Source organism: Dermochelys coriacea, chromosome 4 (assembly GCF_009764565.3).
Source record: "Dermochelys coriacea isolate rDerCor1 chromosome 4, rDerCor1.pri.v4, whole genome shotgun sequence".
In the NCBI taxonomy this organism is placed as follows: domain Eukaryota; kingdom Metazoa; phylum Chordata; order Testudines; family Dermochelyidae; genus Dermochelys; species Dermochelys coriacea.
In genome coordinates this window covers 61,713,412-61,785,500 of record NC_050071.1, presented here as the reverse complement: position 1 = coordinate 61,785,500, position 72,089 = coordinate 61,713,412, and the positions used below count along the sequence as shown (strand labels likewise).

The following is a 72,089-nucleotide window of genomic DNA, read 5'->3' as shown; positions in this document are numbered from 1 at the left end:
GCAGCATTATCTCCTGCAAATGTAAACAAACTTGTTTTGTCTGAGCGACTGGTTGAACAAGAAGTAGGACTGAGTGGACTCGCAGGCTTTCAAGTTTTACATTGTTTTATTTTTGAATGAAGGTTTTTTTGTACATAATTCTACATTTGTAAGTTCTCTTTTCATGATAAAGAGATTGCATTACAGTACTTGTATTAGTTGAATTGAAAAATACAATTTCTTTTTTTTTACAGTGCAAATACTTGTAATCAAAAAGTGAGCACTGTACTTTGTATTGTGTTGTAATTGAAAAACATATTTGATATAGAAAACATCCACAAATATTTAAATAAATGCTATTCTATTGTTTAATAGTGCGATTAATTGCTTTAATCGTTGGACAACCCTAAGCTTCATAAATCTCTTAAATAAAACATTCAGAACCTACAACAGTAAATTGGAGATCCTTGCATGCCCTCCTATGGAATGGCTACTGTAGTTGTGGCCTCAGGGACATCCTGCAACGGGTCCCTTGCCTCAGTTTTCCTCTTGATTCTTCACATATACTCTAAAGACTGTATTGAGCTTATCAGTAGCACTTTTTGTGGAGTTAATTAATTACCAAAATCCCACCACCATAAACCAGAGCTCCCCAGCACACTCCAAACAGTACCTTTGTCCCAGCCATCCAATACAAAGTACAACTCTGTCTCTTACCACACCCCAGGTCTCTGGTACAGTTCAGGTCTCACCATACCCCAGCTCAGCTCCCATGTATTGTTCCAACTCTTGCCCAGAGATGTCAGTGGGCTCTTTCCTCCATCATTCCTCGGGCTTCAGCCCTCTCTGGCCCCCATCAGGCATCTCCCTCTGCTACTTGTAGCCTTCAGCCCTCTCTGGCATTGGCTGTCAGGGCTGGGAGAGTTTGTAGGTGACTCTCCTGACTGCCTTGCTACTCTCCACTTTCACCAGTCTGATCTGGCTCCACAGCTCAACTGGGGAACTCAAAGCTCCCTCCTGAAGGTTGGCCAATTTTGCTATCTTGGCTCTGCTGTTACCAGCAATGTAGATCTTCATGCTGAGCTCAGAACTGGAAAAGGATCCAGGAACTTTGGTTTTTTGAAAGACAGATCCTGGACCAATAACTACTTGTCAACTAAAGTGAAAATCCATACTTGAGACTCGTGTTATCCACTCTATTTGACTCAGAAACATGGACAACTTATGCCAAAAATACCGGAAGATTAAACAGCTTTCCTACCAGATGCTTGCTTAAAATTCTTTGAATAACATGGCAAGACAAGTGAAATATGAAAGTGTTAAATCATGCTGGTATGTCATTCATGGGAAGGTTGATTAGAAAGAAAAGACTCAGGTGGCTTGGACATGTCAAGTGAATTGTGGATTATAGGATTCCAAAAAGTGTGCTGAACTCTGAAGCTTGCCCAGGGTCTAGAAAGAGAGGCAGACCACTGCACAGATTTTTGAGATGCTTATAAAGATGACTTTGTATCCTTTGGCATCTCTGTGGATGATTGGGAAAGGAGTGCAGAATGCCGCTTTGGGTGGCAGATTCAGCTTGTAGATGGAGAGAGGCATTGCGAGGCGGACTGGATCAAGATTTGTGATGACCAGTGTCAGAGGAGGAAAGAATCTGCTGCTCAGATTCAGAGCACTGCTAGTGCATCGGTGTGCCCTACCTGTAGATGGGACTGTCACTCATGCAGATACTAAATCTTTAGTATTTTGTAGCAAAGATTCTTTTAACTATCATTTAAAAAAAAAAAAAAAAAAAGTTTGAGTCCCCAAGTATGAAAAAGAGGAACTACTCTGGGGGGCAGGGGGAATGCGTGTGCACACGCATTAGGGCTGTCAAATGATCACAATTAACCAAAAGATTTTTAAAAATAGTCACAATTAATCCCAGTTTTAATCTCCCTGTCCAAACAATAATAGATACCAATTTAAATTCAGAATGGAAGCATGCCCTTTGGAATGGTGATTGAAGCATATGAATGTACAGAATATCTTGCATATAAGTACCTTGCAATATTGGCTACAACAGTGCAATATGAATGCCTCTTCTCACTTTCACGTGACATTGTAAATAAGAAGCAGGCAGCATTATCTTCCATAAATGTAAACAAACTTGTTTGTCTTAAACAATTGGCTGAAGAAGTAGTAGGAGTGAGTGGACTTGTAGGCTCTAAAAGTTTTACATTGTTTTGGTTTTTAGTTCAGTTATATTAAAAAAAAAAATTCTACATTTTGTAAATTACCCTTTCATGATAGAGATTCACCTCATACAAGTACTGTAGTGCAACTGAAAAATAACCATTGTGTCTTTTGTAGAGTGCAAATATAAAGTGAGCACTGTACACCTTGTATTCTGTTGTAATTGAAATCAATATATTTGAAAATAGGGGAAAAAACCCAAAATATTTATAATACATTAAAATTGGTATTCTATTATTGTTTAATGGTGCAATTAAAATTGTGAATATTGGTGACTTTATTCTAGTTAATTTGTTTTGTATTAATTGCTTGAAGTAACTGGGATTAATTGACAGTGCTAACTTGCATATATTGTGCCACCCTAAATTCCTCCTATATCATGTACTTTTGTCTGGCAGTACTTGCTCCTCCCCAAAGATTCAGTCCTGGGCTTTTGTTAATCAGTTGACTCTGTTTGGTTAAGGCCTCTATCTGGAAACCTTACAAAAATGTCATGTTTGGTATAATGGGTTGCTCATCTAAGCTCTGATTTTTGTGAGGCCCTAGTTTGTCACTTGGAAAAAACATAATCAAAAGTCTATGCAACCTGATTCAAGGCCTTATATTGTAAGCAAGAGGTGTGTGAGGAACTGGTTTTTTTTCTTTTATCACAATCCCATTAAAAGCAAGGAAACATACAACATTCAACTACCCTATCCATCCCAACTACACCCAAAGATTTGTTTGGGTTCATCTAATCAGGATTAGCTGCTTTACTAAAGGTTTAGTACCTCTCTTTTAGATGAACACTGTAGTACTGCGTTTTACTTTCCTTTTTGACTCACCCAGTCAAAACTGAAAATGTAATTCATTCTCTTCTGCATCTTTGCACATAATTTGGTACATAAACTATTTACATTTTGTCATGAAAGCATTACCATTGTTTGTGGTTCTTCTATTCTCAGTGCTAACGTCTTTTGGTCAAAGAAAATTTGAGGCAGATATATCAAGCCAGTCATTTGGCTGCCTAATGTTTTATAGTTCCCTCCTTTCCTATTAGTTATCAGTTCTCTCTCTCTCTCTCTCTCTCTCTCTCTTTCTCATTCAAAATATACTGTTCAAGGATAGACTTTTCTGTTAGATCTGTTTGATATAGATGTTGCAATTCCTTTCCTTTCCTTGTCACAGGAATTAAAACATTCTGCAAGCCATTGCTTCAGGGTAAGGTGGTTGGTCTGTTTGGAAAAGTTTCTCTTTAGGATGATGTTAAAAAAAGAAAAATTAGGTGATACCCACTTTGCAATCTTAGACATAAAGAAAAGGAAATTCACAACCTAAACCAGTTTGGAATGCCAACATTTTTATTATCTCCTCCACTACACAAATTATCAAAGCTAACAGCCTCCAGATAGACTCACAAGAGATGAATTAAGTTCCCTTCTGACATGCAGTGGGGTGTTTGTGAGAAATGAATATCCAGATTCTCTATATTACAAGACTAGGCACATATACATAAAGAAATCATATAGTTATTTACCAATCTATATTGACCCCATCCCTGTAATTGTGTGTAAACCCCCCTACCGCCAATATGCACATAGACCCGTGCAACAGCTTCACCCATATTGAGCCGACTTCAGGGCCAAAGTGCATTTTAGGAGTTAGGTAAACAGATGGTATGTTGATACACATTTAGCAATGTGCCTTATTTTTCATCTCTGTCCTGCTTCCTTAGGAGGTTTACAAAGGATCCAGAGGAAGGGGCAGTCCCAGGGAGCATAAGGGCAGGAACCAGTTCAGAGACACAAGCCCTGTGTGTTCAGTGATCCCAGATTTTCTGGGATCCACTGGTTGTGTGGTCTTGACTGTGAGTATTGCCAGGGACATTCTACAAGAAGAGCATCCATGGGGTTTCCTTTCCTCTTTGTGGGTAATTCCAGTAGAGGGGGACACAATTTGCCCTAAACTCTTTAAAATAAAATAAACAAGGGTAAGTGGGGCACATCTGTAAAAGGGTGGGGAGGCTTGGTTGCACAGTGCAAAAGGCTCAGAGAAGCTCCATGCACTTCTTGACAATGATAAGGCTCCTGCATGCAGATTCTGCCTTGGATGTAGGAAGGTAGTGTTTCACTTCTTCCACAGTATGTGCTCAGATTTAATCTCTTTATGGGCCTTTGAGGTCAAAGGGGATTTTACTATTGATTTAAATGGGAGCTAGGTGCCACCTGGGAATTTCTAGTTCATTGATGGTTATTACAACTATTTTTTTCTTGTGACTACCCCTGTAGTCCGATGTTTGGCTGCGCATGTGTGTTCTTTCTGTGTGCTGTACAACAGGCTCCAGTCGAATGGTACAATAAAACCACAAACTTGGTTCGTAGTGAAGGAACTTGGTCAGGTTTAATATTAATGAAGCATGGTCCTAAGGTTCTGGCTCAATGGTACACTAACACATGTATGCTCGTTGCAATGGACTAGCTTATTTAATGCTATGGACTTTTCATTATCCTTTGGTCCACCAAAGACACTCTCTCATATCTTTTTATACGTTAATACAAACAAGTTACGTACTGCTCCTCTGATGTAGTTAGCTGAAACCCTCTGACATAGCCAGTTACCACCCATCACCTTGTACGTTTTTATCCATTACACTGTTATCAGACCTCCATTTTTAGGACGGGTCAGTGTGTTCCTATTATCTTTGAGGAATGTGTTTGATATCGAGGTGTTTTGGTATCAGCTTTCTGGAATGTGTTTGTGTGTATTGTTATGCCTAGCACCACTTAGGAATGTGTGTCTTTGCAATATTAGCCCTGTTCTTGCCAGATTCTGTGAGCAGGGCTTGCCTCTTGCTTACAACTTAACTTTGCTTTATATCAGCAAAGTTTTGACTACTTTAGCTCAGGCCTCTGATACATGGGCTTATGTTTCAGGCCCTCTTTCTACTACACCTGCACGATGCACATTAACTTACCCAGTTCGGTTATAGTGGAGTCTTACTACTAGGGGCCACAATTCAGCAAAACACTTAAGCATGGGCTTAACTCCATTGAGGTGCAGCATAGTATTTAAGCACATGCTCCACGTAAAGCATGTGCTTAAGGCCCACTACAATCCATGAGAATTAGAGTTTAAAGTTAATCAGGTGGTTAAAGGCTTGCTGCATACTAAGGACTTGCTGAATTAGGATCCTGGGAAGTATTTTTGGACTCTGTAGATTCTTGACAAAAACCATTTAACAATGCATAATGTTACAAAGAGCTGTAGAGAAAAGTATTTAATTGTATAGTGTTTTCAGTTATGATATAGTTATTTACCATGAAAACATAAATGGGAAAGTATTGTACAAATAATGCTAGGGAAATTTACATGTCCTTTTTAAAGGGCTATGTTACAGAACAGACTAGCATAAACTCTTCAGAGGAGAAACTATGCAGTCTTTTGTTTTTACATGATGCCTAGCACCTTATGGATGCTAGCGTTAAACAGTTATTAAAAAAGGTAACTTTGCTGACAGAGTAAATACTAAGTTTTTAGTATCGACTGCATGTGTCAGACAAATATAAACCTACTCAAGTTTATGGGCCTTTGATTTAGTGACTTTTTTTTTTTTTTTTAAAGATGGGACCATTTTATATCATGGTTTTTCAGTCCCTGCCTCCTTTTTGGCTTGAATTCTTTCTATCAAATACAGCACAAGCAAAACTGTTCTGTATGAATCAAGCAAGAGGATTTAATTACTACACCATTGACCTCTGCATTCTTTCTGTGCAAATAATAGAAAACAAGCATAAGTGTCAGAGCACAGGTTGTTGACAATTTAAGATTTCTAAGAAGGCATCTGAATTTTTTTTTGTACAAAAATCCCTAAACCCCTTACTTTGTCATAGCTAAAAATAGTTTGCTTCATGTTCAATTAACTGTTTTATGCAGTTTTATCCCATTAATAAAATATTATTAAAAGACACCTGGCTACTTATGTTTTATGATTTTTACATTTCAATTACTGCTTCTTCAAACACGAGCCATATGTTGCCCTCCATGTAGCCTTTAGTTAAAAGGAACAAGAGCAGGCAGTGCACGAATGAAAGAAATATACACACTGTAGAACCTGTCACTTTGAGGCTATGCCCCAAGTGTTGGCAGAATGAAGAATTCGCCCTCTTTGTAAATTAATGAGATTTATGAGGAAGAGGTGGTGGTTTCCTACAGATTATAGTTGCCAAGTTCATGCAAATTCAGATGGAAAGGCAAATTTCAGGGAGTTGCAGAGAAAATTGCAGCCCTGGTAATTCATGAAATCAGTGACTGCCAGAAAACAAGGTTTATCCCCAAAATCAGTATAATCGAACATTCAGAATCTACCATTGGTGGAGTCAACATAGTATCTAAAGAAAAATGCTCTCCTTTAACTGGGGTGGTGGGTACAATACAGTCCATCTAATTAAATTAACTCCCTTACCCTGCAAACTCTTGTTCACACACACAATCCCTGTACAAATGAGTAGCCCAATGAAGTGCTTATGTAAGGAGAATAAACCAGTAAGACACCATGGTCTGGTCAATAAGGCACTGGACTGAGAAGCAGGAGACCTGCACTCTATTCTTTGCTCTATATTGCCTTACTCGATGACTTTAGGTAAGCCCTTTCGCCTCTCTGTGCCTCAGTTCCCCCTCCAGAAAATGGCAATAACGGTAATTGCCAACCCCAGTATTCCCAAATTTTTTTTTTAAAAAGGCTGACTCATGATTTTTGAAGTGGGTTAAAAATCCATGAATGTAGAAAAAATAGATTTGGTGGGGTTTGTTTTTAGTTTGCCTTCCGGTATTTGGGTTTTCAGGCTACCTTAAATTCATGTATTTCAAACTTGCAACAAAGCCCGTTGCCAACTCTGTCCACATATCTATTCAGGGGACACCATCATAGGGCCTAATCACATCAGCCACACTATCAGAGGCTCGTTCACCTGCGCATCTACCAATGTGATATATGCCATCATGTGCCAGCAATGCCCCTCTGCCATGTACATTGGTCAAACTGGACAGTCTCTACGTAAAAGAATAAATGGACACAAATCAGACGTCAAGAATTATAACATTCAAAAACCAGTCGGAGAACACTTCAATCTCTCCGGTCACTCGATTACAGACCTGAGGGTGGCTATCCTTCAACAAAAAAACTTCAAAAACAGACTCCAACGAGAGACTGCTGAATTGGAATTAATTTGCAAACTGGATACAATTAACTTAGGCTTGAATAGAGACTGGGAATTACACAAAGTAAAACTATTTCCCCATGTTATTTCTCCCCCCCCACCCCACCCCCCACTGTTCCTCAGATGTTCTTGTTAACTGCTGGAAATAGCCTACCTTGCTTGTCACCATGAAAGGTTTTCCTCCTTCCCCCGCCCCTCCCCACCCCCACTGCTGGTGATGGCTCATCTTAAATGATCACTCTCCTTACAGTGTATGATAAAACCCATTGTTTCATGTTCTGTGTGTGTAAATCTGCCCTCTGTATTTTCCACCAAATGCATCCAATGAAGTGAGCTGTAGCTCACGAAAGCTTATGCTCAAATAAATTTGTTAGTCTCTAAGGTGCCACAAGAACTCCTTAAACTTTTCTTTATGAACTATAAAATCTGGTTTTAAAAAAAGATGAGATTCCCATCTAATCAAATGCTTTCAAGAGCTGAGAGACCAGAGATCTTGAGTTGACCACACTGTACTAATGTAACCAAGGTCCCACTGGGACCACCAGTCTGGTACCAGGCCTTCACTACAGGGAGGTTGGAGACAAGTATTCAGTTGCTTGGCTCTTCCGGCTTTAGCCCTTGATGGGTTCTAAAAAACATTCATTTATGTTGAGCAGCAGCAGATCATGCTGATGAGGGCTGCAAAAATATTCAAATGACCATAATGGCTACAAAACATGAGCCCAACCCTCCCAAAAGGCAGTCCAGGAGAGTGGTATAAGAAGTTGGGGTGGGACCCCTCTGCCAGCAATAGGGGGTGGGTGGGTGTGTGTGTGTGTCTCTCTCTCTCCAGCTCTTAGGCAAACAGTTTCAGCTCTTGAGCTAATTACTGCACAGCCTTCCCGCCACAGCAGTTACCAAACTGCTGCCTCCATCCTCCTATTGCTTCTGCTCCCAAGCTTTGTATCCTCTGACCTTAGCACATTGCTTCCTTTTTCCATTCTCGTGGCATTGTGGAGTTCTCTAGTAGGTGAATACTTTCCTTCCCCCTCAGACAAGCTGGAGGGAAAAAACCCAGTAATGAGGCTGGGAGTTCATTACAGCAATACTGTATACAGAAATTCCTTTGTAAAGCCTTTGAGATCTCCAGCTGAAAAGCATTTATACAAGGGCAAAGTATTATTAAGGGGCTGTGGAACTGGCCTACTCTGTTCGATCAGACAGTGTTTTGCAATGATATTTCGCTAACATCATCGTAATCCTTATGTTTTTGTAACAGTTTCACATAAGGGTTTCATCACTCACTAGTCACCACACTTAAGCAGGCATTTTCCAGCAAATTAACCTGAGAGAATGAACAGGTAGAGACAAGGTGCAGGAACAATATTGTCTAAACACATCAAGCCACATTCATTCCTGGTGTAATTCTTTTAAAAGCAGAGTACCTCTACAGATGCATTCGACCCATCGTGCTTTACATTATACCATTTGGAATACACATTGACTGTAAAACCTGTTTTACAAATAAACATGTTAGCATGTGGAAAGTTAGCCTTAATAGAGTGTGTAAAGGGTCTTGGCACCAAAAAGGTGTCTGATAAAGTGCATTCCAAACCAAAGCTCCAAATTAAGTATTTAAGAATGTCTTCCAACAGGGGAAAAAAGAAAAGAAAAACCAAACAGTTGGCAAAAGCACAGCTGAATCGTGAAACAGTACATTAGGCTGCCAAAGTCTCAAAGAATCCTCTTATGTACAATATACTAAACCCACCAAATAAAAGGCAATCGTAAATTATGGTTGCAGATGTTGGTGGACTCCAGGGTTAATTCTAAGCCTGTTAAAACTTTGAAGACTATGTGCCTGATTATCAAAAAATTTGAAATAGAGCTGCAATTTTTCAGGGTTTCAAAACACTGTCAGTTGAGCACCTTTAGACATCAGCCTATAGACTCATTGTCCTTTGCCCATTATGCTTTCAATGAAGAGTGAGCCCCAAAAACAAATTACCAAAATCAGGCCAGACTAGCGTGCCAACAGAAGAACCCAGACTAGTCCAAAAGCAAGCACATGATCTGACAGAGCTATTGAGACCATAAAACTTCATAGAGTTGAGAACAATAGATCACATTTTTGCATTAGGATTGTTTGGGCATGGTTTCAATACCATCTTATTTCCCAGAAGTAGTACTGCCCCAAAAGGGCTGAGGCACTAGTAGGGGTGGTAGTGTGGGGAACGGCCACTGCTCTTGTTCTGTGTGTTTAAAGGATTCACATCACCAGAGCTGTCAACACAGCACCCATCCAGATGCTGTGCTTTGGTGTCCCCTGATATTTGTATACTTGGCCTCATTTTGAGGTGTTAAGCAGCCACCTCTCTCACTGAAGTCTCAATTGCACTTTTAAAAAAGTCTCGAGAGAAACCCCAAGGATGATAAATAATCAAAACTCTTAATTTATAATCTTTTTTACGTTCTGAAAAAATGATCTAGATGGGGGAGGGAAATCATGTTGGAGCCTGCTCACATACCCTTCATGGGCACAGTTATCTGTTTTACTAAGGCAAATTCTTTGCCCTGTTTGTTGCAGGAGATCAGACTACTTCATCTAATGATCCCTTCTGGCCTTAAAAATTTAGGCAGCTATGGAAGTTAGTATAGCATTTAGTAGTAGATATAATAAACCAGATTCTCAGTTGATGTAAATTGTTGTAGCTCAATGGGGCGGTACTGATTCATACCAGTTGAGAATCTACCCCACTGTAACTTGATGGCTGATTGGAGGTCCATACAATCCTGGAGCAAAAGGAAAGAGAATTTGGTAATAGAAATAGTGTTTCAGAGTAGCAGCCGTGTTAGTCTGTATTCGCAAAAAGAAAAGGAGTACTTATTTGTTAGTCTCTAAGGTGCCACAAGTACTCCTTTTTCTTTTTGAGAAAGTGTTGTTTTTCTAAATAAATTTACCCACACTCTTGGAAAATGATCAAACACAAATCTATTTCCCTTGCTGGTCCTAATTCTTGGAATACTTTGCTGTTTAAATAAATTAATCTTTTATATACATCTAAAATCTGCTGTGATGCATGGAGTGACTTGTTTAAAGCCAAGATAATAAAGGAAAGTGTGTCTATCAAGAGATTCTTAAATACTGAATGCAAGTTTCCTGATAAAATCCTGAAGCATGACAGTATGGTCCAGCATACTCTAAATTATGTTAAATCCAATAAATCAGATTACATTGTCTCTAGTGGCTTCTACCCAGTCTTTAAATATATTACCTGCTCCTCATGAATCCATTCCACTCAATAACCAGCTCAATCTTCGGTCCCAAGGCCCATTTTAAGTTCAACAATATATTGCCTTTGCAGTATAAAGAGAAATTGTAGGAGAGAGAGAAGCTGTAGGAATAAGTTAGGCCTGTTTACAAATGAATCTCCTGTGGTAACTAACTCAGACATGTAGGGTGGGTGCTTATTCTGAACAGTCAGGATCCCAAACACAACCGAAGTTGTAAATCCTTCCAGAATTCAACGTTCTAGGAGCAGAAATGTTCCCAAAAAAGTTAAAGGGTTGTAATATAGCCTGTTTCATCTAAACCCCTTAGATAGCTTGTTTGTTTTAAATCGCTGGCAAACGAGTAAAGTCTTGAATTTCAAATTGCAAAGGAAAGATTATGCCCCTGAAGAGCCTGGCTTTGAGAAGTCAATAGCGAATAGAGCCTGAACACTGTTTACTGAGCCCCAGCCCTGTAATCCATGAATAGTCAGAACACTGATGGGCCTTCATTGGAGTTGTGGTGTAAGCATAGTGTAGTATCCTCTCAATTCTTCTCTAGTTGGATCAGGAGAACTGGACAAAGGGAAGGCACCAGAGAAATAATCTGGGACCCTTTTAGATATTTTATAGTGTGGAGACTGCAAATAGCCCTTCCCCCTCACAAAGTGAAGGCTAATGTATAAAGTATCTGAGATATAGATTCACAAGCTAAAGGATCGTGAGTTTGAGCCAAAGCTCCTGCTTTCCCCGAGAGAAAATAGCAAATGGCCCTGTGTCTAGCATTATAAAACATCTGGTAACGCTATCAGGAGGGAGACTGCTAAGGATACAGTTTAACAGAGCTGCTGGGAATTTTTTTATTACATTTATTTTCACAAATCGGAATAATAAAAAGTTGGAGTTTACGCAGTTTAGTTAATGCTTTCGGAATTTTATTAATCAACGTCTCACCATTCATAAAAAAATGACACCTTTTAAAACCAGTGGAGAGGAACATTTCCAAATATTTCCAGTCAAAAGAAAACCTTAAAACTCACATTACATGTATTTTAAACAAATCCCTCAGGGAGATGGGTGTGAATTCTGAATTATCCTAATTACCTTTAAAGCCAGAGATCAAGGCCAAAAAATGCAAAGTCAGCCTGAGCTCTTGCAGCAGATTGTTGAAGGTGCTAGAACAGCAATAAAACGGAGACTGAGTGCAGCAGCCCTTTTTTGTGTCCTATGTCTAGGTCAGTCTTAAGAGCCACTAACGAGGGCCAATGCAATAGCAAACAGAACTGGGGACATGAGGAGGAAAATGCCACAGCCCCTTCAGATGCTGTATTAAACTAGAACCCTTTTGGCGAAGAGAGAATGGAAACCAAGTTCTGTCAAATTGGACCAGGTGTAATGTCCAGCAAATGTATTTTCTTTGTTTGTGAAGAAGACACTTGGGGCACTATTCATTTCAATGCAGTAGCCTCTATGCAGCACTCAAGCCCCACGTTAAGATCCAACTCCTTAACCCAGTGCCCAGCACAAGTAGCTGGGATGAACACTGACATGTTAATGGAGATCTAGGGAGAAGTGAGAAGGCAGTGTGCTCAATGAGAAAGTGTTCTCTGCTTCTACCTGTCTTCTCCCATTCTAATAGTAATAAATGAAAACAAATATTTAAGATGCTGGGAAGTAGGTCAATAGTATTACCCTCCATTACAGAAAGGAAACTGAGGCACGGGAGATCCTAGGTCGTACACTGAGTCAATTGCATAGCTGGGAAAGGAATCCAGGAGTCCTGACTCTCAGTCCTGTGCATTAATTACAAGACTGGCCGTCCCTGTTTGTACCTACAGTGGTTTCTCTCTTTTCCTCACTTCATCCCATTTATTTCTTACTCCTGTCCCTTTCCCTGCCTGCCACCTGTCCCTTTCTATGCATTTGCTATTTTTCCACTGGCTTCTTTCCCTCAGTGATCCAATCTCCTCCTTCCCGTATCTTGAGTCCTTTCTCTCCCTGAATTTCTTTGTAAGCCCTCTGCTCCTCCATGCCTCACATCCTGACCACATCTTTGTCATATGTTGCATCTCAGGGCCAGGAAGCATTAGAGCTAGACATCTATCCCACTTTTTGCACCACTATGCTGCGCGGAGGGGCACAGTGTGAACAAGGAAGCTGTGAGAAAGGGAGGAGACTGGCTTTTCTATCCATTCTGCAAGTAGCATCTAGTAACTGAGAGGAGAAGCTGAAGAAGAAGCCCTATTTCTGCCCTGCAGCCCTGCTGATGCATGTTTCAGCTGTCAGGAATGAGAGAGTGAGGGTAGAGGCTGTCTCTCCATATGAGTGACACTTTGCATATATGACAATTATGGTTATTAACATAAAAAAATCAGACCCCACAGTGTCTAATTCATCCCCTGCTCCTTCTCTCTTCAGTACAGCAAAGTCATCTACTTACCAATTTCTTTGTCTCTGGGTTGGTCCTGGGGGTGTATTGTTGCTCCTGCCAGCTGCCAAGGCAGGCATATGGACCTGTGGAACCACCATTTCTGACTGCTGACAGCTGGAATTGGGTGGTTCTGGGGGGTGATTAGCACCACTCCCTCTGTCTGCCAGTTCAACCTGCAGGGGAATGTAGGTAGTGAAAAAAACTTCATGAAATTACCAAAGTTAGCATATTATCCTTTCAAAAAAAGGGCCATGGGATCCTTAATAACCCCAGGTGGTCTGGATCTTGGTTTGAGAACGTATCCAAAAGTCAGTCAGGTAGTGCCCCTCCAATACTGTGTTGAGTCATTTGGTTCAATGTGACTCAAAAGGGGAAAGTGCCTTCTAGTGAATCACTAGCACCACTTCCTATAGCACCAAGATCTGACCAAGTTCAAGTTCATCTTGTGTTGAGTTGATGAGTTGATATAGCAGCTGCATTGTCGTCATCATCACCAGGTGCCTGGAACTTATGTGACTCTTGAAATGAAACAACATTCTAATACTAATGCACTATTTTAATACAGTATAGCTTTTTTTTTTTTTTTTGCAAGAAGCAAGTGAATCAAGGCAAACCTGTGACTCATCTATATTAAGGCCATAGCTATATCAGTTACATAGCATCCAGACACTGGGGAGTAGATGGTACATTGTATTGGCAGTGAGATCTTCTTTCACAGTTATTTGAAATCCAACCATGTTGGTGGAGACCGAGTATCTGACATGTCTTTGGTAATATATGTGAAAGGAGTTGGTGGTTCTGGGCCAGCATTTATAAAGATTACAGTTGTTACGAATTAGCTCTCTTGCCAACAGTCTCAGCAGAGATCAAGACTGAACTGACGCAAAGGATGCAAGCCTGGATCCATTTAAATCAATAGGTGTTTGCCATTAACTTCAATGGAGCAAGGATTTCACCCAATCTTCACTACCATTGGACATTTTGAGGCCTTTCTGGACCATGCTTGAGACACACATTGGTGAGGCAATATGAAGAAGTGTGACCTGCTGCTGCCTTGACTTTATTTGTCCCAGAAACAAAGATCTTCCTTTTTCCAGGATTGTCAATGAGGAGATTTTTCACAGGCATTAAATTAAACATAAATAAAATAATGTTATTAGAAAGCTATTTGCTGTATGAGTAGTGAAAATATGGTCTGAATGCAGACTTTTAAGAAAGAAGTCTGAAGTCAATGTTACTTTGCAATGCATAAGGTGATTCAATGGCATTTAAAAGATGGTCTAGAGAAAAAAGCAAAAGCTTAATGATCACCCACTCTTCAAAAGGAGCTGCACTTCCACAGCCAATGCTTAAGTTTGTGAGCTTACTCTCTGGTGCATCCTAAGTGGCCAAACCAGTCAAGGTCCTTGTGAAATCAGCAGACCATGCTGAACATATTTTTCCACCACACACGCTTCACGAAGGAACCATTAAGATGGAGCAAGTGTGTACACAACAACATTTATAGCTAGTTTTAAAAAAGTATTTAGATGGGTAAAAGTTGTTGAATCGTCAGCAAATCCTACTGAAATCAACTCTAGAGCTAGTCACAATGGAAAACAATATTTACAAATAAGTTTACAAATATATTTGAAGAAAAAGGTGAGAGAAATTATTCACAGAGAATAGTTTGACCCTGAGACCATTCATGAAAGAGAGCTCCTCATCCCAGCTGTTTTCCCTGCTGTCTAGCGGAAGTTACAGTCACATCAGGCTTTTCAAGAAGCTCCAGGATGCTGCTGCTACGACAACAATATTTACTGTGGAACTCACAGCCCTTTCCATCTTAGGATTTCAACATACTTATCAATGGAGTTAGCTTCACAACTGCTCAATGAGGGAAGTTGGTATCATTATCCACATTTCACAATTTGGGTAACTATGGTTTAGACATGAAATCTCTGCCAGAACTAGGAATAATAATAAATACCTAGCTCTTGTATAGCACTTTTCATCAGCAAATCTCAAAGCACTTTACAAAGTAAATTGCTTTACATTAGCCCCATTTTACAGATGGTGAAAAAGAAATGACTTGCCTACGGTCACACAGCAAATCATTCAAGTTTCCTGATGCTCAAGCCTGTTCCTTAATCCACAAGATCATTCTTCTTTTTCAGGTGTGGCTGGGTCTCTTCCAGATCCTAAGCTCTTACCAGTACACAGCCCCAGTCTCTTCTTCTCGCTGACAGTTGTAGGCCTATGCTCCCTAACAAATCTCTGCTCCTGGTCGAGTCCCTTCAACATGCTGGGTTTCTGGCTGAACTGGCTGCTCAACACTGGTCCCAGATAATTTATAGGTTCACTTATGTGACTAATGGCTGGTTTCCAAGAGGCCAGACTCTCCTGTGTCTGGTTTCTTACAAGTATCTGCCCATCTGCCAACCCATTGGCTCTGGTGACAGAGCTAGGCCTCCCTGCACCTCTGATGTTTTGAAAGACAATAGCATTAGTGCCGAAACAGTTCACTTACTACGCGTCATGCTGCAGCTCTGCAAGTGGCAGTCCTTGCCACTGATGGTGTAGGGACAAGCCCAGAGCCAGAAGATGAAACCAACACAACCAGCACTTGAGGTGCACTGTGCGCTCTCTCTCTCTCTCTCTCTCTCTCTCTCTCTCTCACAATCGCCTCTTGGTCACCCTGGTGAAGCACAGCCCACCAGTGTAGCCAGGTGCTAGCTGCCTCTTCTGAGCTTGCAATGCAGATGTTAAAAGTTTTCAAATCCCTTTTGCAAACATCCATGAACCTGAGCTTAGGTCAGCCCAGTGGCCTTGAAGCACAACAACTTTTCCATACATGCATCTATCATGTATCTGCTCAGATGACTGAGCCAGCCAAGGCTTTTTAAATGCAGATTAGTGAAAAAGCAAAACTGCCAGGCCTAATCAAGTACTTCAATATCAGAAACTCTGCTTTCCAACTTCACTGTATTTTAAATATGAAGGTGTTTAACCTTCTCTCAGGCCTTCTGTAGGTGGCCTAGATCTCTCCACCATACAGCAGCATGTTCAGGACACATCTGGGATCCTGTATCTTGGGATTCAGTGTTAGCTTCCTGTTATCCTACATGCACTTGGTCAGCTTGGTCAATGTGGTGGCTGTCTGTCTGATGTGAGAGTTAAGCTTGTCATCTAGAGATAGGTCATTCAGTATAGTTGATCCTAAATAGCAGAACTTCGGCACAACTGCTAGCATAATGTCAGCTATTAAAACTTCTGGTGCAGACAACACACCTTGTCTGACACAGACAGACAAGTTCATCACAAGCTAACACAAAGATACTGCAAAGCTTCTGGAATTCCTCTTCACTTTGTGTGACAAGCACAGTATTTTCAGCAAAAAGTTCTCTTAATAGGTGTTTAACCTTGCTATTTGCTCTTAGACATGCAATATTGAAGAGTTTACCCATCTGATTTTGCATCTGTCTAGATGAGAAATCATGACCAGCAGAGAAAAAAATATACAAAAAAGAGAGTGTTATTTGACATTGCTGCAGATTTCAAAGCTATCAGATTAATCACCTACACTGTAGCCTTCATGCTGTCATGAAAGGTTGAAATGAAACTAAAATGCATTGGGGGAAGCCAAATTCTCCTTAGCAATTGAAAGAGGCCCTTTCTGCTGACCAGGTCAAAAACTTTTTGTAGGATTTATAAAGATTATATAAAGAGGTTTTCTTTTGTTCTTGAGACTTTTCTTGCAGTTGCCTTAGTGTGAAGACCATGTCAACAGCTGATCTACTGGCACAGAAGCCATACTGACTTTCTGGATATACACATTCATTTAGAACTTGCAGTCTTATTGAGAATGACCTATGCAAATGCCTTACCAGCAACACTACGGAGAGAGATTAATATGTAGTTGTTTCAGTCACACTTATCTTCTTTACTTTATACAGTGTTATGATAATGGCATCCTTCATGTCTTACAGTATCCCTCCTTCCCTCCAGCAGACAAGCAAGACATTGTGCAGATATTTAAGCACAATCTGTCCTTGTTTCTTCTGCTAGAATTCCATCTCTTGCTGTGGCCTTTCCTGATACTAGGGAGGTGACTGCCTTCTCAAGCTCATTTCTAGATGGCTGTATATCAAGTTCTTTGATATTCAGAAGCCTGAGGATTACATTTAGCACCACTTCCAAAATAGTGATTTTACATGAATCAAGTTTGCGCAGGGCCAGTCAGGAGGGGTGGGAAAAGAGGGCCATTTGGCCTGGGCCTCAAGCTCAAAGGGGGGCCTCAAATTTAGACACTTGTTAATTTTTTGGCATTTGATAAGTTTTGCAACTTGTTTTTATGCACATCCCGATAGAACCAAAATGTGACATACTCTCTCAGCTTAGACCTGCAAATATAACCAAATAAGATGTGATTTGATAGACATATTTTTTTAACTGATATAGATTTTGTCATATTAAAGAGTTAAAAATGTTCATAAATATTAATAAAAATATATCTGTTCTGATGGCACAAGATTAGACCATGATGAACATGTCCTCTCAGATAAGCTGATTATATAAACAAACCACGGCTGGTGCTGCATCAAGTGTGTGTCTAAAGGTAGAGAATTGTTACATTTTACTGTCTTTATAGTTTTACGTTTAGTTTACTAAGGAATTATTATGTGTGAGAATTCCTCATTATTATCTTCATATGGTAGCTAAAAGAGGTGACTGGTTGGTTGGTTGGTTGACCTTCGCTTGGTAGCTTGGCCATCATCGTAGGCTTTCATAGTCTATAGGCCCAGATTCAAGGTGAAAGTTTGTGACGACAATCTTGTATAGTGAGTTTCGTGAGGAGACACATTTGAAATTTTTGGACATTATCCCTGTGTGTGTGTGTGTGTGTGTGTGTGTGTGTGTGTGTGTGTGTGTGTGTGATCCCTTTGTCTTCAGCTCAGCCTGTTATATTATAACTTGCATGTTTGAGTTTTGATTCAATGATAAGGATAACAACCTGTCTGATTGTTTCATTTTGTGTTCTTAATTAGTATTCCTTTGTATTAAATCTTTTCAGCATTTGTGTACATGTTTACAGTAGAAGATTTCAAGTGCCGATAGGCTACATATTTACTTTTAGAACATTTCAGGTGTAAATAGGCTACTTATTTACAGCAGAACATTTCAAGTTGTAAAGGGTATTCGTTAACACTAGAACATTTTAAACATTTAAAATTTCCCACAAAGGAGGGAAATTCTGAAACAATATCTTCCTGTTTCACTGTAAGGAACTGGATGGTCTGCACGTATTGATGATGTTCAACCAGTTGCACAGCATTTGAATTCAGTCAGAAAGGCTTTAAATGAGCTTGAATCTCTCAATCTCACTGCACAGACTCAAACTGAACTTCATTCTATTCAGAAGCACATGTCCAAATTTGAATGCATTCTGATGTCATCTTTACGGATGAAGCTACTTACAATGATCCACCAAACTAATCTGGTAATTGAAGCATGCAATGCTACACTTGATGTTGAGAGGGATAACATTAAAAGTCTTATTAATGACATTCAACAGATTCATGAACAATGGGATGCGATCCTGACTGAGTCCAAATTAGTAGCACAGAATACTGGCCTTTCATCTGAGTTCTCCACCAATCGCAACTTACCTACTGAATCCGATGCCGAGTAGCTTTGAAGGATCAGTGTCTTCCTTGTCATCATTGACTCTATTCAATCAGGTCTTACATGTCGATTTGAGTCACTGCAACTAATTTGGGGGTTTCTTTGGCAGCTTAACAGACTGACTAATGGAGATCTACTTTCTGCAGCTGAACGATTTCAGCAACAGTACAACAACAAAACCTCAAAAGATCTCAGTGACAAGGTCATCTTCCTCAAACAAATATATTCCACAAACTTTAAATTGGATTGCAAGCCAAAGGAATTGCTTCAAGAAATACTCAGACTCTCTGGGTGCTTCCTAATATCACAGTTGCATTGCATATTTTTGTCAGTTTGCCTGCATCAGTGGCTTCAGATGAACACACCTTCAATGTGTTGAACCAGGTAAAGAACTATCACTGTTCAGCTATGGGACAAGAGCATTTGAATGGGTCGACATGCTTAATATTAACTGAGACATTGCACAAAAGCTAGATTTTTTTCCTCAATAATTCGTGCATTTGCACAGAAAAAGGCTAGAAAAGCATTTGTTAAATAAAAAAAAATTCAAATTATGTCTTGCTCTTTTTTTGGTGCCTTATTTTGTTTTCATGTGTCATCATTTTTTTTTTATTTTTATTATGGCTAGGGGCCTCAAAAGCTGGAAGTGGCCGGGGCCTCTCTGGACCTCTGGGAGGCCTTTGTTATAGTGTTCCTCCCAGTGTTACATCTGCTTGTACAGTCCTTTTTCCAAAAGGAAAGACTGCAGCTGTATAGACACTCATTTGCAGTGTGTTCCATGCTGCATCAGCATTCAGGGAAGGTGCAATCAATGACATAGTTTCCCTATCATCATAGTAAATTACAAACACCTTCCTTGGTCTTTTGTGTTGTTGATGTTAATACGTAGGCAAGAGGTTTGTTTGCTACTATGGAATTTCTGCAGTGAAAGCCTGATTTTGTAGCATACAAGCACATGGTCCATGTTGCAGTCTGCACTGTGAAAACTACAAGTATGGAGGACATCCTGTAGGTGTTTTCTGCAGGTGCCAATTAAATCCACTTGCTGCTAGTGTCCAGAGCCAAGTTGTCTCCGTGAGACCTTCTGAAGTAGGTGGTGTTAATGCAGTCCTCGGTGGGTGTAGCACTCCAGTAGTTGTTGCCCATTGTCATTCATTTTTTCCCCCACTCCATGATGGCCAATGTACAGTGGCCACACCTCATGATCTGAGCCAACTCTATCATTGGAGTCTCCCCGCAGACAGAATTGCTCTCCTGATGGTGGCTTACTAATGATGATATAGAGTTGCTGATAGAACAAATTTTCCTCTTTAGAAATGCAGGAAAGTGTTGGAGCATCTATACTGATGATATTGGCAATGCCAACTGCAGTCGATATTCTTAGAGATATAAACACATGCTGATATTGCAACAGGACATTTGACTTTTGATGCTAATGAGTTTTTAGCTGCAAAAGCCACCCTATGTTGACATTGGTATTGTTTCCTTTTTCCATGCCAGAGAAAAAGTGTAATTTGTCTCATGTAGAGAACCTCTGTCAGCTAATCTGGTTTCAGAGAGAACGGCCATGTCAGTGTCAGATTTCTCCAGCTCTCTGTAGATGATGGCAGACTTTCTAGAGTCATTGACCTCCCCTAGGCCATTTAAATGTGCTGGTGCACATTGTCCTCTCATTCCAAACAACATGTTTGAAGAGAGAGACCATTGTACCTGCACCTTTGACATACATGCCTGGGCAATGAAAATAAGAAGGCAGAGGCTTGCCTTAGGATCAAATCCTTCCCCGCCACCTCAGTGATACTGACTGGATGCAAAGGCTGGGACACCAAGATGTCTGGAAGACAGCACAGCTTCAGGCATTGCCTGAAGAAAGGGCTGAGTTGCAGTGCCAACCACCGGACGTTTTCAGACTATGTTCAGGGTTTCCTCCCCTAGCCTTTGTTCATCCAAGAACTATCTGCAAGGCAGCAACACCAGATGTAGATTACTCCTTGATGGATATTGTTTTTTATTTCAATAGGTATTTGGCATACCTCATGTATGATACCCTATATGAGCAGTAAATTCACTACAGTAACAAGAACTGCATGAGAAGACCAGTTCACCCATGTAACACATTTTGACATTGCACATACAGACCAGCACACTATTGTTTTAATGAGAACTCTCTTGGGGCAATGGTAATGGCACATGGAGTCATTCGCTTTTAGGTTACCTCTAGTCCTGCCCAGGTTAGTAGTGGAGTTTAAAAGCTGTTATCGGCCAGTGGCAGTTTGGTGTCCTGAATGAAATGAGTCTGTGGTCTCCATCCAGTTTTTACTTTACTTGGGAAAAAACAGTCACAACTGGCACCTGTCACAGGCCCCTGTAAATGAAATAGGACTAGCTCCCCTGTGCCAGAACAGAACGATGGAGCAGCAACTGGAACTATGAAGGATCAGGAAGAATGTGAGAGGGTGGAGTCCCAGTGAGGAGCAGTCTGAGGGAGTCAGGTCAGGAAAGGGGGCAGGTGAGAGTTGCCTGAGGGTCAGAAGACTGGAGATGATCTTCTGGGGAAAGCTGCAGAGAGCAGAAGGAAGGTGCTAGCATGCTGACCTTCTGGAGCCAAAGCCAGAAGGCTGAAGATGCCTTTCCTGGCAGAGAAAGTGAGAAAGGACTGAAGGTTGAGAGCAGCAGAGAGCTGACACCAGAAGTCCAGAGAGGGCTGGATGCTGCAGCACGATGAGAGGTGCTGGGTCTGTTGCTGATAGATTATTGGGACTTGTGTTCTTATGGTTTAGGTGCATGTGACTCATAACAAATGAAACCCCAAGGGCTATATTTATACTCAAGAAGACAATTTCAACTATATCTGGGGACTTTTAATTGGGAAACTGAGGCAGTGCACATGCTGTGCTGCAGGAGGGAACTCCTGGAAGGGTTCCCATAAGACAGCACCCTTGTTGACAGCCTTAATAAAGGAGGAAGAGATTTAGGATGAAATGGGCCTGAAGTCTGAAATATCTTCTGAGTGTTTGACGTGGAGAGACCACTCTAAGATGAGGCACATTCAAATGATGCTGTTTTACAAACAAACACTGCAAGATTCTCAATAAATGTTATGTGAATGAACAAATGGGGGACTTCACTCTCCTATAGTGCCATCATAGCACCTAGTAAATCAGAATAGTTTGCTCCTTGACTGGCTAAAAGGCTAAGCATAGAATCTAATAAATTATCCTTAAACTGTTTGAATTTTTTTCCCTTTCTAACGCCATCAACTATGGCTGAGCAGCAGCAGGACTTTCTACAAGCGTGCTAGGGTATTCGTTCCATTGTGGGGATGGTCTTTGACTGCACTCTTATTTAGAGGCCTCATGTAGAAGCATAATTAGGGCAGCTCCCCCTTCCCCCCCCCCGCACCACCCCACACACACCAGCCCAGCTATTCTTTTTTGCATGCTGGCAGCAGGCCGGTGCATGGGCGGCGGCAGGCTGCACATAAGAGCAAAGACTTCTCCTCTACATTCCACAGAAGCCAATCAGAGATTCTAATGGAATTAATTTACACTGGTAATGTTGCTTATTGCATAATTAACTCTCATATTTCTGGACGCTGACTGCTTTTCTATCCTTCGGGTGAAGCCACAGAGTCAAAGTATTTAAAGGCTGAACTATGTTGGCAGGGAAGAGTGGAAGCCCAGAAAGTAGTGTAGAGGGCAGTTGCAGATCCCTGAACACAGTAGGGTCATGTCTCCAATCCCCAAGAAAGGAAACCCCCTTTCCCACAGGGGATATGATCTCTGGAAGTCCATTTTTCTTATTGTTTGCTATTGAAATTAGCCAGCAATAGCTCATTTAACTCCATAGGACAGCTCCTCAACTAGATTAAATGCACCGGAGCTATGCCAATTTACATGAGGATCTGGCCCTAGGTTTTTAAAGTTACAGTTCCCCAAGTAATTTATTTAAAGTCTAAAGGCACCAGTATCTCCCTCTCAAAAGGATGAGGGTATAAGAAAGCATGCTTCAAAAGATGCCAATTCTCCTGCAACATACCCAGACATGTGAACTGAACAGATCCTTCAGTGACACTGGACATTTTTCTTTACAAAAAACCAAAGCATAAGACAAAAGAAGGTCTTGAAGGATTTCATTGTTGCTGAATGAGTAGGTTTAAGCCACCAATTAGCTTTCCCATTAAAATAGCTTAAATGTTTTTCCTGTTTACAGGCAGCAGTTGTTTCCCAGACAGAGGCCAAATCTGTAGCTGGAAAGCTGCCAACACACCTGAAGTACAATTGCACCATAGCTGAGAATATAAGCTTGTGCTCCCATCTATTTGTAATAATGAGGGAATGCAGACATGAAATCTCCCCTTTCTCCTGCTCATTAGGGTTGTCAGAAAAGACGGAGATAATTTAGAGAGAGACATGCATTTTTTTCTTTGTTTGGATTTAAATATCACATTTTCTTTACATCCTCTGCAGCAAGGATTTATTCCATGGATTCCATACAGCCTTGTAAGCAGAAACCACCACCACTTGATCAGGACTTGGTGGGCATGTGCATATGTGCGCATGTGGATTTATCCTAAACTGGCACTTCATACTCCCATGAGCAGGCAAGACTGCTGTTGATAACTGCAGGGTAGTTTTATGCCTGTAAAAGATGTCATTTAAAAGCAGTGTATATTTTGATGACTTTCTGGCAGCTCAATTTTTTTTTAAATATAAGAAACCAAAGATGGTGTCCAACAGCAAGTTATTGGATCTCAAAACTTGCTGGCATTTGCTTTTGAATGGAACAGGGAAATACTTCTCCTTTAACATTTCCATTGATCTGTAAAGCAGAAACAGCTGCTGGATGCGTCACAAGCTGTCTCTTGACTACATTCAGCAGGAGGGGAGCCTGTGATTAATAAACTCGCTCTCTCCTCCGCCATAGATGTCATTGCGATGAATGCAGAGAACTATGAGAAAGTTCACGGGATACATACTAACTCAGCCAGAAAATAAAAAACAAACATGGAAAAAAGTGTCTTTGAAAAGATTGTCAACAACTTTCAAATTAGTAATAGATTGCTGTTCATGCAACAATAAAGCCATTGGACCAACTATTCAGAACAACCCCTTGGACTTGGCCTTATTCAAAAATATCATCAGAATTATTTTAAGACTACATTCTGCAGTTATGTGCATAGATGATAGCAGATTGGGACCTTGTTTTGTAATGGTCTGTCGAGAGCATGATGATTGGATTTTTAACTGCATTCAAGTCCATGTATATTAGATTTTATATGCACAATATATAGCTGTATCAGGATTTTCACTTTTCTTCTTTTGAAGTATCTACTGCATGCTATGGTGGCCAGACGCTGTACTAATTATTAGTCACTATAATTTTGAAGCTCCAGTGATAGGTCTATCACAGGTATCAGAGGAAGGAGACTATTCATGACTGACATGAGCAGCAATTCACCACAGGCTGAGGTATTAAAGGACCCCCACCAATTAAATCTGGTGTCCCCTATGTTGTTAAGGACATGAATGTTTTGATCTGCAGACAGCTTTCAATAAGAAATGTTGATGACATTTCAAAGGGAAAAAAATCCAGCATCCCATCACTCTCAAAGTGTTCCTGTCAATAACAGTCAATCCAGATGATATTGCCCATTCCCTTCCAAGACTGGAAACAAATCCTTTAACAAGCCCAATAACAAATACTATTTCATGCATGTCAAAGACATCCAATTAAAGAATGTATGTTACCTTCCTTCTGAGAGGCTCAAAGTGCCTTGGCAATGCTAACCAATTAAGGCTCACCACATACCAATTTGGTAAGTAGCTCACCTTACTTCCCTCATTTCTAAAATGGGAAAACAGATGAGATAAAGAGGGTAAGGCTTTGGCTACGCTACTGGGATAAGTTGATCTAAGTTACGTTACTCAGGCTACGTGAATAACGTGGAGTCGATGTAGCATAGGTTAACTTACTGCAGTGTCTACACTGTGCTACGTTGATGAGCGATACTCTCCCGTCCACTTACTTTACTCTTCTCGTTCCGGTTGCATAATAGAGTCATATCAATCAGAGCGGCGTCAATCCCCTGTAAGTGTGCACATGGCCCAAGACGTTTGTAGCAGACAGTAGCAGTGTAAGACAGTGTAGTTAAACTGGTGTCAATGGCGCGACACCAGCTGAGAATCTGACCCCGTGTATATCTCTTTTCCAATGCCCTGACCCTTCCAATTTCTTAAGGGAATGGCTACTACAAATGTGAAGAAATATTGCAGTATTTATACTATATTATACAGCATATATTTTTCTAAACATTGGCATCTGTTTCCTGATATTTGGGAATTGGAAGGTTAACTAATGTAGAACTTTTTTTTTTTAATAGAAGGAAGGACAAGATCCCCAAAATGTGTGTGTCTGATTAAACTATATTGGTTACTGAATGTCAGTCTATATCCTCACACTATCATTGTTATGCTACATATGCTAACCTTTCTAACTTTAATAGTGTTAACATTTATAAGAGTTACAATTAAACATTATGTTGTTGAGGTTTTTTTAGGCCCCAGGAGATCTAAACACACAATTACACAGTTCATAAAATGTAAGGAGATTGTACTACTGCATAAACAAACATACTCCACGTAATAACTTAAATTAAGTTGCAAATGACAGATTTTGTACAAAAATATTTGTACTGAATTGTAGAAATTACTAGCACCACTTATGTGATTCTTTACTAAAATTGCTATCTTCCCTTTCACAAAAATGTACGCTTGCAAATAAGTATTGTTAGCTAACTGCCAAAAAAAAAAAAAAAAAAAAGCAAGGGTGTAATAAGAAAAAACCTAGTAGTTAGTATACTGTTTCTCAATTTTTTCAAGTTAAAATGTTTGTAAACATTCAATTTTGTGTTGTACTTTGTTAAAAACTTTATTTTTGTATTTATATAACCAGTAAAAGAGAATCAAGTAAAAGCATGAGCAGAAATTCAGTGTAACACAGAACTTGAACATTAGTATTTAAGTAATAAACATTAACAACAAATTCCTAGACAAACATCAAATAGCAATATTAAATCACCACTGCAAAGGAAGAATTGGATCTTTGTTTTACCAGCACCCTCGCTTGAATCATAAATATTAATTATTGTTGCAGATAGCAAAATACTGCATATGTTTGTGTTTCATGCTCATAATGTTCCATTATAAGCAAGTACACCATATTTTGTTGGCCTGTCATTTTAGAATGAATGCTGAGTGACTATCATAATTTAACAAGAGGATCTACTTATTCATTTGAGGATTATTTAATTCCCAGTAGTTCAATTAACGTAAGACCAAGTTCTATGGTGTTTAATTATCTTTAATTTTTTTGATCAAGGACAAAATTTAGCCTAAACTCATCGGAGTGGTCTGGTCGATTTTGTCTTTGTCCCTTAAAATCTTTTATTCTAGCAGTGTCCAACATATATGTTTAAAAAGGTACCCTCTGCGGTATTATAATGCTGAAGATCTTGGTCTATCCCATTTTCAAAAGTATTTGCAGGGAGAAAGTGATGTGATAGAGAATTTGATTTGAGGTGTTTGTGACTTGTACAGATGGACATTCTGAAGTTACCTCTTCACACTTTCTCACACACACACACACACACACACACACACACACACACACACACACACACACACACACACACACACACACACACACCCATCAGTTACTGCTGTTAGCTAGTCATATATTTCTTCTGCCCACGTGGAAGATGCAGTTCTGACTGTAATAATTTTTTTCACCCCAGTGTCCCATGCTGCAGCCATGGGGAAGACTTAGTAATACGGCTCCAATGGAGCCATGCTGCCAGGGAGTGGAATAAGCCATTAGGGTTAGGACGGGGGGAAGAGGACAGAGGCTTAGGTGCAGATTTTCGACAGTGGAGCAGACTCCTTCCTTCTGGTGGGAGAATGCGGGGAGGCTCCATGAGAAATTCCTCATGGGGACTTCCTTGCAAAATGTCCCTTCCCACAACTTTTCCCACTGGAGAGGGCAATCTGTGCCAGAGAGACAGATACCATCTCAAATGACATTTCAGATGCATGCTCTGTTGATCTTACACTTAGTGCTAAATAGAAACAAGAGTAAGAATCTATATTCGGGAAGTGGTTGAGTAGAAGTACAAGCACTTCTACCAAAAGTTATTGTTCTTTTTAATTAAAAAAAACACACCTAAAACTAATTTTGTTTCCAGTTCAGTTCACTAGCAATTTTAACTTGTGCAGAACAGGAATATAGTTAGAAATAAATGATGTTTCTGGAGAGGTATGGACCACAAAAGTACGCACTCACGCTACATTACTTACCGTAAACTGCTCTTAGAGTTACTTGTGATGTATGGAGTCTAAGGATGCCATGAGTCTCAGGCCCAGAAAAAGATCACTAGAACTTTTTTCTTCCTCATCTTTCTCCTTGGAGAACTTTTTAAAACAAAACAATCTCCTCCTCCTTTCTCACACTCAAGAGCTCTTTGCCTCACTAGTGTTGTCTGATAACATTCCTCATATTTATTACTCTTTTTCTGAGATATTCCCATTTCTGTGCACAGGGAGTTTGATGCCTATATCCGTATGCATTAAGATGAAAATATATCCTACACATGTGGAAAGATGGTGATGATTCAATTCTCTATTTGGTTGCAGTCTCCTAAATTTCTTTTTTCAGTCTCTTACCTCCAGGACCAAACACTATGTTAGTATGTATGTTCAAAAGAATTTCCCAGTATTAGCAAGCTAACCTTACATGTATGCTTATATACATGCACACAGGCTAAATCCTGCTCACTTGACACATGTGAGGAGACACATGCATGCACAAGGACAAATCCTAATTCCCTTATTCATGTAAGACCTCCCACTGGAATTCAAGTATACCCGAATGAACAACAACAACAAAAATGGGGATTTGGTGTTATTTTAGGATTTAAGCAAATTTCAGATCAGAGATTCAAAATAATTTTTTTAATGCCCCGGCATACTTTTACGAGCGTTGCAAAGATTTTTCAAGAGTGACTAGTGATTTTTAGGTGCCCTTAACCTGATTCACTTTAGAGTGCCTGTTTTTCAGAAGATAGGTGGTCTGTACGTTAGGTCTGCAACCAAAAGCAGAGGCATACAAAATCATTAATCTCTTTTGAAAATCCTGGCCTTCGTTTGTAATGTTTCTGAAAAAAGAAAGCTGCTTCAGTTGAACCTGCTATCAAGAGTATGTAGACTTATACCATCCTGTGTATAGTCAATTCTATGGCTGAATCGCTTTTGTTGTGTTTTTTTAATGTTCTCATCTGCTAAACAGGAATAACCAATGAAGAAATATCTAAATATATAGGAAGGCAGTGGGAGATAATCTATTTGGATGAAGTTAAAAATGTTAAATTAATTCTTTGCATCATTCTTTCCCTGAGAAGATTACAGGGTTGGGGGTGAGGAGTTGCTATTGCAAGGAAATCGAAGCCTGACTTTAAGGGTTTGAAGACTATGGATGAACTTATGGAGTAACTTGTGAATTTTAAAATCAGTAAAACACCAGAACCGGATGGCATTCTCCCTAGGGTATTGAAGCAAATAATATTATTAGTCATACTTAACTCTAATACAAGCCTTTTCAGATGTACTTTACAAAAGTATGTAAATGATATCCCCAAGGGTACATAGCAAGTCAGTAGCAGAGCAGAGAATAGACTACAGGTCTCTAAAGTCCCAATCTCCTGCCCCTTTCACTCATTCATGCTGCTTCTACAGTGATGAGAATATGTAGCTTAAAAATTGCAAAGGCAGTGAAATGTTACTGACATGCTTATCTTCAGAAATGAAGTTAAGGAACACCTCCAAGTCTAGTGAAACTGACTGAGTATACACACAGAACATAGTATGCTTCGTTAAGTATCAGCAGATAGTATTAAATTAACATACTATGCATTATGTATCCTTCAATTCCTACATATCCACTCCGCAGCCGAGTGGAATGCCTGGTGGATTCACTACTGGTAGAGCGACTGAACACACAATCACTCTCTGCCATGAGCCAGTCTTCCAAGCTCCGCTGAATGCTAGACACGTGTGCAGGGTGTGAACTCCCTCTATGAGATTCTAGTATTCTGACCCCCACACTTCCACCTTCTAGTGTAAAGCAGATGGGGAACACAAAAAGGCAGGATCTTCCCCCAAAAGACTAGTAACAAATATATATTAATAGTCAGATACTCCAGAGACCAGTACTGTACCAGTGATGTTTATTATATTTGGTAGTGATGTGCAGATGTGACAGCAACCTGCTAAAATGTGCATATGGTACAAAAAACTGTTTAATTTAGCATAAACAAAATAGGTTTGCGAGAAATTCCAGATCTAAATAAAGCAGGCAAGTAGGTAGCATAGAGGCAGATGGTTTTTTTACATTTTTGGATTAGTGCATAGCTGGAAAAATAGTCTCTCAGATATCTTATGTGATCTGTATTTGCAGGATCCTCTGAGGAAGACACAAAATAGTAATTTTGGATAATTCAACAAAGATGTCCGCCCAGTTCACTGCAGCTGTTAAAGAAGAAAAGAAGAATTCCTCAACAGGAGAGTTAGGGCAGAAGTTCAGTAGAGCTTGGAGTAGGACAGCGGACAAGCAGATGGTAGCTTTCTGGGCTTGAAGAAGCAGAATGTAGGATGGCCAATTTTGGTGGGACATATTCCTGGAGGTTTCATCTCATGACATAATCATTAATTAAAGATTATCCTGGAGACTTCAGAGCAATCCTCAGGGGTTGGCAACCCTAGCAGAGGGAGAAGCAGTAGAAAGACTTACAGAGAGGCAAAGGCGTGGCATTCAGGGGTAGGAAGGCACAAAGGAGAGAGATTCTGTCGTTTAAGTTAGTTATGTGTGAGAAAAATGAATAAGGAATGTTCTAGGCATTTGGAGTGATTGGTGAATGTAAATATCTGTGGGTGGACCAAAAGCTGCAAAATGATGATGTTACAGGAAATATAGGTCATATGCCTCCAGTAGTCCAAAAGTAGTATCTTGATAAGCTAGGATGTAGCTGTGGCAATGATGCTTGGGTACTGGGTGGAAGAAATAGAACACCGTAGAATTTGAGGAAATAGGACTATGTAGATGATTCCCTAAACTCAGTGATGGAGTAATTGCTTATAGCAACTAGACAGTGACAGCAATTTCAATGTAATGCTTCCTACAGTAAAAGAGGAGTTAGCTCAAAGGGCTAGATGTGGTGTTACAGAAGAGATTTCAGAGCCCACTGAATGGTGCGTAGCAGTGTTTATAGGACATAAAAAAAATGGAACAGTCAGCACACACATTGACCTGAATCAGCTGAACAGAGCAAATTGGAGAGAAATACATCCTCCCACATTGGATGACATCTTTCCAAGATTAATGCCCAAGTATTTTCCCTTTTAGATTCCGCAAGTAGTTTCTGGCAGATTGCTTTACACCCAAATGGCGCCAGGTTAATTATTTTCAGTATGCCTTTTGGATGGTAATATTTCTGCAGACTTCCTTTTGGCATTGCTACTGCACTAATGCCTTCCAAAGGAAATGATAGAACTACCGCAGCACCTGGAAAGGGGTAGTGGCTTGTGTGGACACTGTCCTGGTATATTCCCATTTTAAAAAAAACAAAAACAAAAAAAAACACAGAAGGTTGTCTAGATTTATGAAAACAACCAAGTCTTCAGGTCTAAAACTCAATAAATATAATAGCCGCTGTGTCAGAAATACGTAGGCTTCTTGGGATATAGTATAAGCAAGCTCGGCATAAAACCAGATTCAATTAACGTGAAATCCATTAAGGAAATAATAAGTTCATGCAATCTCCTGAAGCCATTTTAAAATTGAAATGAATCCTAAGTTATGATTTACAACAATACATCCTTGGAATGAACTCCTAGAAAGTGAAAGCACCTGGTATTTAAGCACAATATAAGAACCAGTATTCAGCAAAGTGAAACTCCTACAATCTATGATCTACTTATCTTCGTCTACGTCTATCAGCCAACTGTTGTAACTGTGGATTCTAAGTAGCTATGAGTTAACAAAGTACAATAGCATGGGCATGGTGGTCAGACAGTTGCATACTGCTCCATGACACTGAATCATTCAAAATTCATGCTATGAATTATTCTGCTCAGACTGAGGAGCCTCTCACAGTAATAGAGGCATGTGAAAAATTTACAAAATAGTTCTTCCATCGATTTGTTTAAACTTTTGACTGACCACAAACCACTCAAACCCCCTGGTAAATAGCAAAGACTTGGATTATGTGCCAGTGAGTTGTCAAACACTACTTAGTGCCTAATGAGGTACAATCCACAGACATAATACAGTATTTGTGCCTGGCAAGTCCTGGTAGATGGTCTAGCTACCTTTTAATGGTGATAGATGTATGAACATTGCAAATGGTTGAGAAAACGGATTCTTTATGAAAGAGGTCTGTAAGCCTTAAAACCAATGTCTGATTCATAATTATTATTATACTGGCTACTACCAAAGAATCTGAACTGCAGTGAGAGTGTGGGAAAGTGACTAGCTTAGATATACTGGAAGTGTAAGAAATAATATATGGATTTTTGTTCCAGAAAGAAGTACCACTACCAAATGTAATGAAGATACCATTACAAAAGCCAGCAAAAATATCCTTATGGAACTTTCAACATTGTAGGCATTAGGGATTTTCATGAATGAGCAAAAATGTCCATTTGGTGGCTTCATGTGGGGGGAAAGACTCCAAATCATTCCAGCTATGACTGTAGCGAGCTGAATGTGAACTACTCACTCAGCCTATCACACTTTCATCTTGATAGCTGAGCTACACGCCTCCCAAGTACAAGTTAGCCATACCTGACCCACAGAACTGACCTTTTGACCCTACCCTTGTTAAAACAACATTCTGTTACGTTTAACAGCATTACAGAGTATTATGTACAATTCTTTCATTTGTTTAAGATCCTCTTGGTTAGATTTTACCGTTGCACTTATTATCCTTAATGTAATGACTTGTAAATTGGAATTTCCTTACTGAACTGTTTGAAGGCTCAAACTTTTCAGTACTGCATTGCATATCTTTATTTGCTATACTCCTCCCCCTTCTCTCTCCTGGAAATCTTGCTTTCAGCAACTTCATCTACAGTTTTGGATTCCTGGACAAACATCTCCTTTCTTCATGGTGCCTTGTGGGGTCATTAACATTTACATGCCAACACTTCTCACTGAGATTTTGTTGATCTTCTTGGCACCCCTTTCCGTCACATGTGCTCTTTTTATAAAGCCATCCATAACCCTGTAATCCTTTTGCTAGCATGTCCTATTCATATATCCTGCTCATATCTCATGCAGCAATCTGTTTTCTCCCCAGACTAGTGCCATGTCTGTGATACATGTCTAGCCTCTCAGTACATCCAGTTATCTACTAATTCTATACTTTTTAGAAAGCCTAATTGCTCACAGTCAAAAATATCTGTCCATAAAGAGTAATAAAATTATGACCGGAGAGTAACACATACACAACATATGACTGGAAGGCAATTAGAAAACTCTTTTTCACTTAGTCACTCTTCATCTAAGATATGGTTATTTGTCTACGGTTTTTATAATTATGTCCTATTCAGAATCTACAGTGAAGCTGTTTGTAAATGCTGAACTTTGAGTGGTGACCACTGTCCAGTAGCACTTGGCTTGAGATGTTACAACTCACTCCATACAGCATAGGTTACATATTATCCTCAGTCCACACCAAGTTCTCCTTAAAAGCTGATGACATCTAAAAGTCAGTAGGCAAAACTGTTATGTGAAGATATGTTCAAAATCTGTTTACAGCAGCTGGTAAGTGTACAGTACATGATTCAAAGCAGGAAAGAAAAGCCTTTTCTGAAGAACCACTACTTGGTTGGGTTTTGTCTTTCTTTGAAGAATGAAACAGTGCTGTCTCAGCTTGATGGTGAATGCTTGGCCAGATCCTGTTCTCTTTGAAATTAATGTGATTTGCTTATTTTTTTAGCCATTAACTTTGAGGGGAGCAATATTAAGTCAATTTTCTATAGTCTTCACAGTCAGTCATGAAAACCATGGTGCACAAACTGGGAAAGATGATAAGAAGATGCTCAAAAGAAAGCAAGAGAAACTTCACTGTGTGTATGCAAAGCCTGAGTAAGCACAACTTGCATGTTCAAGCATGAGTTTCAAAGTGATTTAGCATAGTGATAACCTGTCAGGAATACCTTACAGGAACCATTTACATGAATTTTCACTGTAACAATGTAAAAACTCCTTGTTCCAACTCCATTCATCTTGGCAATCCTTGCATTACACTATATATATATATATATAAACACACACTTGTTGCAGTAAAGCAACAACAAAAACAAACATTCAACACATGAGAAATGAGAATAGTGCATTATTTTCCCTCAGTAATATGCAATACTCCCAGGGAGAAAAGGATTCCCAATAAGCATCCTAATGCTTCAAGGGGTTGGTCCTAAAGGGTCAGGCGGTAGTAGGAAACAGTGTCAACTGGAGAGCCCTGTAGTGGTATGCCCACCATGCTGTGTCTCCTCGTGCTTAATTCTCTGCTGCTTTCTCAGTCTGCTGGCACCCTCCATGATTCCATTCTCCACTGTTCCCTTCTGCTTCCCTTTTGCACTGTCCCCTGCATAACAGCCCCTATGTCTCCCATCCTTACAAATGCAGTGCTCTCCCAGCCCCGTGTTATACCACCTGCAGACCATGGGAAGTGAGCACCTTAGGAGCTCTGGTGGGGATTAAGGGTGACTGCAGGCTATCAGAGAATTTCTAGTGGTAGCAGAACTGGAAACAATTCCTCCTGTTGGCTAGATGAATCCAATAAAAACTTTTTATCTGTCCCATTTTCTATTCTCCAGCTAGGATCTAACCCAAAAACCATTAAATGTGGTGCATGCCTCTTGGTTTAATGTGTATTAATTTTCAGACAGCTGGTCTTATTTTGTATTTCTCTATATTACCGTAGTGCCAAAAACTTGTTAGGTGTTGCACAGAGAAATATATCAGTCAATACAAAGCTGATTATTTGCACTCCCATGCTCCCTCCAGTCCAAAATAGCCCCATTTTACTGACCCTCAGAACATGCTGTAAAACCCATCTATTTTGCAGAGCTTTCACAAAGGGGGAAGTGGAGAAGGACTGAGGTTTTTAGGTGCAATGAGATGATTAACAAATCAGCCAGCAGATGGTATCTGCCATAGCAGCAAGTAATTTTCCTTATTGAATTATGCTGCTGGGAGATATTTTGTGATAGTACATTTATTGTCAGTATATCTAGAGCTGCTTATGGAATTATCATAGCACCCAGGAGCCCCCGTCATGGACCAGTACATACCCCCTTGTGCTGGGCACTGTTCAAGATGTAGCAGCATTCTATTTTATATTTCAAATCATAGTAAGCTCTTGTATTAATTGTATTACAATAGCACACAGAGGTTAACTGGTATCAAGGCTTCTTTGTGCTAGGTACTCTACAAACCCATAGTATTCCTGCGGGAATTCTGCACCACTGCACGTGTGCAGAATTCATGTCCCCTGCAGATTTCTTTGCTTCCTTGCAGAAAAATAACTTTGTGAAGGGGAAGCAAAGGGAAACCGCAAGAGCAGTCGCGCGCCTCTCCCAAGCAATGCCGGCACATCATTTCAGGCATCTGGAGCAGCTGATAGAGAGGTAAATCACTGTGTGGGGGGGGGAAGGTGGGGCTGCGGATGCCCCAACCCGTGGCTTCTACCCTGCACCAGGCTCAGCTGCTAGTCCAGGTTGGGGTGCACTGGACTTGCTCTTTGCCTGAAAGGAGCAGCCTTGGACACTCACCATCATTGTTCCTCAGCCACAGTGGGAGGGATCACTATATGGGGAGCTGCTCTGCCATCTGCCCAATCCCCATGCTTCTGGACCCCTGCATACCCAGAACCCCACCACCAAGCTCCCTGCACCCCCACCCTGCTGAGTTTCACCTTGTGCAGTCGAACCCCCACCACTGAACCCCATTCCCTTCACCCACCCCACACCCCAGTTAGCTCTTCCACACTCCAACCCCTACCTTTATGAGCCCCCTACACGCAGACCCCCAACCAGCTGCACCTGGACCTCCACCCCAGCCCTCCCTCACCTGGACCATGCTGCAGAATCCCATTGCCCCTGCACCTAGAACCCCGCCTCCCCCCCACAAGTCCCTTTGCATCCAGATGCCCCTCACACCCAGACCCCCCCTCCTTGAGCCACCAGCACCCAGACTGTCCCACACAACCCTCTCACCCCACACCTGGATTCCCCCACACATACTTGGATCCTGCCAGGCTGAGCCTGCCTGTCCATACCTGGTGCACTTGGCACAGAGGGGTAGGGCCCTGGATTGTTTCTGGGGCAGGCCTGGTCATTGCACTGTGTCAAGGTTGGGTGCAACCTCACCACCAAGTCCATGTCACTGGGGAGGATCGGGGGGCGGAATGGTAAGGGGGGCTTCAAGGTGATCTCCCACCTCTGTGCAGCTTGTGGCCTGTGCTTCCCACTGCCATGCTGGAGCCTCCACAGTTACTGACAAATAAAATTAGCAGAATTTTAAAATATTGACTGAAGAATCTTTAATTTGGTGGCACAGAATTCCCGCGGGAGTAACATAGGAGGAGACAGTTTCTGCCCTTCAGAGCTTACAGTCTAAATAGACAAGTCTGTCAAAACAAGCATTATTATCCCCAAATTACAGATGGGGGAACTGAGGCAGAAAGATTAAGGGCTTGATTCTGCCTCACAGTAATCAGTTTTGTCATCCACTTAAGTAAGAGCTGGAGCAGGGCCAAAGTGACTTGTTTAACCATACAGGAAAAACTGAGGTAGAGATAGGAAATGAATGCAGTTCTCCTGAATCCCAGTCCCTTGCCAAAGCCACAAGATCATCCTTCCTCGCTAAAGCATTCTTGAGTTTAGACAGTGACATCTGAAACTGTCACAATGGAAAACCATTCTGGAAATGAGGATAAAGAGAAGTTGCCCTATATGTTTTGCTTTGTCTATTTCATGTATTTCCATAATTCCTTGTAGTTTGAAACATCATTTTGAATGTGATCATCAACTTACGCTCATATGGAAACAGTCCAATAATATTTCTTAACATATCAATATTGGGAAGTCAAAAGATATGGCTATGGGTTCTACTGCAGGTCCACTGTATATTAACCCCTTTATATATTCTTCTTTGAATGGATGCATGCATGCCCCTTGAATTCACTCCAAGCCTCTTGGATTACGCGCAAGAACTTGAACTGCCCATATCACAACTCTTAGTAGAAAGAAAGATGTTCAGTCCTCAGGGTTGTCATTTCAGTAGATCTTATAAGCACGATGGGCCTAATCTAAAGTCAGCAAGAACCTTTCCATTGACTTCAATGGGCTCCTGACATCACTAAAATAAAATAAAATACAACTGAACTAGCATTATCAGTCAGGCAAGGGATCAAACATGCAGAGGGTGACCAGATGTCCCATTTTGGGGGACTTTTTCTTATATAGGTTCCTATTACTCCACCACCACCCTGCCCTGTTTTTTTCACAGGTGCTATCTGGTCACCCTAAACAGGCAGGTATCTTGATGGATTATCTCATGCCCACGAGAGTGGATTTCTTTTACTTATTTCAATACAGGAATAAAACTCTCTCACATTGCCACTTATTCAATGACTAGTTCATATTTTCTGCATTCAGTATACGTTTGGAGATAAAGCCATACAAGGATTACTAGCATTTGTTGCTCATTAGTTTTTTTTTAAATACACCTTTAAGGGCTAGGAACATGGTTTTTCCTCCTAAATCTTTAGAAAAGCCAATTTTTAAAGGATTCCTTATGTGTTGAAGCAGAGGAAGAAGATTGACTACAGAACTTCATATGGAAGCATACAAATTACTAGGGCCACGGACAGCAGTCTAAGTTAAACTGACAAAAGTCACGCATCCAATTCTGGCAAAGACACTCACTGTTGACACAGCCAGACAGAAATAACTTGATCAGTATGATAAATCTCTCTTCATTTTCCTGTTTCTTCACCTGTTATCATGTCTAAGTACCTTATCATATAGCCCACACTAGTCTCAGCTTGCGTGTGGCTCCCCCCAGGCAGTATTAACTTTCAAGCATGTGTTGATTTATGTGAAAGTAATTATTTAAATTAAAGCCTTGTTGCAGTTCCTAACATTCTTAAATGTTACCTTTCCCAACAACAGCATTAACAGATGCCACATAGATACTATCCCTCTCAGTGGAAGTAGAGTAGCAGCCGTGTTAGTCTGTATTCGCATGCATTCGAATGCATCCGATGAAGTGAGCTGTAGCTCACAAAAGCTTATGCTCAAATAAATTTGTTAGTCTCTAAGGTGCCACAAGTACTCCTTTTCTTTTTTCTCAGTGGAAGGACACCTTAAAACACAATGGTTACATAAAGATCTAACTGGTTAGTTTTCTCCTGTAATAATTTTGCTGCACTCCGCCAGCATATCAAATGTTGATCAACTAAACATGCTCACCAAATGTCTGTTTTTAGTCAGTTTCTATTCAGCCCTTACTCACATTTGTTTTGTTTGAACGAGAACAGAGTAAGGACTTCAGGATTTGGCCTCCTGTGGCTTGTAACCTTATTATCCTATCTAGGTATATCAATGCCCTGAGTGCCTCAAGATCATTGGCGTATTTATCCTCACAACCACCATGTGAGGGCAGGGAAGCACTCCATGTTGCAAGAAACTGAGGCACAGAGACCTTAACGGGGACTTTCAAAGGCACAGATGGCAGACACAAGTCTATCGCCCATTGACTTTGCTTAACTGCCATTTATGCCTTTAAAAATTTTCCCCAAGTGACTTGCTCAAATTAACACAAGAAATCTGGAAGAGCATGGAGTGTTGATTCCTTAACTACTAGGCCAGCCTTCTCTCTTTTTTTTTTTCCTTTAAAAGGGTACACCTGATGACTGCTGCTCTTTGTAAGAGACAAAATTAATATAATGTAATTGAAAAAAGAAAGCATTACCCTTTCCAAGAGTGAGAGCTGGTTAGATTTTGTGGGGGGAGGTAGGACTAATAAAGTATTTTTCCCATATTCTTTGAGACTGTATTGCGCATTCAGTTGCTCTCATTATATGTGTTAGGAGTCTAAAAGACAGTCTTGTAACATATGTGCAGCGTCCAGAGATATGCAGAAAGGCTAGCCATGGGGGAGGTTTATATGCTCAAAGTGGAGTGGTGACCGAATAGATTAACAAAGGTTAGAAGTTTCAGAGTAATAGCCATGTTAGGCTGTAGCCGCAAAAAGAAAAGGAGTACTTGTGGCACTTTAGAGACTAACAAATCTATTTGTTAGTGACAAATCTATAGTTTGTTTCGTGAGCTGTAGCTCACGAAAGCTTATGCTCAAATAAATGTTAGTTGCTAAGGTGCCACAAGTACTCCTTTTCTTTTTAAAGGTTAGAAGTGCTGCTCTATCTGTTAACAGGGCTGTGTTAATACACTTGCATTTTTTAGGCTGCAGAGCTGAAAAATCAGTGGATTTGGATACATCACCTTGACATAAGCAAAAGCAATGCTTGCTGAAATGTGAGCCCTGAAAAGAAAACATTTCTGTGGGTTTGCTTCTCTGTTTTGTGGTTGGTTCCCTGGAAGGCAGGCTAGTCAGCTTGAGCTTTTGCACTTGCATTGCAAAATAATGTAAGAGGCTTTATTACCCCATTACGAGCTAGATTGTGGCAGTTAGCCCCAGCTCTGATGAGGTAGCAGAGCCTCATCAACCCAGGGGAGCTTGGAGAGGATTGCAACCCAGGGGGCACAACCATTCTCTGAACAACCCATGTCCAGGGGAGTGAATATACTGAACCCTCTCTACTAGCCGTAGGATGGGCAACCCAGTTTGACTAACAGCCCTATAGGCTACTGCCAAACTGGGTGTGATGAGATGGGCACACTTACATCCTACCCCTTTGCAGCAATTTGTGCCTCCAGGTACATGTTGAGGGAGTAGTCGCTGTGTGAATTCAGGGACTGCACAGAGCATCCAAGGGGAAGGTGGCTCTATGAGCCTTCCCTGCATGCCCTAGACACTAACACAAATATCAGGGGCAATCTGGCCTTGGAAAAATAAGAGCCTGAATCTCATTTACACTAAGGTCCCTACTGCAAATGAGATTCCAGCCCATAGCATTCAGTAGAACGTGTCTCATTCTTGCTAGAGTTAAACCCATCTGTAATATCTATTGATACTCTGATCAAAAATAAGTATAATCTTATTTAGTTCTTAATGGTAGTTAATTATAGTTATTTACTTTTTAAAATCTTTATTCTCTGTAGAAATTCCTAAATGATAAAAGGAAGCTGCCTCTCTCTACTCACACGGCATGTACCATAAGCTTTATGGCAAACCAAGAATGGGAACTGTAACGTATAGCATGCCAATTATCGCATTCCAGAAATAATTCTCCAAGAATGTTGAAATGGAATGGCTGCATTACATAAACAAATAATCCCTTTTGGTCTTGGCCCTTAAAAATAGTTTTGCCTCAAATTTTTTTCCCCTTCAAATTCATCATAACATCTTCTGGCTCTGATGCTGCAATTATTGGATAGATAGTCAAATAGTTCCTTTGGAGCTGCTCTGAGCCATTATTTTGATTCCAACTTGACAGCCATCCTTGTTGATTCCTTAACCTTAAAAGTATAGTCAGCAATATGTTCCTGATGGCTATAAAAGGAAACCTCAGAAAAGAAAATATAAAATCAGAACTGGAAGGGATCTCAAGAGGTCATCTAGTCCAGGCCCCTGCACTCATGGTAGGACTAAGTATTTTCTAGACCATCCATGGCAGGTGTTTATCTAACCTGCTCTTAAAAATCTCCAGTGATGGAGATTCCACAACTTCCCTGGGAAATTTATTCCAATGCTTAACCACCCTGACAGGAAGTTTTTCCTAATGTCCAACCTAAACTGACCTTGCTTCAATTTAAGCCTATTGCTTCTTGTCCTATCCTCAGATGTTAAGAATAATTCTTCCGCCTCCTCCTTGTAACAACCTTTTATGTCCTCTCTGTCTTTTCTTCTCGGGACTAAACAAACCCAGTTTTTTAAATCTTCCCTCATAGGTCATGTTTTCTAGACCTTTAATCATTTTTGTTGTTCATCTCTGGACTTCCTTCAATTTATCCAGATCTTTCCTGAAATGTGGTGCCCAGCACTGGACACAATACTCCAGTTGTGTATGGAGTAAATAGCATGGAGCAGAGTGGAAGAATTACTTCTCATGTCTTGAATACATCCCAGAATGATGTTCACTTTTTGTTTGTTTGTTTGTTTTGTTTGGCAACAGTGTTACACTGTTGACTTATTTAGTTTGTGATCCACTATGACCCCCAGATCCCTTTCTGCAGCACTCCTTCTGAGGCAGTCATTTCCTATTTGGTATGTGTGCAACTAATTGTTCCTTCTTTAGTGGAGTACTGTGCATTTGTGCTTATTGAACGTCATCCTATTTACTTCAGACCATTTCTCCCATTTATCCCCAGAACATTTTGAATTTTAATATATCCTCCAAAACACTTGCAACTCCTTCCAATTTAGTATCATCTGCAAACTTTATAAGTGTACTCTCTCTCTCATCTTATAGAATGATTTTAAAAGGTATGATTGTTGAGGTACTGTTAAAGTGGCTAGGCATAACACAACACGCTCCACAGAGAGGTTTAACAAAGGCATACACACACAAATAATTTTAGACACATGAGCCCCCTACGATCCCCAACAGGTTGCTTTAGGCTGACAGACACTGCTAACGCTATCCACCAGCAGCCTCTTCAAGCAGCTTGCAGGACTGGGGTCTCAAGCAGCTTGAAGTCTTGAGCAGGTTTCCATGATGCTGTTCTTAAAATGTCAGTGGCCATCTGGAGTCTTGTCTACAGTGATGCTTGTCATTGTTACTAATGATGAAACTGTACCTGTGTTAGCAAGTGGGAATTTTTTCCAGAGAAGAGCATAGTGCAGAGACACTATGGATTGAAAAATTTACACTGAGTGACTTCTTTGGCTAATGCAAGAACAGTGCTGAGAAACTCAAGAAGATACATCCAGAGCCAGAGGGAGGACCCCAAGACACAAGAGGGGATTGTCCCTGAACAAAAAGCTCTACAGGACCTCAGGCTGACCTTGTAGTCCAAAAGTTCATACTCCATCATAAGAGCCATTTTTCCATCTCAGCACCATGGTCATTCATTCCCTCCACTTGCAGAACTGAGAGTGCTACAAAAGCACTCTCAACGAACCAGCTTCCCAAGTGTAGAACTAAGGAAGAAAAAAAGAATAGTCATAAAATTATTCACATTTTTTTCCTCACTACTCCAGGATAAAAATGGCCTGAGAAATCAGTGAATAGCTGAGTTTCAGCTGCTTCCCACCCCATTCTGACTGCCTATTTCTTCCTTCACTTAGATAGCAAAGAGATATAACCCTAGAAACTACAGTGGCAAAGTTGTTTTAGAGCTTCTCTGGTATTAAGGGGTGTGGGGGAAGGGAAGGGAAAAAAGTAGGTAAAAAATTGTTACTCTTGCTCTGTGTGTGTTTATTTTGGACCCATTGGACTAGACTGCAACTAAAAACTTTATGGACCTAATAAAATTCCCAACATTCTCAGACATGGATCGTGATATATATAACATATATTAGGCAGAATACAAAGGTGTATTTATGAGGAGAATGAAAGTTCTTTGACATATTTGAGCTCAGGCAAGGCATAAAGCACATGTAAGAGGGTTTTTAAAAAAAACCCAACACAGGTACAGTCAAGCTAATGAGAGGTCTTCCTATCTAGGGAAGATGAAGGTACACCTCAACCTAAGTATTCCAGAAATTATTCATAATCACCACCTTACAGTCAAGTAATGCTTATAGGAACAGAGGTGGGCAGCAGTTTTTTGTTTGATTCTGCTGTGGCTACATAAACATATTTAGTTAGAGGAGGAAATATGAAATAGTAACAGGGAGAGGGAACCTCAATAAGTCTCCTTTATATCTCCCTCCCTCCCATAAAATATGTATCATCCCCCTGGTTCAATAAGCAAAAATATACTGTCTCCCAGAAGAAGAGGGATAATAGCTCTTAGTGATGGATGAATAGGGCCTTTCCCTCCTGCATTTTCTTATTTAGGAATGAATGTGTTGGAGTTCATTTTGCCAGGAGCAAACACACACACTTCTGTCAATATGCAGATAATCCTACCTCCCAGACCCATCCCCAAATAATAAGAAGAAAATACTTGTTTGTGAATTCTCCTTCTGTCATGCATTTTATTTTTAAACTGATGTCAGCACTAACTTTTTTGGATACTTCCTAGTACTGGAAGACCGCTCCCTCTCCTGTTCTCCCCTTCCCCCACTGCCCCAAATTCAGCATATGTTTCTAATTTAGATTATGTTCCCAGCTGACATTGCAGGACTTGAAAGCCTTGCTTTCTCTTTCATTAAACAGCCACTTTTGAACATCACAATACTTGCAAGATTATAAGAAATCAGTCAATGTTACTTCATAATCTCTTCCCTTTTCCGCCCCTGGTTAACAGGGGAGATTCAGAAAATGAGGTTTGGGTTTTAATACATGTCCTTAAAGAACATTTAAAAGATACTCCTTCAAAGGGGTATTATAGCAGGGGATGTTTAAAAGATTTTTCCCTGAAAAGTTAAATTCTAATGTGCAGACAACACTTTATTTTCTATAATGTTCACATGATGATTCAAAATTAACATGAGCACATTTGGTTCTAATATGAAGTTCTATGCTGAGCATATGCTGGTTTTGTAGAAGTTAACAGATCATTTTGGTTCTCATGATAATACATTCATATCCCACAAGGATCTGAAGGTCTCAAACATTTCCTTGCAGTACAGACTATATTCCACTAGTGCATCATAGTATATGCAACTCTTAGCCCTGATAGATGGCGTGGCCAGTTATTCATCTGTACTGAAGCATTATACTGCTAGTCACTACTGTTTATACAATCCATCACATTGTCTGCCAGCTGATAAAAAGTTATGACAGGATACTCAAGTTTGGTATGTTAGTCTTAATAGGTTTATTGCCTTCCTATTATGTGATGGCATCCAGATAAGACATCCATGGGGATTAATAGGCAACTGGCCTTGCAAAAATTCATAGGATCAGCTATCCTAGATTTTCTGATCTCTCTCTTAGTGCAAACAAAACATTGCTAAGCAAAGGCTGCAGACATCAGTAGAAATTAGGCCTGGCGAAGTATTGACCTGCTATCTTTATTTTGACCAAGTAGGGAATATTAAGGGCACATGCTTAGCACCTTTTCTAGTTGCGTGACAAGGTAGCACAAAGCAGCAAGAATGCTCTTTTTAATAGGCAAACAGATTTCCTTGGAAGCAAGAAAATCCTTGAGTGGCATAAAGCCAACATAATCGGCTCTATGCCGTCCACCTCCCTTGCCTCTCTTCCTCCAGGTAGGAGGCATGTTTGTAACAGGGAGGAGGTGTACCAAGGGTCGGGGGCGGGGAGGGTGGAGAGAGAGAAGGGCAATGATCCCTAGCTGGTAGAGAGAGTGTCCGGCTGCAGCGGGGGTAACTTAGAGCAATTCTAAGGCCGTTCTAATTTATGCTAGAGGCCATTGTGGCCTTTAGCTAGCCCAGGATAATGGGAGTGGGAAAATGTCTAAGAGCCACCTTCTGTCCCCCCACCCATTCTCTTTAACTGCCCTGAATATAAATTCTGAATAGTTGATGATTAAATCCTAAATGCCCACATATGAAAGATGAAATCTGTTCAGGGCAGACTGCAATATCATTGCTGTTTACCATGCTATGGAAGCACCCAGCTACATCATATTTATTCACTATATTTATATAAAGCCCTAACCCTAGGGAGAGCAAATCTAGTAGCCCTGAACTTCGAAGAAGACAGTGCAAAACACCTAAGCTCCTGGTCTTTTTTGTTTGTTTTGTTTTCTGGGTTAAAAAAAAGTGTCCAAAAAGGGGTTTATTTAAAAAGGTGAAAATCCAACTGGAAAATCCACATGCAAGAAAAACAAACATCAGAGAGACACACATTCCCATTTCAGAACTTTTTTATTGTTAAAGCTAGTGCACCCCATAAAATTTGCTGGCATTTTACATGTTGCTCATAGCATCATTTCTTAGTGCCTGATCCCACAAAACACTTATTACGGGACCTAACACTTACCATAAGTAGTCCCCTTGACTGAGGTTGGACCTAATTCACATTCATAAGTAATTAGTTTCATTGTAGGTACAAAATGTAAAATGCTTTCTCCCCACTCTCTCCTGCTAGAAAACACTGCTAGATACTGATCCCATCATTATGTCAAAACCAAGAAGATGAGGATCACACACACACACACACACAGGAATAACCAGAGCTGCCAAAAAAACAAAAAAACTAAGCTTAACAAAACAGACAAACCACAAATTGCATATGGAGAGCTTGTTTCCACCAGAGTTAGATTTTATCATCCCATTGTTGTTTTTGTTCCTGCATTAGAGACAAACATTTACACTAAAACATAGGTATGTCCAGAGCCAGAAACTATTGGTCCATTAAGACCTACACTTACAACACCAAGAAATACAGATAAATCTGTATCTCATCATTTAGTCCTATCCCCATAAATCTGGCCTCTGGCTATCTCTCTGGATTTCCTCATTTTCCATAAATTTGTCCATCTCCCTCTTGAATGGATATGCATTGCTTTTTACTGCTGACTCTGGCAATTTGTTCCATATTGGAAAAATTCTTTGTATAACAGAAATTCAGCCTGAATTATAGCTAAAACTGGGTCCATCTTCATATCATCAGTCCATGGCCTATTTTTTTAAGCTTCCTTTTTCTTCCATCAGTATAGACAGACAGATATTGCATTGGCTGTACATGGCTATTAGTGAACAACTATTTGCATCTCCAGTGAAAACCTCTGTTTAAATTTGTTGTTGAAGGTTTTGATCAAAATGAGTTTTCAGGATTGCAATTAGAACTCAGTTCTTCTCTCTGCTGGAGCTGATCTCACCACAGGGATCAGTGAAGGGAGTATAATGGTGACTTTATGCCCCCTTTATGCCTTTTATCCTGGGCTGGCCAGGGTTGCTTGGGCCACCAGTGCCTGAAGGCCCCTAAAGTGGTAGGCAGGAAGTGAGAGCAGCAGCAATACCGTGGGTACATCCCAGAGGCTCTAGGAACACTCCTGGCATACTCATGCTCTGTTCATGCCATGAGGACCTCTATATCAAACATTCCCCAGGGAACAAATCCACATAATAGGGATGATTGAGCCCTAGCATTACTCATGGACAAGCTTCTAACTGAGGCACGAGACAATTTTCCTTACACATTACTTGGTAAAAAAATAAATCACTAGCCAAAAACTAAAGCTTCTGCTATATTACAGTTACAGCTGGTTGGAAAAATTCTAATGCAACATGTTTGTCAGAATTTGCCAGTTTGTTGAAATCAAGACATTCCATGGAGACGGTTTGATTTCAACAAAGTTATGTTATAAAACCCATCTGGCTTCCTGCCACCTCACCAGTCCAGCAATTTGGCAACGTTTCTTGAGGGAGAGAAGAGCGAGCCTGGAAGCTCTGGCTTGCAGCTCTTCAGTAGCCTGAGCTCCCAGGAACCCTAGATACCTAGGAAGCCCGCCAGGAAGCCAGCCCTGAAGCCCATGCTCCATTCCCTTTTATGGAGAAATTCTGAATTGGAACAACCCACGTTTCAAAATCTTCCATTAAATGGAATCTCCTTTCTCATCACACCTCTCATTACAGTATTAGTTCTGTGGCATCAGGGCCCCCCGCCCCAATCATGGACCAGGGCCCCACTATGCTAAGCACAATACAAACTTTTAGACAAAATGCCCCCTGCGCAAGAACAAACTGGCTCTCACTCAGACTGGCAGTTGAGCCTTTTCCACATTTCTGAAATCTTCGGGACTGTTTTCTGATCTCAGTTACATCACTGAGCATAAGAATGGCCATACTGAGTCAGACCAAAGGTCCATCCAGGCCAGTATCCTGTCTTCCAAGGGAATGAACAGAAGTGATTCATCCTCTGTCACCCATTCCCAGCTTCTGGCAAACAGAGGCTCGGGATGCCATCCCTGCCAATCCTGGCTAATAGCCATTGATGGACCTATCCTCCCTGAATTTATCTACTACTTTTTTTAACTTGGCCTTCACAACATTCTCTGGCAAAGAGTTCCACAAGGTTGACTGTGCATTGTGTGAAGAAATACTTCCCTTTTATTTGTTTTAAACCTGTTGCCTATTAATTTCATTTGGTGACCCCTAGTTTGTGTGTTATGAGAAGGAGTAAATAACACGTCCTTATTCACTTTCTCCACACCAGTCATGATTTTATAGGCCTCAATCATATCCTCCCTTAATCGTATCTTTTCCAAGCTGAAAAGTCTTATTAATCTCCCCTCATATGGAAGCTGTTCCATATCCCTAATCATTTTTGTTGCCATTTTCTGTACCTTTTCCAATTCCAATACATCTTTGAGATGGGGCGACCATATCTGAGAGCCAGAAGTAGCCTCTTTTTGGGGGGAGAGAGAGAACCCCTTGCCCACACACAATAAAATTACACTGGCGTACAACCAGCGTAAGAGAGACCAGTCAGACTCGGAGGCATCTGATATTGGAGGGAAGGGATGGACTGAATTTTTGAGCATAGGCGAATGAGTGATTAATAGGCTAGAACGAGGAACAGTGCTGTGTACACTTCCCCATTTAGCTCTACCAATGCACTTCAGGCTCAGAAGTATGCATTGAAGACCACAGGCAGTGTGATGACTTGGTGCAAAAGAACATCATAAATTAAAATATTGTGTGCGTTTCTATTTAGAACTTCAATTTGTAATAAATCACCAGCCCACATACTAAGAACTTCCCTGCTGTAAGGAAATTTAAAAAGGACCAAAAATGTTTCTTTACTGTACAAGAGCTGCATAATAGTTTGCAAATTAACTGGACATCAATATTTTCATCTCCAGTGTTCTTTAATGTGCATTTTAAAGCTGTGTGAATATTACAATACTTTAAGCCTTCATTCCCACCTCCCTTTTCCTCTTCATTCCTTGGAATAATAGGCATCTTGTAATAACTGTTCCTTCCATAGATTGTGCTGCTTTTGCAAATTCAGATGACAGCCCAAACCAGTTGTCGTTACACAGTCCATTCTGGGTAGACTGTGCAGCCAAAGAAGGGCATGTGGGGTGGCCAAACATAATGAATGGGATAGTAAGAAGGTAAAAGGTTACCCTGCGGATACCACGTCTCGTCTCAGATAGAACATTTGAATTAAGAATCAAAATATTCCACGTTTCCGAGCATAACTTTCAATTAAAATAAATCCTTTTGTAACACAGCCAGAGATCAAGCTGAAGAAGAGCTTTATATTCCAAAGTATCCAAGAATTTACTCTCAATTATCACATGCACATTTATAAATTTTTTTTTTAAAAAAAGTGTCCTATTAGGAAGATTTGCGTCTTTCATTTTTCAGAACAAAGTTGTCTTTGTTCCAAGAACCTTAATGAAGAGAGACATCAGGAACTTGATAAAAATGACTTTAGAAAGCTTTAGTTGATTATTTTACCATCTCTCTTTTAATATTCTGTCTCCTCAAACTTTTACTCATTGCTTTGTCAATTCTAAGGGCTCATGAGGTTGCATGCGAAGGTTGAAATGAAGAGCCATATTGTGAAATTTTCAGAAACATTGCATAAAACAGGCCACAAAAAGCTAAAAATATCAATAGAAAACCACAAAATAGTGCAGCAGAGATTCAGAATCATAAATCTTTAATCAACAAAGCACAGAACCTCTGTCACCCTCTTCAGGAAGGGGAAAAAAAAAGCACAATTTGTTAAAAGCATGCAAGTAAAAAGCTCTAATAATACTATTTAAAGAAGTGGGTTTTGTAGGCCCAGGAGGTTTGGATTATTTGGATAAGCACCCAGACTGCTGAATACCTATGCATACATAAGTTGAGCCATTTGAAACTTACCCATTATCCACCTGAGCTGATTCAACTAAGACTTGACAGAATAGTAAACAAGAGTAGCACACTGCAGAAATATTTGTTTCCACATCATTGAGTTGTGTGTTTCACAATGGTCCACTGGATGGCTACTTGGACACTGTGTCCAGTGTGTTCTCACTTATATTGGAAATTCCTGCTTGCCAAATTTGGCACTGCTGCTTGAGGTAGCCTCCATTAGACTTAGGAACTTGTACTTGGGGAATGGGCCAAAGATGCCTGAATTTTTCACCCGTAGGGAGATAGTGGGCAATACGGCCTGTTCCCATTGGGAATTCTGCAAATACTATACTTCTATACTCAATTTTGGTAATTCACCATTCACATTTTATGATTGGTTGGAGGACTTCTGAACCCACAGACACCTTTCAAAAGTGTCATGTGAATAATTCCGATACAAATCCTTGTGTAAAAACATATTCATGTGTGTATTTGTATGAAAAGGCATGTGAGAGAGAGAGACATTCTTCTTTTCCACGAACATATATGAGAAGAAACTTCACTAAGATCAACCAGTCCTCCAGCTTGCCCATTGTCTCAGCACAAGCCCCAGGTTAAACCATAACATGGCTTCTTCTACAGACCAACATTGCTCCTGGAGTGGGAAAAAGAAGCAGAGTCCTTTGCAATCATAAAGCTCCCAACGCAGATGGAAATGACCCTTACCCAGGAATCAAACTCAGATCTTGTGTGTTCAGCATTGTATTGGATGAGCAATAGTAAATGCATTGTGCAATATATAATACGATATGGTTATGATGGGGTCCTGAAGGATAGCTTTTCCATTGCCTTTCCAGCCTCCACAATGGATCTGGTTAAATAGACTGAAGCCAGTTTTATTCTGTTCTGCTGATGGCACTGCTGTTCTGCCAACATCACTCCTAGTGTGGGGTAAAACCACTGGAATGCTTACAATGGTGTTTTTTAGTTACAGTTTTTATCTGTACTGTGCTTGTGACTGGTTTAATAAAAATACATTGTCCATATCTTAGGGGGGAAATCATTTGCATGTTGCTCTGTAGTGCTCAATTTCTCACTAAACGTGTGCTACAGGAAAAACAGTGCATAGTCTCACTTTAAAACTGGCATTGCTTGGTCTTATTTTTAAGGCATACCTTAATATTGCCCATGAGTAGTAAAAGTTAATTAATATTTTCTAAATTTCTAAGTGCTGTCCCTTCCCTCCCTGGCATTCCCATACATAAGATATATGTCTTCACTATATTGATTCAAAATTCTTGTTGCTGTGAAACAGCAGATCTAAGCTTCAGTTAGTTTAACACCAAACTGAAAATTCTTGAAGGACAGAGGAAAAACCAAACCAAACCAAAAACTTAACAGTAATGTGTGTGGAAACGATGGCAAGGATACTCCAATGGCTGGGCCCTAACCTGGGACTTGGGAAACATGGGCTCCATTCCCTAGTCTGCCACAGACTTCCTGTGTGACCTTGGGCAAGTCACTTATGCCCAGATTTTTAAAGGATTTAGGCATTGCTCCACTCAGTGTTGTAAGGCCCCAGGCTCAGATTTTCAAAAGATAGTTAGGCCTAAATACCATTCAGGATCTGGCTCTAGGTGACTCAGGTCCTTGTCCGTAAGGTGGGAATAATCATACATCTCTACCTCACCAGGTTCCTGTGAGGAAGAATACACTCAAAATAATGAGGTTCCCAGAAACTATGGTGATGGAGGCCACATTAGTCCTAGATAGACAGAAACATATGAGGAATTTAAAAGGGCTCTGTTAGGATGATCTTTATCTTAAATCCTGCAGGCAGTTGAGAAGCATGCAAATACCTTTGCCTACAATAAGCCAAAATCCACAGTGTGAATTTTACCAATGTAAGGAATCATTAGGAGTTTTCCAAGTGTATAGGGACTGCAGGATTGGGCCCTAAATTAAACATCCTGAAATTCATAGTACTGAGGCTTATCCCTAATAATATTTTTCTTTAGAGGCTTAGAAAAGGGACAAGCTGTTTGTGTGGTACATTTGTAATAGAGGAGTCATGAAAGTCAAAAATCCATACCAGAAAAAGCTACTTGTAAAAATCATACATAATGGAAACTATGGGAATAAAACTAAAACCATACCCTATGCTTTGGGCCATTGGTGCTAGTTTACATGCCAACCATGTAAACCACTGGGCAACATGTAAAACCTAGCATGTTTTAATGTTTTACCAGCAACCTTGTTTCATCTGCTTTACTGACTGCTGCAGCAGAAAAAACATACAACCATTTATGCTTAGTAACAAAAAGTATACTAAATAAACTTACCTCAACCAATTGCCAGAGAGACTTGAGTGATTAGACTAACAGAAAAAGCAGTTTTTAGACACCTCAATTTCTTATGTACTTGGTGTACTGTATTTTGAAACACTAATTTTTGAGGGTTTTGTTGTTTTTTTTTTTTAATTCTGCCATTTCTTCATCCAGAAGAACTAACACTTGAAGCACAGATGAAAGCTGTGCAGCACAAAGCAAGCTGCTTCTATGAAAACACTAACTGAACACTGACTTTTTTTTAATAAAACCTTTGGATGTCTGGCATATGCCCACTATATTCAGACATTTATTGGCCTCTCTTCTCTATTACTGTACACAGTATGATCATCATTCATGAATTGACTCATTTATTGCAACTTTTTATAGAGAAGCCCTATTCAAGTCCAGATATTCACAACTAAAATATTTAGCTTGTCTGTGTCTGTTGCATTGTGTATCTTTTCTATTTCTGCAAGTATTCTACCTCTGCTCTTCCCCCTTCATATTATTCAAGATATAGTTGTAGTCAAAGTATCATCCCCAATGCAGCAACTCATAAAAGTGTAACAGAAAACACAGTACAACCAAATATTGAGACCATGTGGTATTACAATTTTAATCACAAATCATGCATAATAAGCATTCTGTTTTCTGTTTGCATTAGAATGTTCTTTGATAATTTAACTACATCTGATTTGTATGGTTTCTGCAAGCAAAAAAGTTAATCCCACACTACAAGACCCTTGCACAAAAGATAAAAAAAAATAAGATGTGTGAGAGATCATTGAGTGCATGTCCGGGTTACTCCAAACAGGGCCACTGAGGATGCATCGCTGGAGTGTGATCCTCGATTGTTACATGAGATTCTGATGTATTTTGCTAAGCTTGTATGGATATAAAAGATGCTTCTACTTTTGAGGGGAAAAAATTAGCTTCATGTAGCTTTGACTGGCAATGCGTACGCTGGCCTGAGTAAAAAAAGCTTTTCTGCTGTGAAAGACTGCAAGTCTGCTGCTCACTAGACAGTCAAAGAAAGCATTAATGTTGTCCCACTCTCCCCTCCAAAAATAAATACATTATGAAAGCAATATTTTAGCTTGTCCATTCTGTTTCTCCTCTTATTAGGAAACTGCCATCACCTCTCAGCAGAATTAATTCTCCTTAGAAATGAATAGACCAGGTGGCTGCCTCAGACCTTTTATTTCCTTACGAACCTCTTTCCTTTGGTTTCAGAGTAGCAGCCGTGTTAGTCTATATCCACAAAAAGAAAAGGGAGTACTTGTGGCACCTTAGAGACTAAAATTTATTTGAGCATAAACTTTCGTGAGCTACAGCTCACTTCATCGAATGCATCCGATGAAGTGAGCTGTAGCTCACGAAAGCTTATGCTCAAATAAATTTTAGTTAGTCTTAAGGTGCCACAAGTACTCCCTTTTCTTGTTGGAGTCTGTTTTTGAAGTTTTTTTGTTGCGACTTTTAGGTCTGTAATCGAGTGACCAGAGAGACTGAGGTGTTCTCCAACTGGTTTTTGAATGTTCCAATTCTTAACATCTGATTTGTGTCCATTTATTCTTTTGCATAGAAACTGTCTGGTTTGGCCAATGTACATGGCAGGCACATGATGGCATATATCACAGTGGTAGATGTGCAGGTGAACGAGCCTCTGATAGTGTGGCTGATGTGATTAGGCCCTATGATGGTATCCCCTGAATAGATATGTGGACAGAGTTGGCAACGGGCTTTGTTGAAAGGATAGGTTCCTGGGTTAGTGGTTCTGTTGTGTGGTGTGTGGTTGCTGGAGAGTATTTGCTTCGGTTTGGTGGGTTGTCTGTAAGTGAGGACTGGCCTGTCTCCCAAAATCTGTGAGAGTGAGGGATCATCCTTCAGGATAGGTTGTAGATCCTTGATGATGTGCTGGAGAGGTTTTAGTTGTGGGCTGAAGGTGACGGCTAGTGGCGTTCTGTTACTCTCTTTGTTGGGCCTATCCTGTAGCAGGTGACTTTTGGGTACTCTTATGGCTCTGTCAATCTGTCTCTTCACTTCAGCAGGTGGGTATTATAGTTGTAAGATTGCTTGATAGAGATCTTGTAGGTGTTTGTCTCTGTCTGAGGGGTTGGAGCAAATGCGGCTGTATCTTAGAGCTTGGCTGTAAACAATGGATCATGTGATGTGATCTGGATGAAAGCTGGAGGCATGTAGATAAGTATAGTGGTCAGTAGATTTCTGGTATAGGGTGGTGTTTATGTGACCATTGCTTATTAGCACTGTAGTGTGCAGGAAGAGGATCTTTGTGGGGACTAGTCCAGGCTGAGGTTGATGGTGGGATGGAGATTGTTGAAATCATGGTGGAATTCCTCAAGGGCTACTTTTCCATGAGTCCAGATGACAAAGATGTCATCAATGTAGCGCAAGTAGAGTAGGGGCGTTAGGGGATGAGAGCTGAGTCAGCCATGAAAATGTTGGCATACTGTGGGGCCATGCGGGTACATGGTGGTTAGTCATCTTTTATGCTAGACAAATATAATTATTTGCTGTAAGCTTTCCTTAAAATTAACTGCTCTAGCCTTCCAATCTGTTGTGGTGCTCTTCTCAACTCCTTTCAACTTCTCAATATCTTCTTAGTAATGAAGTGTGGTACTCAGAACCATACATGATACTTCAGGGGTAGTTTCACTGTCATATAGAAAGGAACTATCATGTCTTTCCTCTAGGATATATGCAGCTCAAAATCTCTCTGGTCTTTCTGTCAAATCATAGGTCTAATTTGCTGTCCATTACAATACTTAGGCCTTTTATACTTCTCCTTCAGTATCTTCAGTTTTGATTATTTCCTCCTGCCCACATAAGTACCTCAAAAAATAGTTATTCTACAGTCTCATTTTTATCAGCCATGAATGGGCCAAGTTCAAGTTAGCATGCGAAAGTGACATATGTTTAACTTCTCTAAATCCTTTTGTATTGTGCGTCTATATTGGTGCTTACACTTCCTAGTTTAATCTTTGTAAATGTCATTAACATGCTATTACACCACTTTCTTCTGTCTTAATAATGAAAGCATTAGATACAACTAAACTGAGTGAACCTCAGCCATTCAGGCACCCCATTAGAAGCCAACCCTCAGTGCTATACCTTGGTTAGCCTAAATTCATCTCTGGTAGAATTGTTCAGTGAAGTTACACCAGGAATAAATTTGGCTCAAATCAGCAGGTTGATTTTACATATTTGCCTGACAGGATTTTCTCTTTATAAACTCTCTGATGCTTATTTATTGATATCCTGGCTTGTGATGCATCCAGACACATTAGGTTCACTCCAGTTTATAAGCACAAAAACAGCATAGCAGCTCCTATGCCACTCTTGCTCCCTGATGATGGCATAGGTGGCATGAATGCTGAAAAAAGTAGCATGGGCTGGCTTCATTTCACTACAGTAAACCCTATTAGCAACTTATATCAAAAGAGCAGTTCCACATACAGTTCGCTACTCCCCAAGAGTATTCTCCACATAAGAGCACACTGCATTACTGGCAACAGCTAAAGATCTACGCCACAATTTTGAGAGAGACTGAATTGAAATTTAGTAGATGGTAATTGCCAGGATTACTCTTCTTTTGTTTGCTAGATATTGTACCACATTGGTTGCTTTTTTCTAATCTTCAGGTACCTCCCCAGCTTGCTTTTCAAAACCCATTGTCAGAGGTTCAGTGCGAGTTCATTAGCTAATTCTCAGCATCATAGGTCACATCTCACCTCCAGCTGCTGATTCGCAGATGCTCCAATTTACCAATAATTTGTTTGCCTTTTACCAGTACCTACTTTTGAAGGTGTAAAAGTTGCCCAAAACACTTGTATTTTTCTTGTTAAAGGCTTTTTTTTTGGTATGCATTGATTTCATCCTCCCATTATACTTTGAGATTTCATTTTCCCCTGATAAAGGAATAAGAAGGCATTTTCACAAGTGAACTGCTTTGAGTAGCTTTAACTCATTATGGGTGTTTTTACTCCTTATTTTTCCCCTTGAGCCTTAACTTACTGAATGTTCTTGCCTCCCTCTTTTCAATTTCCAGAACAGTTCATTTGTTAACCATAGGTTTTTGAGCAGTCCCTTGTGAAGCCGCGTTGGCTTTTCCTTGCATATTTTAATCAGAGGAATTTTAACCTGTTGCACCTTAATTTATTATTTCTTTTAGGATTTGCCAGCTTTGTTTCACACCCAGGGTTTTTAAGAACTTCTGCTCATTTTATCCTGCTCAATAGTGCCTTGATTTAGCAAAGCATTTAAGCACATGCTTAACTTTAAGAATGTGCATAATCCCATTGCTATTCAACAAAACACTTACACGTGTGGTACTTGTGTCCCAATGGGATTTAAGCACATGCTTAAAATTTACACACATTTTCCAAAATGTGTTTCTTGAAAATTAACACCGCTGCATTTTAGTCACACAGTCAATTCTTCTCAATCAAAAAACGTTTTGGATATTTCTCCTCTGGTTGAATTCTTTTCTTCCTGGATCACAAATCTGTCTTTTATGCAACTTACATTAATAGTACCCCTGGTTTTCTGGTCCTTTAGCTTACTGCATTCACACCATATTCAGGCCCCGGCCCCTGCCCCCCCCACCTCCACCAATAAATGTCTCTCTCAAGCAGCAACCACAGTTTCTCTCTTACCTATTTCTAGCAAGAGGATAAGGACTTGTCTTGAAAAGCAATAGTACCGTTACTTACAATAAGCAAAATATAGGAAGGGGTGCCAGGAATGTCCAGTCAAAAAGGGACTCTGGTGGCTCTGGTCAGCACCACTGACTGGACTGTTAAAAGTCCAGTTGGTGTGGGGCTAGGAGGCTTTCAACCTGGCTCTGCATGACTCCGCGGAAGCAGTGACATGTCCCTCGGGCTCCTAGGTGAAGGGACAGCCATGGTGGCTCCATGCACTGCCCCCACCCCGAGCACCAACTTTGCAGCTCCCATTGACCAGGAACTGTGGCCAATGGGAGTGGTGGGGGTGGCATCTGCAGGCAGAAGCAGTGTGCAGAGCCTCCTGGCCATACCTCTGCCTAGGAGACGAGGACATGTCGCAATGTCCAGGGAGTCCCCCAGAGATAAGAGCCACTCGGAGCCTACTCCCCACATCCTAACCCTCTGCCCCAGCTCTGAGCCCCCTCCCACACCTAAACTCCCTACTGGACCCTGCACCCCCTCCCGCACCCCAGCCCTGAGCCCCCTCATGCACCTAAACTGCCTCCTGGAACCCACACACTCCAACTCCCTGCCCAGAGCCCCCTCCTGCACCCTGAACTCCTAATTTCTGGCCCCACCCTGGAACCTGCAGCCCCAGCCCAGAGCCCATACCTCTTCCTACACCCTGACTCCCTGCCTCATCCAGGAGCCCCCTACCATACTGCAAACCCCTCGGCTCCACCCCCCACCCAGAGCCCTCTCCTGCATCCTGAACCCCTCATTTCTGGCCACACCCAGAGCTCTTACCCCCTCTTGCACTCCAACCCCCTGAACCAGCCCAGTGAAAATGAACGAGTGAGGGAGGGCGGGGAGAGCAAGCAATAGAGGGAGGGGGAAATGGAGTGGGGGTGGAGCCTCTGGGCAGGGGACAGGGCAAGGGTGTCGGTTTTGTGTGATTAGAAAAAGCCCTGGTTCTCCCATAACCAGTCCACACCTTCCCTACTTGTGGGAATGAAATGCTACAATGCCCTCAAAAAGCTGTTTCCACGGGACCAGAGAGCTGGGGAAGGCCACATATGCTATAAAACTCATACTCCCTACTTCCCTGACCTCAGCAGCCCAGCCAACATCCCCACCCAGTTGTACTCTTAGCTCCCTTCTCCTTATGAAAGCAGAAGGGGGCATTTGGCAGAAGGAACTTATGATGATGTAGTTCTGTCTTTGAAATTTCTTATTTTCAACCCAGGCTTCTCAAAACATTTGAACTAGTGCTAGTAATTGAATCTAAACTGAATGGAAATTTAAAGAAAAAATAGAAATCAGCTCATGAAAACATATGACAAGATGCAGCAGTAAACCTTGATTTGATGTGAAACAGTGAACTTTGCATTACAAATTAAAGATCACCCAAATATTTTATACCTCAAGGCAGTCAAGTAATTCTCAGTCTCTGCAGTCAATCATAGAATCATAGAATATCAGGGTTGGAAGGGACCCCAGAAGGTCATCTAGTCCAACCCCCTGCTCAAAGCAGGACCAAGTCCCAGTTAAATCATCCTAGCCAGGGCTTTGTCAAGCCTGACCTTAAAAACCTCTAAGGAAGGAGATTCTACCACCTCCCTAGGTAACGCATTCCAGTGTTTCACCACCCTCATAGTGAAAAAGTTTTTCCTAATATCCAATCTAAACCTCCCCCATTGCAACTTGAGACCATTACTCCTCGTTCTGTCATCTGCTACCATTGAGAACAGTCTAGAGCCATCCTCTTTGAAACCCCCTTTCAGGTAGTTGAAAGCAGCTATCAAATCCCCCCTCATTCTTCTCTTCTGCAGACTAAACAATCCCAGCTCCCTCAGCCTCTCCTCATAAGTCATGTGCTCTAGACCCCAATCATTTTTGTTGCCCTTCGCTGTACTCTTTCCAATTTATCCACATCCTTCTTGTAGTGTGGGGCCCAAAACTGGACACAGTACTCCAGATGAGGCCTCACCAGTGTCGAATAGAGGGGAACGATCACGTCCCTCGATCTGCTCGCTATGCCCCTACTTATACATCCCAAAATGCCATTGGCCTTCTTGGCAACAAGGGCACACTGCTGACTCATATCCAGCTTCTCGTCCACTGTCACCCCTAGGTCCTTTTCCGCAGAACTGCTGCCGAGCCATTCGGTCCCTAGTCTGTAGCGGTGCATTGGATTCTTCCATCCTAAGTGCAGGACCCTGCACTTATCCTTATTGAACCTCATTAGATTTCTTTTGGCCCAATCTTCCAATTTGTCTAGGTCCTTCTGTATCCTATCCCTCCCCTCCAGCGTATCTACCACTCCTCCCAGTTTAGTATCATCCGCAAATTTGCTGAGAGTGGAATCCACACCATCCTCCAGATCATTTATGAAGATATTGAACAAAACGGGCCCCAGGACCGACCCCTGGGGCACTCCACTTGACACCGGCTGCCAACTAGACATGGAGCCATTGATCACTACCCATTGAGCCCGACAATCTAGCCAGCTTTCTACCCACCTTATAGTGCATTCATCCGGCCCATACTTCCTTAACTTGCTGACAAGAATGCTGTGGGAGACCGTGTCAAAAGCTTTGCTAAAGTCAAGAAACAATACATCCACTGCTTTCCCTTCATCCACAGAACCAGTAATCTCATCATAAAAGGCGATTAGATTAGTCAGGCATGACCTTCCCTTGGTGAATCCATGCTGACTGTTCCTGATCACTTTCCTCTCCTCTAAGTGCTTCAGGATTGATTCTTTGAGGACCTGCTCCATGATTTTTCCAGGGACTGAGGTGAGGCTGATCGGCCTGTAGTTCCCAGGATCCTCCTTCTTCCCTTTTTTAAAGATGGGCACTACATTAGCCTTTTTCCAGTCATCCGGGACTTCCCCCGTTCGCCACGAGTTTTCAAAGATAATGGCCAAGGGCTCTGCAATCACAGCCGCCAATTCCTTCAGCACTCTCGGATGCAATTCGTCCGGCCCCATGGACTTGTGCACGTCCAGCTTTTCTAAATAGTCCCTAACCACCTCTATCTCTACAGAGGGCTGGCCATCTCTTCCCCATTTTGTGATGCCCAGCACAGCAGTCTGGGAGCTGACCTTGTTAGTGAAAACAGAGGCAAAAAAAGCATTGAGTACATTAGCTTTTTCCACATCCTCTGTCACTAGCTTGCCTCCCTCATTCAGTAAGGGGCCCACACTTTCCTTGGCTTTCTTCTTGTTGCCAACATACCTGAAGAAACCCTTCTTGTTACTCTTGACATCTCTTGCTAGCTGCAGCTCCAGGTGCGATTTGGCCCTCCTGATATCTTTCCTACATGCCCGAGCAATATTTTTATACTCTTCCCTGGTCATATGTCCAACCTTCCACTTCTTGTAAGCTTCTTTTTTATGTTTAAGATCCGCTAGGATTTCACCATTAAGCCAAGCTGGTCGCCTGCCATATTTACTATTCTTTCGACTCATCGGGATGGTTTGTCCCTGTAACCTCAACAGGGATTCCTTGAAATACAGCCAGCTCTCCTGGACTCCCTTCCCTTTCATGTTAGTCCCCCAGGGGATCCTGGCCATCTGTTCCCTGAGGGAGTCAAAGTCTGCTTTCCTGAAGTCCAGGGTCCGTATCCTGCTGCTTACCTTTCTTCCCTGCGTCAGGATCCTGAACTCAACCAACTCATGGTCACTGCCTCCCAGATTCCCATCCACTTTTGCTTCCCCCACTAATTCTACCCGGTTTGTGAGCAGCAGGTCAAGAAAAGCGCTCCCCCTAGTTGGCTCCCCTAGCACTTGCACCAGGAAATTGTCCCCTACGCTTTCCAAAAACTTCCTGGATTGTCTATGCACCGCTGTATTGCTCTCCCAGCAGATAATCAGCTGCAGCACCTACATTTTCAGTCATTATCAAAGAAATATTTTGTTTTAGTTGCTGACTAAATTGTTGACTTGGACAGGAATATAATTTCCAGGCAAAAGGCAAAATAAAACACAGACGTGTTTGATTTCTAGTCTAGCATCCAGCCTTTGGCTTAAACAAAACTTCAATTTCAATTATTTTGATGTTTTGTAACCATGCCTCATGCATCAGCATTATCTGTTAAATACTTTATCCTATCACCAGCACCCTTACTATGTCATTCTAAGCAATATACTGCTCTCCATAAGAGGAATTTTTTATGTTGTTAATGCCAATGCAATCAAGGGACATATATGGCCCCTTTGAATAGAAAAGTAGACATATGACATTGGCTTAAGTTACTCCAAATCACTTTTCAAAACAAAATAAAAGCTATTTATTTATTATGGGAAGTGATTCAGATTAATCAGTGGTATATTCAGACTATAGAATTGGATAGTTACCACTTAAGTGTTATGGTTACCCTAAACATCTGGATAAACTGATTCTACCATAGAATTACTAACAAGCCAACAAGGCATTCCAAAACTAATAATAATGTAGGAAGATACTGTAGGTATCTGTTCCTTTTCTGCTAAATCATATGTTAAAGGACAAATGCTCAAATCATCAGCCAAATCTGGATAATGTACAACTTAATAAATTAGATAAAGATGTTTGACATTTCTTCTCCATAATAAAGTAAAGTGGTCATAAAAACACAAAGTATTGCATCCCATGTGTACCACAATTTTACAGACTTGAGACGAGCAAAGAAATAGATACAGTTTCATTCTCATTCTTTTTATAACTTAACTAATAATAACCTCTAGGCCAGAGACAGAGCATGCACACAACTTCATGCATGGCGTGCACAAGAATTCGGTTTGAACAAACCAAAGCAACCAAAACAAGATACCACACAGCTGCCCATGTCATTTGGAAAAGGAAGTCAGGGAGAACCCTGACCTCTAGATCTAGTGTACAAAAAATAGCTATTAAAAAAAAAAGTTAAGACTTTTTTTAGTTGACAGTTTTTTAAGCTTGTTCCTTTTTCCTATTAAAATTTCACTTCACAGAGTGAGCTGATGACTGAGTTGTTCCACTTCATGTGCTATAAGTACACTATGCTATTTCCATTTCTTTGGATTTGAGGGGGGCCTGTTACAACTCCCCCTTTTTTTAAGCAGCTAAAGTAGTTTATGGGGGGGAGGAGGAGAAAGAATGGACAATTAGAACTGGCCAGAATGTTCGCATCTAAAGAGAAATAGCAAATTTTAATAACTAAAAATTGGCACTTACTAAGTGCCTTTCATCTGAGGATCTCTTAAGTGCTTTTCAGACATTAAACTTCAACATCCAGTGAGGCAGGTATTATCATCCCAATTTTACAGATTGGAAGAGTGAAGCAGAGAGCTTAACTAGATTGCCCAGAGTCATACAGCTGGTCAATAACTGAGCTGAACCAAGAACAGACTTATAACACCTGACTGCATAATGCTTTAGCCATTAGACTACCTCCTTTTGGAATGAAAATTCACCAGCATAGTTCCACTAGTGAGTGGGGGAAAGAACTTTGAAATTTTGCAAATGCTACTATAGTAAAATGCAATTTAAAAAGCTACAAATGCAGGAAGTGAAGACAAGATTCATAAAATTTCATCGCATTTTGTAACAAAACACAGAAGTTTGGATGTAGCTCTGAGAATACTCAAACAAAAACAAAGGACATTTTTTTTGTAATGGCCGCAACAGAGCCTATGAAATTGCATGCACAAAAATCCATTTGTACTGGATTCAGCACTTGAATATACAGACCATACAGGCATCTAACTACACAGTTGGTGTGAGCATATGCTACGTGCACGAGTGTCTGGTTTTCTGTGAATGCAGTTTTAAAGAAGGCTTTTGACGTTTTTGGCCTACACTGATAAAAATATCAAAGTAGATTATACCCAGAATTAAAAAAAAATTCCATTTAGGGCTAAAGTCTTTATACTGTCATCATCATCATAAACTGAAAAGGATCCAAAAAATGATTACACAACATTCATGTGTTTTCCCAGCAGTGACTGTAAGGGAAAAGAAAAATGTTGAAACTGAATTTATTCTCAGTTTCAACAATCTTTCAGAAGTAGTCACCCTGCGATGGATTTTTTAAAAGGGAATTAGAACATGAGACTAATATTTTTCACTCTGTCAGTAGAGGATTAATTATTGGTGCTATAGATGAGTTACTGACTTAAAAGAATACTGGAAATTGAAGTGATATGGAATATTTGGAAATATCCATTTTAAACTCAGTCCTTGCTCTGGCCAACTCACAGTTGATTAGAACCCAGCAAGAGTTTTGTCTTAATATAAAGAAAGTAAAAACTTCAGGATTTGACCCATTGATGGAAAATTAGAAACAATGATCTTGCATCTATGGATCTCTAAGAACTTCACAAGCATTAAGGAATTGTCCCCGTTTCACAGCTGAGGAAACAGATGAGAGATTAAAAACACAATATTTTTGAAGTTGGGTCCCCAATATTAGGCCCCACATCTATATTTAGGCACTTCTGGACCAGAGTGCTAAGCCAGCATGAGATGTGGCTGCGCAGTGCCTCTGCAATGTATGCCACTTAAGGGCTTAATTTTAGTCATCCAAATTTGGAAATGTTGATGTAAGTGATTTGTCAGATCACAAATGTAGTCTATGGTAGAGCTAGCACTACTACCTAAATTTCGATTCCTAATACTGTTTTAAACACAATAGTCTTCTTTTCCTCTCTCCAAACCATCCCCAACCTGCTATCCTCTTGAATTCTATGATTTATGGAAATACATGTCTCAGACTAATATTTCTGGAAATGCCATTTCAGTGTAAGACAAGCAGTGTATACATGACTCAGCACTCATGGCAGCCCAACAGTAACAATCAGTGTGTGACCCTGAAGGAAAACGAAGTTGATATGGGAACATTTAACAACAGTGAGTAAAACTTTAAAAAAAAAAAAAAAAAAAGATTTATATTATACTTTGTTTCCCCCACAATAAAAACATACTGTACATTAATTTAGTTCTTTGGATTCTACAAAACTACTAAAATTAATTACTAAAATTAAAATCTGCATTTTAGGCAACAAGAATGGAATGTTGGTAAGATAACATCCTGCATGTAATACTATAACTGATGGAAATTTTCTGACCATTAAGATTTTAACCAAAAAAGGTCAACAATTCAATTTTTGATTAAATGTCCACTTTCAAAAGCTTGGTCAACAATTTTCAAAGATTTTCAGGCTTTTCAATCAGCAATACAACTAGGGAGAATTTAAGAGTCAAATTTCAAAATATTGTTCTTTAAAATAAAAAATGTTTTTGAAAGTCTCCCTTTAATATTTACCACTTTTTAAAACCATCTCTAGTACAAACCCTAAACATGATTTAATTGTAGTTCTAATATAAATTCTGTAGTAATATCTTATGCATGCTATTTCGTTACCATAGATACATGTACTTTTCTTTGTAAAGATACAGAAAGAAAAATCAGTGTATAATGGCCCAAGGAAATATATTTTTCAAAATTATGCTATACGCTAGCTTTAAATACTAGAAAGGCTTAGAAAGTAATTTCCTACAGATAGAAGAAAAGCTATCTGTACCAGTAAAAAGAATGAACTAGAGCTGTGCAAATTCTGCAGTGCATATTGCAAATATCAGCACTATAGTTTTTTTTGCAGGAGTTTGGAAGTAAGCTAACCACTGCAAGCACATTTGGAAGTTTGACTTCAATGACCACCAACCTTCTAGTGGAACCTTTACTACCCTCCTCCTACAGAGCTCCCCATCCCCAATAAGCCCCATGAACTTTATAATTGGCTTCAGTGGGACAATATTGGCCTGCCTTGACACTTCATCCTTTTTCTATGGGCCTATAAAATTTTACTCCTGGTCTTTGGTAATTGCCACTTACTATAACAAATTCCAATCTTTTCTTTTATTACAGAAACTTTATAGATTTTAAACAGAACAATCGTATGCAAAAGTAGGTGGGACTCATGAGTGTCCATGAGGAGACAAATATTTATTATAAGGCTCATCTTTCAGGCTGTACATTGCTCTAATTGTACATTTTTCTAATGTAATGAATGAAGGTTCTGATCATGAAAGCTCAGGATTAAAAGTGGGTTTGGTTATTCCAACTGATCATATGGTGTACAACTAGCATGACTAAACCAATTTACTTACCAGGCAGGCAGTTTCTTTACTTTGCACATCTCATCTGGGCATAAGTTTCTATAGCAAAACTACTTATGGTGGCATATTTAGAAAGAGGAATTTCTTGTTCATTCCCTCATTCCATTCCCCCTCCCTTGGGGGGGGGGGGAGGTAGACAGAGATGGCATTGGATTTCCCGACAGCTGCTATGAGCTGAGAACAACTCCTCAAAGTCAGCTCAGTGAAGGTAGAAAGATACAAGGGGGGGGGGGGGAAAACATACCCCCTAGCCATTCAAAGAAAAAAAAAACAGAACTGGACATGGAGACGAATTACAACTGCACTAATGATATTTCACAAAGACTTCTGAGCAGCTATCAGATTTAAAAATATGTTGGGCCAGGTCGTGTGTTGATGTTGGTTTTTAAAGTCTATACACTGCTCAGTGGATTAGGTAGTACACTATAGACAATCACTGTGATAGGTACATACTTCAATCCTAAGACGACTCAAATAGGGATAGGATCCTCCAAATGCTATTTGCACTAATGAGGAAATTTAATAGTTTATATATTATTTAAATGACACTTTGATTCCAGATGCCAGTGTTTCTAACACAAGGCCATGCAATCTCTGTCTGTAGTTGCCTGCTTGACCCTCTACATTAGATGTCCGTATTTTTTCAAAACGGTCTCCAGCTTCTCTTTAAAAAGGGAGCATCATGATTTTCCCCTGCTTTCACAAGCTCTTCCAATCCTTCCCTGCATGCTGACCTCTGTGAAAAGGCTGAAATCTCATTTCCTGCCTCTGACAGAAATTCTCCAAGAGTAAGACTCTTAACCAACCTAGACAGTTATTACTGTCTTCCCCTCAGTCCTTCCCTGCCCTCCTGCATCCCAATCTCAACCCCCTACATCAGGTTCAAATTTGAGACAGGAAAGGAGAAACATTTTAAAATGTTCTTTCAGATAAAAGAAAGCTACAGAAGATAACTGAAGTAATTTCCCTAGGGTAATATACATTTGTTTACATCTCAGCCCACCTCATGCTAGAAGCAGTGACACTCATGCTCTGACACTTTCCAGTCTAGTAAAGGTTGTAGCAAGCAGAAAGCAGAAATCCATATTTAGAGCAACAAGTCTACAGGGAGCACTGTGGGAATATCATAGCTAATAAAGCAAATAATAAAAGCTACTTAGCCCGAGAATAAGTGATCCCTCCACCCCACTTACGATAATCCTCTGGATACCCTCATCTCCAGCCCATGTAGCTTTGTCACAAATATGTAAATAAATAGAGAGGAGGTAGAGTATCTCATACACCAGGAACCAGCTTCAAAAAGTGAGATTAGGTTTTCCTGGCATGGGTCTGTCTTAATGGTTAGGGCACTCACTTGGGAAGCCCGAGTTCAAGTCTCTGTTTGCCATCAGGCAGAGTGGGGCTCTGAACCTGGATCAATTCACAATTATGTGAATCCCATTTTTAGGCACTTAACTCTCCTTATGCATTGTACAGGCAGCCTGAGCACCTAACTCAGAGTTACAAATTCCGCTAGATGGCAGAACCCACCTAAGAGTTAGACCAGTGGTGGGCAACTTGAGGCCTGTGGGCCGCATGCGGCCCATCAGGGTAAGCTGATTGCAGGCCGAGACACATTATGCTGACATTGACTGTCCAGAGGCATGCCCCCACACCCCGTAGCTCCCAGTGGCCGCGGTTCACTGTTCCCAGATAACCGGAGCTGTGGGAAGCAGTGTCTATTGTGACTATCACCATTGTCATTCTTTTTGCAGAAGTTTAGAAGTAAAGTTATATATATATCAAATCTGCTGAAAACCAAAATATTTTGTTTGAAAACTGAAAAATTTTTATTCAGAAATGCTACTACAGTGTCTGGCCTCTGGTCCCTTGCTCATTGCCAGTGGAGCTCTACAACCCAACCAGTTGTGACTGGGAGAGGGCTACCTAACTTCTGTTTAGACTTCCAGCTTCTGCTCCGCCGTGCACACGCGCACACAAAAAGAGAGAGACATGGAACATCTAGAAAGGTTAGGGCCTACTAATCAGAAAAAAAAATAGAGTGAAGACAAGCACGTACCACTCAAATACAAAAATGATGTTGACTAATCCCAATGTTCCTAAACTATAGTCCACCGAACAGTTGGCGGGGGGGGGGGGGGGGGTAGGTGTAGAACTGGCTGGTCACACAGTTCTGGCTCCTCATTCTCAGCTATTAAATGGCATTTAGAGAGCTAGAAATGCATAAAATACTTTACTAACTTTATGTTTCCATGTAGGCAGCAGCTGTAGTTGCCATAGGAATGTTATGCAATCACAGATGGGACGGGGGGTGTATACGAAACACACTATTAAAATATGATCCAGGTTATGAAAGTCTGAGAACCCTGGGTCTGACCTAATTGCAGAGTAATTTAAAGTGACAATAAGACTTCTGTGATAAATTTGTTAAATATGGAATACATGTGGAAGCAATTTAATACATATAGAGAAAGAAGGAAATATATTAATTTCAAAAGTGATGCAATGTGACTTGGTTGTCCAGAAGCAACTGGATGAGGTTAATTTAGCCTGAAATTATATTACTGTGCGTATAACTTTGGGAAAATGTTTAAACTTGCTCTAATATTTCTGGTTTTATATAGTACCCCAGATGGACAACATCCTCTTTCTAAATTTCAGACATGAGAAATCACACTACTAGATGCAGACAATGCTTCAGCAGTTAGTTGCCTACTAATACTCGAAGACTTATTGAAACAGTGTACCTAGTCCTCTAAATTAGAGCAACACCATGTACAATCCTTATAATTAGGACTCACCTACACTACAATTATGATTTAATCAGAGGACAAATTCATAGTAGGGGTGCTTCTCAACTACACTGCAAACTGTAACCATGTTGTAATGTTGCCATGTTTTAAGCAGATCTCTCAACCTGCATACAGTTATTTTCCCTACATAATATTTAATTTGAAATTTTACATAAAACATTCATGATCTCGCATAACTGCTAATCATAGAATCTTAGGGTTGGAAGGGACCTCAGGAAGTCATCTAGTTCAACCCCCTGCTCAAAGCAGGACCAATCCCCAATTTTTTCCCCCAGATCCCTAAATGGCCCCCTCAAGGATTGAACTCACAACCCTGGGTTTAGCAAGACAATGCTCAAACCACTGAGCTATCCCTCCTAATCCTTTACATAAAATCCTAGCAACAAATAGAGCTTAATTAAAATGGCATATTCTGTGTATAATTGTATATTCACCTATTTCCCCTACATAAGATTCATGTAATAATTTCAGCTTGACTGGAGGTATACATTTATTATGCATAATAATATCAGTCATATGGTATTTGTACTGGTATATGAAGGTCATTCCACGAAATACTACTAGAAGGTCTCACTGGAGACCTAGTACATTTCCAAAATAAACTAGCAGAAGATATTAGATTAGAAAAAGAAGGGCTTCCATAGTCCTCCAGCACCCACCAGTAACAGATATACAATACATTTGTTAGTATCCAAGGTGCCACAAGTACTCCTTTTCTTTTTAAATATCCTTTTGTGAGCTTAGATGACCCAAGCTACATATATGATAGTGTACAAGTATGAACTTGTGTGTATTCTGAACAAAGTGCCCTATTTGTATCATGTTTCAGAGTAGCAGCCGTGTTAGTCTGTATCCCCAAAAAGAAAAGGAGTACTTGTGGCACCTTAGAGACTAACAAATTTATGAGAGCATAAGCTTTCGTGGGTTACAGCCCACTTCATTGGATGCATAGAATGGAACGTATAGTAAGAATATATACATATAGAGAAGGAAATATATTAATTTCAAAAGTAATGCAATGTGACTTGGTTGTCCACATATATACACACACACGTACACAGAAGGTGGAAGTTGCCATACAAACTGTAAGAGGCTAATTAATGAAGATGAGCTATTATCAGCAGGAGAAAAAAAAAACTCTTGTAGTGATAATCAAGATGGCCCATTTAGACAGTTGACAAGAAGGTGTTAGGTATCCTAACATGGGGAAGTAGATTCAATGTGTCTAATGACCCAGCCACGCCCAGTCTCTATCAAACTCAAGTTAATGGTATCTAGTTTGCATATTTGTACCATGTGTATGCTTAGTAGTGAACGTGCCCCAATTCTGCAAACCACCTGTGAGAAATTCTCAAACTTCAGTGAGTGCACAAACTTTGCTGAGAGTAAATTAGAAAGAACAGACTCAAAGTACAGTTCTACTCTGAAGAGGAACTGTGCAATAAAGGCACCTTTTTACTTAACAGGCTCTGTGGGCCAAATGCTGACATCACTGAAGAAAATGGGAGTTTTGCCACTGACTTAAATCGCATTCAGAGTTACATCTGTTCACTTCAGTGATTATAACTAAGTGACTTTATTAGGGTTTGTCTAACGTAAATTATTCCAGAATAAATTAGGGAAAGAATTTAAAGCAGAAAAACCTTCGTGTGGATACCTTTAGTCCAGAATAAGAGTGCCTTTTTCTAAATCTACTTCCAAAGCTAGATAAGCTAGTTCATAAAAAGGCACTCTTATTCTGGACAAAAGATATCCACACATGGAGTTCTTCTTTAATTGCTGTTCTGGAATAACTCCATGTCTAGATAAATCCTTAGTGGATAAGATAATTTATTGCTTTTTCCTCATGTTAGCTCTTCTGTGACGGAAAGCTGGATATTATTCCTTACTATGCATCAACAGCATTATTTACTATCAAACAGATTGTCGCTGGCCACGCTGTAGTACACACACAAGAGAGGTGTTCTGGAGCATTTCCCTCTTGTAGGTGCCATGCCAAAACCAGGACTAATTACAGCCACTGCCCTTAAGGTGGCCTCCATTCTTGAGGCCCTTCTAAGGCAGGGATGGGCAAACTTTTTGGCCTGAGGGCCACCTCTGGGTATGGAAATTGTATGGCGGGCCATAAATGCTGATGAAATTGGGGATTGGGGTGTGGGACAAGGTGAGGGCTCCAACTGGGGGTGAAGGCTCTGGGGTAGGGGCCAGAAATGAGGAGTTCAGGGTGCAGGAGGGGAATCCAGGCTGGGGCTGGAGATGTGTGGGGTGAGGGCTCTGGCTGGGGCTGAGAGGTTGGGGGTTTGGAGGATGGCCGGGCTGGGACCAAGGGGAGTTCGGAGGGTGGGAAAGGGATCAGGGCAGGGGTTTGGGGCCCAGGAGGGGGACGGGGTGCAGGCTCGGGCAATGCTTACCTCAAGCAGCTCCCGGAGGCAGCAGCATGTCCCTCTTCTGGCTCCTACGCAGAGACGTGACCAGGCAGCTCTGCATATTGCCCCTGCAGCCAATGGGTTCCCAGCCAGTGGGAGCTGCAGGGGTCGCGCTTGGGGCGGGGGCAACATGCAGAGCCCCCTGGCTGCTCCTAGGAGCCAGAGTGGGGACATGCTGCTGCTTCTGGGAGCCATGCGGAGCAGGGCCAACCCCTGATCCCATTCCCTGGCTGGAGTGCTGGAGCAGGGCAAGCCCCGGCCCCTGCTCTCCAGTGGGAGCTCGAGGGCCAGATTAAAACATCTGAAGGGCTGGATGCAGCCTCCCCTGCCATAGTTTGCCCATCCCTCCCTTTCAAGGTCTGCAATAATAGGACTCCTCTTCAGCAGGCCTTTGAAAACACTTAAGGAAACTTTTACACTAAAAAACTTTGTTAGATGAAATTAAAAGCTGCAGGCACATATCACTGTTGGAGACTTCTGCATTTCAAAACTTGAAACAGAATAAATAGTATTAAACTGTGCACATAGGGTGATGTCATCTGTGAACAGAGGACCAGCACCTGGCCTATGTGCCATTAAGTCCCATTTAAGCAAGACTTTAATAGCACATAGTAGTGGCTTTCTGTACAAGAAAGCATTTCACCATTAGATAGCACTTTTCATCTGTGTATTTCAAAACACTTTACAAGAGCAGTTAAGCAAGCACTATGATCCATATTTTACAGAGGAGGGAATTGAGACTTACTAGCAATTAAAGGTTTGGTTCAGGGAAGGCCATAAATCTTTCATTGACTGCCTCAGGAGTTGGCCACACCATTTAGGACCTGATGAAAGGTCACACAGCAAATCAATAGCAGAGGTAAAAGGAAGAGAACCCTAGTTTCCGATTCCTAAGGCTCAGTCCACAGTTGCCACCTACAGTTTGCTTACTTGTAAATTTACAAGATCTTGAACAGTCACATGAAAATGATTGGCACTAAATGGTGTAAATATTTTGTTATATGTGCTGCATATGCTTTTGTTATGTATGGAACATATTGATTGGTATAATTTTACAGGAAATTAGGACAATGAGAAGGGCACCTAGAGAATGAGAGCTGGAAGAGAAAAGTCATTCAGGGGATATGGGAAGTAAAACACTCAGGAATTGATTTGACTTGAGTTGGGTACCAGTTGCCTAGAATCTTGAACCAAATAGTATCTCCATTAATGAGTGGTAGGTAGCCTAAGCCTCCCAGTGGCAATGTTGTTAACTCAATACATTCCTTCCTATATAGCTGCGCTGCTGCAGCAATTTTTGCCTCTGGCTCCCTCCCTCCCTCCCCCACGCTATTCTTCAGCCTCCTCCAAGCATAGGGGTAGCCTGACCACTTTACAAAATCCTGCCCCGCTGGGACCCCAGAGTCCTTTAATAAAATCTAACAAATATTAAAAACTGAATCTTCATCCCAACCAGGCTCAGCAGGGGCCTCTTCCTTGCAGGCAGTCCTTGACCTTCAACAGTTTGCACACACACAAACCCTGGTTCTTGCACCTCAATGCACATCACTGTCCAGGGGTTGACATATTCCTCCTCTTACCCAGGGGTGCAGACTCATCACAGCTCCTGCCTCTCATCAGGCTTCCAGCTCAGCCTGGGAGTAACTAGCCTGCTCTTCTTCCCTTTCATCTTCTCAGCTTTCCTTCAAATTGTTTCAGAGAGAAAACATTTCCCATCTCTTTCTCCAAGTAGGCTCACCCAGCTCTTTCTGATAATCTCCAGCTGAAGCTAATAACTAAGCCACCTGATCTCCAGCCAATTAGGATCAGCTGGGGGTAGCCCATCCATCACAGACTGAACCCTGAAGACCAGCAAGTCTCTGACATCCTCAGCTGTCATCTGAATCAGCAACAGACCCAAATCAGGTCAAACCCAGTCTTGTGTGTTTTCCTTCATCTTAGAATACACTGGATGATTGTTCTCTTCCATCCCAGGCACTGTGGAGTCCCTGAAATAATAGTACACCATAAACAAGCCAAGTATTTGGATTTGGTTCAGTAATGTAAAAACTGCCAAGAGCAGATAGGTTGAAGATTTATATATCTCAAGAACACTTTGCCCAGTTAAATTTGCAGAGACTTCATCTTCACTTGAGAGTCTACACATTGGTAGTACGTGAATCACCATGTAGTAGAGATCATGTTGAGGTCAAATTATTTCCTATTTTTTAATTTCTCAAGCCTCCTCCCAAACACTACTCCTTTTCTGTCCCTGGCACAGAACGTGGTTGGCAATAGCCTGGCATGCAGCTCTAGAAGGCCAGGTGAGCATTGGTTTGTATATTTATTGCCAAGAAACACATATTGATCAGCTCTGACTAGATACGGGGTTCTGGGGCTTTGCCAAATGTACAATCTACTGGGGGCCATAAAATACCTAACATGAGGAGGAAAGTTCAGTTTTCTAAATGTACAGGTGCATTTTGGGAATGATTTTTACCTGGATCCACATGAAAAAGACTGGAGAAGCCAGAGGCACAGGCTACATTGAAACCTCTCATTAGGTACACTACCTAAGAGCAGTGAAGAGATTTTCATACTACTAAAGGAATCCATGATTCCAACTCTAAAATATGTCTACTGGGAGAATACTTTTCTCTGACCTTCTCATGACTCACCTTTTCCTCAGACTAGTACCCAACACAAAAATTTGAAACCTCAAACCACATTCTGATATGTTCTTAGCTGTGGTACATGAGAGCATCTAACTTCAAAAGATTATAGCTGTTACTCTTTCTTTTCACTTTTTCTTCATGCATGCAATACTGTTGTTGTGGTTTAACTACTATATAGGTTTCCAATTAGGTTTTCAAACTTAATTCAGTTTTTATGGTATCTGCAATAAAACTTTCCATAAATATATCCTTTCAGTATATAAATATATTCTTAAAATAACTTTTACTAAGTGCACTTTTAGGAACTATAGGCAGGACCAAAGTCCACTGGAATCTAAGGGAATCTTTGCACTGATTTGAATAGGCTTTGGATCAGACCTTATGTTCACTTCCCCGCCCCCCTCCCCCACAGTGTTGTTGAAGGTTTCCTATTCAAGTATTGGGGAACACCAATAATACAGGTGATAAAATCTTTTTAAGTACAACCGCTGTAAGTGGAAGACTCCACCTTTATTATGGGAAATAGGCATGCCTTAACTTGTGTTAAGTTAAGTTAAGTTAAATGTGCAGTGGTACACTGTACCATCACTCTGATGCCTTCAAATTTTAACTGTCCATTAAAAATGGATTAAGTGTTTAGTCCTTATGGACATAAAGAAAACTTTCAAAGTAAGCTGATGTAGTGCTGACTAGAAAAGACTGGAAAGACAAGCGATGGGCCTAATTCTCATTTATACCAAGGCCCCTTTACACTGAATGGGCAGTGTAAGGGACCTTAATAGGGGTGCAAATTATATTTCCACCCATACCTAGGCCCCTTTACACTGCCAGAAGAGTGTAATGAGGACCTATTGCCGGTGAGACTCAGGCCCAGCATCTTTAAATGAGGTGTAAGTGGTCTTCATTCCTGTCAGTGGATGGGCAATTAAATTACTCATAAGCTTCAATGTTAAGTCTAAACTTTTACAACATGAGGTTGTCAATAGGGTTCCTTCCCCAGGGCTGGGCATCAGCACTCTGCTCAGCAACATCCAGGTGTTTCCCCACCAAATTCTAGTCATAAGAGGCTCAGCTCTCCAGCTGAGTCTCAGATAATTCACCCCTTCCAGAATGTCAATGAAAAGAGAAAGGGGAATTAATACAAACGAATCACCCTATGACTGCGGTAA

The 72,089-nt window shown here is 40.7% G+C and overlaps 1 long non-coding RNA gene across 1 annotated transcript; it reads right to left on the bottom strand.

Moving 5' to 3' along the window:
• Positions 1 to 40,564: 40,564 nt before the first annotated feature.
• On the bottom strand, positions 40,565 to 69,988 carry LOC119855237. The gene is made up of 2 exons (XR_005292795.1): positions 69,847 to 69,988; positions 40,565 to 41,139 (listed from the first exon to the last, which is right to left on the bottom strand). It is a non-coding gene; the product is annotated as an uncharacterized LOC119855237 (long non-coding RNA).
• Between the last annotated feature and the right edge of the window lie 2,101 nt (positions 69,989 to 72,089).